Source organism: Mytilus californianus, unplaced genomic scaffold, assembly GCF_021869535.1.
Source record: "Mytilus californianus isolate M0D057914Y unplaced genomic scaffold, xbMytCali1.0.p SCAF_5, whole genome shotgun sequence".
In the NCBI taxonomy this organism is placed as follows: domain Eukaryota; kingdom Metazoa; phylum Mollusca; class Bivalvia; order Mytilida; family Mytilidae; genus Mytilus; species Mytilus californianus.
Genome location: NW_026262701.1, coordinates 90,274,151 through 90,346,239, shown reverse-complemented (window position 1 = coordinate 90,346,239; position 72,089 = coordinate 90,274,151). Strand labels below are relative to the sequence as shown.

The 72,089-nt window shown below is 31.6% G+C and overlaps 1 long non-coding RNA gene across 2 annotated transcripts; it reads left to right on the top strand.

The window, feature by feature from the left end:
• The first annotated feature begins 37,367 nt into the window (after positions 1-37,367).
• Positions 37,368-42,046, top strand: LOC127701748 (uncharacterized). 2 transcript variants are annotated; one of them, XR_007982201.1, is made up of 3 exons: positions 37,368-37,559; positions 38,791-39,034; positions 41,948-42,046. It is a non-coding gene; the product is annotated as an uncharacterized LOC127701748 (long non-coding RNA). The 2 variants fall into 2 exon arrangements; XR_007982200.1 differs by lacking the exon at positions 41,948-42,046 and adding an exon at positions 40,717-40,815.
• Positions 42,047-72,089: the final 30,043 nt, after the last annotated feature.

Sequence of the window (72,089 nt, the reverse complement as noted above, 5' to 3'; positions counted from 1 at the left end):
TACGAAGCGTATTGAATTTTGCATACACCGTAACAGTTCATTGTTTCTTGCTGCATGTTATTTCAGTAGTAATTTTATTAGAACTGGACTATGACTTCTCAAGTTTATATCTGGATTAATTAGTGAGTTTTATTTCAAATTATAAATAAGCCGTAATTGCGGTATATGAGTCACAAATTAAATTCATATCATAATGTGTTTATTGTCGTATTACACACCTTGGGGTGTCAGGATTTCTCACTAAAAGACCTCACTACGGTCGGTCTTTCATTTGAACATTCCTGACACCCTCCGGTATGTTATACGAAAAAAAAACTTAGAATATGCATTTTCAATAACATAATTATGACCTCTTGTATTCAAGTGGTAGTATATTCATATAAGAAATTTCATGATTCTCTTCAATATCAATGTATAGCACTGAATAACATTTTGACTTTATGGTCATAGAGATGATGTGTTATAAGACACTTTAGAATATTTTTCAGATTCATTAAACATAATCAAATTCCAAAAGGTTTCACTTACCTTTTATTTTTGGTCCCATGATTGGAATGAATTCAAGGGAAATTGAAATCACCTCCTTTAGTAGCCAGACGATGTTTATTTTGGGATGACGGAACAAACAAATAACGTCAAAAATTATTCTAGATATTTACCAATACACAAATACAAAGGATTTCTTTTTCGACTAGTCCTAGTACTTCGAAATTAACTTGTCCTAAAGTTACAGTTCCCCGTCACTGGTGTGGCCATGATGATCACATGCTGATTAAAATTTGAAATATATATATATAGCAAGTTATCGACAGGTGTCACAGTCTTATCTTGTATCGTACATACCATACTTACTTTAATCTTACACTCGTACCAAATAAGTATGGTAGAATATAAATATACATTATGAATAAAGTAATGTTCAATTAGATACTTACTGAATGTAAAACCGTTGAGAAAAATCAAAATGATATAAATGTTCATCTTGACAAATTTAAAGCTTCCTTTTACATATCTCGACTATTAATAACCTTCACTGCTAAAAATAGATATACACCACCTCACCAGTCATTTTTTAAAGGAAATATTAAAATTATTGATTTGCACTTAAGACCCCGTTTATATTTATAATACACACACACACACACACAATATGCTGTAAATACGAGTTGTCAAAATAGCATGCTAAATTTAAGAGAAGCGTAAAATATAATGATATGACGCACGACTAGTGTTTCCGGCAAAAGACGTTATCAATAAAGGGAAGCCTCGCACGAACAATGCATATCACTGGTTGTGTTATCAGATAGGGAAGATAATCCGCGTTAAACAATTATAAGTCCAGTAACGAAATACTGGCTATGTTGGTCATTAACCTTGATGTAACTACAGTTCACTAGCACATGTAGCAGAGTTTTCAACCAAATTTATACGTTTAGTATTTTTTTTAGGTTTGACTCTTTAATAATCTTTAAAGATCGAGCATGAAAGAGGGAAAGGTATGAATTGTCAACGAAAACCAGATGAAAAATAGATTGTATACCCTTTCTTCACAATTTTCATGCGACAATTTATAAAGGTCAATGAAAAGAGTCAAACACTAAATAATAACCAACATTTTTAAAAATAAATTACCAGTTTAAATTAACTTTATGATATTTTTTATCCTATTCTAGCTCAAATCATTTCGTGTTCAAACCCCCCTCAATGATACCTTTAGCCACTACAAATTTGCTGCAGAACATCAAGCCATCATATATGCTGTAGAATTGATGAAGAAGTTGGGAACTTGAAAAGGACCTAACCCAGAGAGAGCATAACAGAACATAAAATATCGTCTTGGATAAACTTGATGTCGATGAAAGACAGATAACGCAAAACAAAAGGAAAAAAACGAACATTCATAAGTTTCTCTGTGCTTGAGGCGTATGCTCTTCTGTATTTTCAAGTTATGGTGTATTTATTCTTGCGATAACTGTTCTTGTCTGTGCCACATATCATTCTCACAATTTTAGGCCAGTTTGTGTACTAAAACTTTAATAAGACGCACACCATTTATTCTAGGCCCCCATTCCTATCCACGTTTTTTTTTTTCACTTCCAAACATTTATGGGGGCGGGATCAGTATACCGTTATCTTAACATCATACCGTACTGGTTACCTGAACTTTTGACACACCAAACCAGGTACTTCATATCTGAGAAAACAGGCAATATATGCCCTCAATTTTAGAATTCATTCATACATTTTTGTATTATCAAAATTATCAGTCAATATGCGTTCTACAAGGATCACCAGTTCTTCAATTTTTATTTGATACCTTAATTACTAAAATGTATCCTACATAATTAGATACATATTTATACTTATGAAAATATTTTGTTTTTAATTTGAACTTTTTTCACCCGCCGGATTTGGTGGTGTTACATCTTACAAATTCTATCTGAATCATTTTGCAAAGAATTCCGCTCATACTGGTACTAGGGGCCATCTTGCAGTGAGGTGAAAGTTTTGTTTGCTCCGTGTTGAAGGCCTCACTGTAACTTTGAGATGAGGAAAGCAATAAAAGCGCTGTTCATTTGCCTTTAGTGTGTCTTTTCACCTAAGGCATGATCTAAAATGGTTTACTAGTTGAACATTTTGAAGATGTGAGTTCAACTTTCCATTTGATAGAACATATTAGCTATTGGTACTGTTAAAGAACAAAGCCTTTTAAATATGCACAGTAAATAAACATGGAAACAATTGTAATTGGAATAAATTGTGGTCGGGATTAAAAGGAATGAGTATTGGTAAACAATGTAGAAGAATTTCGGTACAAATCTATGCATATTATTGTTTTAAGTACTGAATGTAAATTATCAAACGAACAATGTCATATTTGTCAAAATAAGAAGACCACAGAAACTTTCTAACATTTATTTGTTTTTAGTTATAATACACAGTTAATCTTTATCAGACTTCATAGAAATAATTGGCAATCAAATATAGAGCTGAATAATACAATCGTTGAAAACGTTTATATACATGAATTATCAAATAAGACATTTTTACAGGTACAATTGTTACGTATTATAAAGGGACACTGTGAAAATTATAAATGCTATAATATACGTAAAACGCATTAATCATCTTAAGCTATTTCTATTTCTAATCTCTGGAAATCTAACCTGAAAGGTAATCCAACATGTATACGTCAACAACAACAAAAAAGGAAAATTATCTATAAGAATAATTAAAGACACTTGTTATTAAAATTAAGGCAAACTTTATCATTCATTTATGTGAGGCAATGTGTTTCTCCTTTATTGCAAAAGACTAGTATTGGTATTAAAGGGATTGACCTTCCAAGTTGAACATGTTTGTACCTGTGTGTGGTGGAGTATTTTCGAGAGTTTTTGTCATAGCATGCATTATATTTAGTTAGTGTGTGAAGATATTTTATAGCATTATATTTATGAACATGTTATTCTATTGAATTAATTGTAAAATAAAGGTTTAAATAGAAGTTATAAGTGGCCTTTATTTGTAAGGTCCCTATCATCTCTGCATTTAAAGCTCATGTTTGTAAACAAGGACCCTTACCCTGATGAATTGACGACTAAGGAAATTATAGTCATGTTATCTATTGGAATAAAGCATGTGTATTTAAAAATAAACTTTCCGTGCTAACCGTTATGCAATATTTATTTTGCAATGTTTACATTCTCAGCAAATCTCCTAAAATAGGAAAACATGTATTTATGACCGTCTGCTAATACAACAATTACTTGTTTTGTTATAGGAAACCATAAAAAAATCACCCAGATCAAAACTAAATAACAAGGTGCACAACTTCATGTCTTTTTAAAGGATCTGTGGGAGTTTGAGAAAATTCGCCTAAACAGTTTTCACGATTATGAAAAAACTGATATAAGCAGTAATGGCTGAGTATGTGTTTTTGTATGTGAAACCTAACAAGTCACTTAGTTTTAAGCGTTCCTGACGAAAGTTAATCCAAAAAAGTGCTTCCGTCGCACGAGATTGATAAAGAGTTGTTTTAGATCATGAATTAAGATTGAAGTTGCACAATGTCATGTTCAGAATAGGAATGTGTTCAAGTTTTGTTGAAATTTTGTCATGGTGTTTTAAGGGAGTTTTGAATCAATAAAGTGTGACACAAGCATCGAAGAAGACAACGCAAGACGGTAGAAGTGATTTCTGTGTGAAACAGCAGTTAAACGCTGTCTGGCGACACAAAGAAACAAACTAGATGTCGATCATTGAGCAAACAAATGTAAGACATACAAATGAGCATGCTTTTGCTGAGTTTTGACCTAACAGCAATAACAGTTAAGATTGTCCTTAAACAAACATACTGCTTATCATTTCTGAACTTGAATACAAAAAGTTGACACATTTTACAAAATAGTACAAATTAACAAAGCAGTAGGGGCATTAAGGCCCGGTTTTGGCCCAAGAAAATAAAGGTTTTGAGAACTATTTCGAATTTGCGCATAATATTTCTAAATGCATAAATTCAAGAGATATAAATAAATTACATACGATTTTTGATGTTATGATGTCACATTAACGTCACAAAATGAACCAATTTCACGAAAACAACGAACATCGTTATGTTTATTCAGTTTTCCGTCATTATATCCTTTGTGGAAACATCGTGCGCAAGCAAGAAACAACAAAATAATTTTTGAGCAGCTTTATTATAAATATTGACATATTTTAACCAAATATTAATGCGCACATACTTTTCCAATCTAATATATACCTAAAGGTTGACGTAAAACAAGGAAAATCAAGAAATTTTACAAAATATACACATTTTGACATAGTTTGTTGCCATGGAAACTCGTTAAATGTAAAATTTGTTTTTATTTTCTGAACACCTTGCACCTTAGTGTAGTATGGACAAAGTCAAGAATATGTAAGGTAACTTTTCAATTTGCACTAATATTTGGGCCAAATAAGGACCTTATTGCCCCTACTCCTTTTACGAAACCTTACATGACAAAAAAGAAAAAATATATTTTCCAGTAGCATTACTTATCCAAGCAAATAAAATCAAGTGGGAAATCTTATTAGAATGTTTTCATTTTTCAAGAGGAAAACAAAAATTGCTCTTCTAGATTCTAGTCGGAGTAACTGCAGAAAATTGAGGCTTTTAACATGTTAATCCCATGTGGTTGAAATTTAAAATATTGTAGCACAGAAATGTTTTTAGATCGGTATATAATTTATAAGATAATTTGATGGTTTAACCATTCTATGATTATACGAATAAAAACAGACATTAAGGTCTAAAGTAGGCCAACATGTTTTGTCAGTGTTTTTTTTATTATTTGTGTTTGCTGTCATGTCATAGCTTTACAAGCTGTGAAGTAAAAATGGTTTTCAACACACATAGCGTTGTTATATTTGTATTTAAAGATTATTTATTTAATATTATAATTATAATTTAAATAAATTCTATCAATTTCATAACCAACACTTAAAATCTCTATTAAATGTTTTTTTTTATTATTAATAAACATGTTGTTTTTAGTCGCAATGTTCTGATGCAAAAAGTAACTGTCCATGCACTGAAGTTCTTGAACATCATCAAGAGTATAAAGAAAAGGGAAATCCCATAATTATCCTGAAATTATACGCAAAGTTAAAACGACTTAACGTTTGCTTGGTTATCATTTGATGAGAGATTAAAATATGGAATTATATTTTACTGATCAATTGTAAAAGAATACTAAACTAAAAAAATTAGTGACATATAATTATAATTCAATATTAGATTGTAAGTTAAAAAAATATCAAAACACATTGTGTTACTAATTTTTTCTACATAAATCTTTATGCTTAAGTAAAATATACGACATGTATGATCAAGGTATACATCCAGTCTTTGCAACACTGCATAAATCGTAAAGTTTCAACCTGCAAAATATACACATACTTCGTTTTAAGAAGAGTAAACAATGTATTTTTTGAATTGTATAAAATAATCATATTTTGCTTTGCTTTATGTAACATATATTTTCTTATTCATTTATTTATTGTAATTTTTATCAAATGTTCATTAGAATAACACTTTCATGAGTATTATGATAAAAAAACAAAGTAAATATATCGTACTGATGCCAACTAAAGATCTTCCAAAATTCAAAACTGTTTTATGATCTCACATATTTTAAATGGGAAATCGTTCAATAGTCATTTCTGGATAAACGCTCTGAGCATAACATTAGGACAGACGCACGGGGCTAAATGTGGGACGAACCATACAATCATACTCCCGGAAAAACTGCAAACCCGGTTCGTTGACAAACTCTATTATAGGTACTTAATTTTGCAGGTCGGGTCATAGACAAAGGCAAAACATGTACTTTCTCTTTTTGTTTTAAAGGAAACTCTAAACATTTCAATAGTATTTCTAAAATGTTCTAGATTTTTTAATTTTTTCAGATTACTTTAAATTGTGTTTAAGGAGTAGAAACTATCGTATGTCAGAGTACCTTTGTGGCCCTTCCATTGGCATTTAAATAATAAAAATAACACCTTCATACTATTTGAAATATAGTTTGGTGTCAAAATTACCACCAATGACATTTCTGTAAGAAGAAGACAACAGAGAGGCAACAGATATCAATGGGACATTCAAACTTATAATTCGAAAACACACTGAAAATGCCATGGCAAAAAAAAAATACTACCAAAAATAAACAACAGTATACAAAGCACACCATAAAAAACTATAGACTGAACAACACAAACTCCACCCTAAACCGGGGCTATCTCATGTGCACCTGAAGGGTAAGCAGATTCTGCTCAACATATGGCACCCGTCATGTTGCTCATTTAAGTACAAACCCGCTGCGAATTCTAATTCGATATGTAAAATTCGAGGAAAAGTGGAGGGGATTATGGTTACGACATTTAAAACATATCCGTCGTCATTTTTAACAGATATTCAATAACATAACGATCAACCAGTCCGTTATGGCGTCCGTAAAATGTTCAGTACTCAGCTTAGTATTTATCTATTTCCCAAGGGTTAGAAAAGACTTTGTAAATAGTATTGTTTTTACTTGTGGGACACATTTTTGCAAGATACAACTCAGATTAACTTCGATCAGTAAAACTTTTGAAAAGATTATTTCAACTTTAACACTTGTTACCCCTAGTTTAATAGCGTCCTATGAGCAACAACCATCTATCAAGGATGATAAGAGGAAACGCAACCTCTGGAATATTGTATCATACAGATATATACCCCATAACAAGGCGCTGCTGGAATGTTTCTACATAGAAATAGAAACCATTAGAAAGTTAAAATCGTCCCTTTTGTCATCGAGTTATGTTTTCAAACTACCCTTATTGTAAGTTTTAGATGTATTTAAAGATATGAGGCAGATTTTTGTCGTATCATTTATCTAAAGTTTGATGGCATAGATGCGTTCAACTTAGTCACTAAACTTTGAATTATTTAGATAGAGGGCATCATTTATGTAGTTGCACCTGTAGCATAATGTACGCTTCTTTTCGTTCTGCACGAGAAGCTCCTGCATGGAAAAATTATAAAAAAAAACGGTCTCCAAGGCGAATTTAAAAAAGGACGTCCATAAAAACTGAAAAATCAAACGTTATCAAGTAAAGGAACGAGCAAAAAACAACTGTCATATTCATGACTTGGTAAAGGCATTTTCCCGAAGAAAACGGATGGTTAAGGTAGCAACACACAGTTAAGAGTTTGGTTTCGTATTTTGGCCATGGTGATTTTTTTAAATATGAAAGGTATTGTGCAATAAAATTGTTTTTTTAGATAGCTGAAGAATAAAATAGCCTTCAAAGTGGGTTGATATGAACATTCAGATTGTTTTTTTGGATGTTTTATAGTATGTATTTTCACATCTTACCCGCCATTAGGTCCAGAAATTATTGTAGTGTTTTCCAATAAGTATTCAGTTCAATTTCATGGAAAAATGAGGTGAAACGCATATGATTTTTTTAAACCTCTTGATAGATAAATGTCAATGGTTTCAGAAAAGGTATCACTCTAATGGATTAAAATTCCACTTTGGATCAAATTTTGAGGACTTTTGTGTCATTTTCATCCCCCTTTTCGTAATATTTTGTATCAAATAAATGCAGATTGTTACCATGGTTACACCAAAAAGAGATTATATTTCACTTTTTTAACTATTGGAAATTAAATCTATGCAAGATGCTGTTTCCATACATATGCATATACATAACACAAACATAAGCCTTATTTGTTAGAAAGCAAGGGAAAGAGGGTGGATACAAACTATGAGTGTCAATTCTAAGTTTCTGTCCTAACTATGTATTGTCACGTTTTATAGCCGGCTAAACCTCCCGTTATTATGAAAGTTGTTTATAGTACCGTTATATCGACAAAATTGTGTGAGCAATTCTAACAGACCTACAAAAATGTAATAGGTAAATACGACGATAATTGGGATCCATCAGCCAAAATTGTACAAACGTGCATCACAACTGACTAAATATTCAAACAAACATACAAATATATCTAACAAAGACGCAAAAAAAAGGTGTAGTTGATAGTACATATCGTATGCAGCACACACCTTCTCGATAAAGTACAAATTAAGTAAAATATAAATGCAAAGTTAAACAAAGTAGAAACAAGGTACCCTGTAAAAAAAAACTCTTGCGTCCGAATAGTTCCTCACCTGCACCAGGAACGCCCAAAGTCAAAAACTCGATAACGCAATGCATAAATGTCTAGTCACGTCAAAAGTCATAAGACCAAAAGAAACACATTAGCACGAAGACAAGCAAAGGGAAAACTGTAAAGTAAATAAAAAGACACATAACTTCAGTATCCAGAATCTATAACTCAAGACTGTCGTGTATTATTTGTGTTGTTGACACTGAATATTTATCTATAACGTCTGGTACTTTCCGATAATTTTTTTGAGAAAAAGGACGAAACGTTCTTTGACAACACCCTTGCTCGTTAATTTTTTGCTCAGACACCGTTGATATTTAACAAAGTCTGAGTAGCAGCTTCAAGCTCTTGAATATCGTATGAGTTGAGAAATGTATACTCCATACGCCGATGAAGTTGGTATAATGCTGGTAAGGTGAATAAAATTGATAATTTCAAAATTGAAATCATCTCATTTGTCATATATTCTAGTACTGATATGACGATGTTGTCAATTTCGAGGTAAATGTATCTGTGGTTTATTTCATCTCTAGTTGAGGGGGATATATTAATGGGACCTAACCGAAATGTTTGGATTGTTAATGGAAAAAACATCCTCAAGATACCTGTATGTGAATTTAATTGTTCTTGATTCTTCGATCTTATTGTTTTTTGACAAGTGTCTGAAGGAACTCCGACTCATATGAATATAAGAAAAGGTCGACTAGGAGATGATCACTTGTTCTTCGGTGTAGCATGGTTTATTTTCGGGCTCATTGTTAACAAAAATGTGTTATATATATAACTATATCCCAAAAACAAAACAATGTAGCGTATGGTACCTTTGTTTGGAGGAAAGCATTATGGATTTATCTTTAAGACGGGTTTGTAATTTTTCGTGTTATGGTAGTGTAAAGGGTGGAAAAATAGCAGGTTTTGATAGAATTTATTTCAGAGAATGACCGAGATTTTATTTTTTTCTGAAGTTCTTTTGGGGTTTTCAGAATCCACATATGGTTTATGCCACTACGCAAGTAAACAGTCTCATAGTATTTCTGTAATCCCTCTTTCACTTCAAATAAAATTTGGTTAATCAAACTGGCAATTCCTTTGTAGAACATGCAGATGCAGCCCGTGGTACTAAAGTTCTTAAAACATCCGTTTAATACAGACCTTTTAAGCCCGTAGCTATTTTACCTGTTTATAACTTTTGGTCTTAGACCAAGTTACTTCTAATCCCGTATACAGTATTTGTTTAAACAACGGTCTATCTTCAGTAAAAACTTTTCAAAGATACCAGAATTATTTTTTGGTTTGCCAAACGTGCTTTACGCAATCGTAAGACTCATTAGGGGCTCTTCAATTAAAACAGATCGACGCCAAAACCAAAGTTGAAGAGCATTAAAACATGAACTTCTTAAAAATGTGTCTAATATGCTGACCCAATCTATGCCTGGGTAAGAAACCTTAACAGTTTTGAATAATTCAACTTTTTTAAACAGTAAATATACAGAAAATGAACAAAGTTGCAACTACTGGGCTGGTGATAACCTCTGGAACACTTCAAAAACAAAATATATGTTATCTTTAGAATACAAATCAGTTTTCAATTTGTTATCTAGATATGTACAAGTTTCATCCATACCATACCCACTTTACCTCTCTTTACATCTCTTTCCTTGTTTTTGTTTGTTTGTTTTTAAGGGGGTGATTATTGCCTAAATGAAGTGGAACTATTATTCAAGTAATATTTAAGAACTGAGAATGAGTGTTAAATGCATTTTCCGCGATTTAATTTATATCATATAAACATTCCTCATGCAAATTAATTTTTTTTTATTTTGACATTGGTATACAGAACATGCCAAGCTTGTAGCGTAGTACTTTTTGAACATTGCCTTCCCTTTACTTGATGAAATGATAGTTATAATCATCCACTTCATATTCTGCAGTTAAATAAATATATTCTAGAAATTGGTTATATATACCTTTAACTTCACTATAAAGGTTTAGTTTGGCTTTCACATCAAGAGACTCGTATGTGGCTGCTGATCTATAAAACAAAACATAAAAGTAATTTGGATTCCCAATTCCTATCAGTATGTTTGAAAAAAAAATATTATTAAGGGTTATCGGTAAAACATTTATTCACGTTTACTTTAATATGATAAGACTCATTTAAATGTGATAAGATAGAAAAAACAATCTCGATCAAATTATCAAATGAAAATGTTGAATCAAAAATGATTAGAATGATACATAACGTTCTTTCAGACATTTTATACATAACCAGCCAAAAGGCGACAATATTATTAAATATTAAACATGAAACTGAATAGAACACAATATGCTCCGATTCTTTCTCGTTTAGTGATAACATAGTCCTAAACAAATGAAAACTACCAGCTGAAATTCGATAAGATGAATGTTTTTTGAACAGGTTAAGTCCAAAGTCTCGCACATGATTCTTACATATAATGGATGTTTTAAAACAGTGTTATATAATATGTCGAACGTGGAAAGATAACGACCTTTGAGTGTGTGTGGTTTTTTGTTTTATTGTTGTTTTTTTTTGTTTTTTTGTTTTTTTGTTTTTTGTGTTTGTATTTTATTTTGTTTGGTTATTCTGGCTTATATGTTTCAAAGGACCATGCCAGATTACTTATTTCGGATCATATTATTGCTTATTCTTTTAAATTGTAAATTAAAGACTATCACTAATCACTTTAAACTTTTCTTTAAATTAAAAACAATATGAATCTTAAATCATTTCTAACTTTTTTTTCAAATTCTTGCATCTTTACTGATTTTTTACATATGATCGAACATTAGTTGTTTTTAATATACTTTATATGAGAAACCTAGAGACAGTGTTGTTTTGCGATTATTGATAATGAACAGGCGAAATTAATTGAAATATCAATTACTTAGTTTATATTTGTATATGTGCCATCGACTAAAGAAGGGCGTATGATAAGAGTTATTATCATGACTATCTTAGAGTGGAATACCGAAAAAATTAAATTCTTTAATTTTAAAAATAATGTTTTAGTTCTATTAATTATTTTTCAATTTGTCAAAATAATATTAGTTCTATTCTAAATTGTTATCATGATATTATCTGGTTGTGACCATCAAAATTGGGTAATGTAACGAGTATGTAACTTCTAAATTTCTCTTATTAACATGAACAAATGTCTGAAAAACTCAAAAATGAATTAAAGTGGTCTGCTAAACACCTAACTTACTTAATAAGCAGGACAACTTAACATTGTTGATGAGACTAAACAGTGGTTGCGTAAACAAGGTGGCTAAACAGGGTTGGACTAGTTTGTTCGTGGTAAAGATAACTTGCTTGAAAGAGATAATTGTTGTAACTCGAAAAAGTGTGTAAATCATGATTAAAAACTTTGCAGTCGTGCTTTCTGACGTTCTAATATTCTTGTAATTATTCCTTCCGTCTGTAAAGATATAATAATTAGTAATATATCTCAAAAATGATCTTGAACAAATTTTCGTCTTAACGATTCGATACGAACTTTAAAAATTTGCTTCAAAAGGGGCGTGATTTCTATTTAACTTTTGATACATATTAATTTTTGATATTTTTCATTATAAAAAATCATTGTTTTAGGAATTGTTTGCACGTGTACGAATTCCATAAAGTATTATCAAACCACTTCGCCCTATCTATAAATAATGTAAAATAATTGTTCTTAGCCATGTAAAATTTGTCAAGGAAAATATATTCTGAGTATCTGATTTACTTTATTATTTTTTACTTTTGACAGATGTTTGATGAAAGGTATTTACATTTCAATATTTCAATAAAGGGATTATCTGAGCAGTCAACCGAGACGGATTGTCACACACTATCTAAACAATTATAAATAACCATGGCTCAAGGTGCAACATAAAATAAATAAATTGTATTTTATTATTGTGTCACATATTGATTGTACATTATACAATAACATAATAAAAATATACATACTAAATTATTTTATTTTAGAAAAAATACAAAATGGCATAAGTTAAGAAACGATTCACGGATAAAAAGAAAATGTACATAATCATAACTCTAGTGAACGGTTTACATTTCTGTTTCGTAGCAGATTTGTTTTTCATTTCACCAGTGTTGCTTTTCGTTTTAAAAACAGGTAGACGCTTACTTGATTTTTGATCTGAATTGATTAAAAAGCTATGAAATAACGTAACGAACTGGCGTGTACTATTAACCGGGAGCAGTTTATAACATTTTCATTTAAATAAAAATAATATGCAAATTAAGTAAACTAAAGGTATTTGTATCATACTGTTACATGCAAAAGTCTTTAACTATAAGTAAATGATTGATAGAAATACATTGATTGCATTGTATCGATCGTAAAATTAATGTCCAGTGTCAAATATTACACATCGATGACCACTTAGATCTTCAACTGATTCAACAGAAAATTAAAGTTAGATTAAGTTCAAATGCAGTTCATTACGCTACAATTGTAATCATTATTTATATTTTTTAAACATTTATGTCTATATAAATAAGAAGATGCGGTATGAGTGCCAATGAGACAACTCTCAGTCCAATTCAAAATGTGTAAAAAGTAAACAATTATAGGTCAAAGTACAGCCTTCAACACGGAGCCTTGGCTCACACCGAACAACAAGCTATAAAGGGCCCCAAAATGACTAGTGTAAAACAATTCAAACAGGAAAACCAACGGCCTAATCTATATAAAAAACAGAAACGAGAAACACTTATGAACCACACCAACAAACGACAACCACTGAACAACAGGCTCCTGACTTAAGATAGGTGCATACAAATGCAGCTGGTTTAAACGTTTTAACAGGCACCAACCTTCAGCCTAACCTGAAACAGTAGTGTAACATTGCAACATAAAAAGACACACTATATCTAATCAATTGAAATGGATTAACTCGATCATAAAGACATATAAACAAAAACAAGCAAACACACACTGAACGAATAGGTTCGACCCATGACACAACACAAACACAATATGAATAAAAAAGAACAATGTCAAAAAGTCAACCTGGGACAAACTGGCGTTAAATAAAGTAACGTCTACAGGTAAATTTGAATATAATAACTTTGTTGTTAGGAGTACAGAAACATTTTTTACAAAATAAATAAATTTGTTGTTCACAGTACGAGTACGAGTGCAGAAGTGAAAATGTATCGTCATACTAAATACTCATTAAAGGTGGTACATATTAAAAATAGTGAGACGAGATATAACACAAAATAAGTAAACATTGAATAACAGAAATGCAATACAAATTGTGTCAACAGGTCAAGTTAACACGAATATCCGATTTGAGAGTACTCGCAGTTATTGAAAGCTAGTTAAAAGCCAAAAACAATTAATAATATTTATTATTATTATATATATTATAAAATACCGTATAGCGGGTTATTTTCGCGGGTGTAAAATTTCGCGATTTAGTGGCAACAAAGTATACGAAAAATGTTGGCGGTTTTTATTTTGGTGGATTCATAAATCCCAATTAAATATTTTGGCGGGTACTGAAATTGTTGCAGTTAAAAAGATATAAAAATTGACATACAAGTGTCTATTGTTAAATGTATAAATGATTTTTCTTTACCGAATGTCTTCTTATTTATTGATTATATTCTGATACAGCTAATCAATAGAATACCGGTAACTTTGATATTTGTCACAGGTATACAAACTTCTTGTAAATTTTACGGTTGATTAGGTTCGAAATTGAACGGACCTTTGATGTACCTACTAATTAGATTATAAAATTATCAAGAGTGACACTATATATAATTTGACACTAATTAATAAGGATAATTACCTGCTAGAGTACCTTACACTCTTATTTTATTTGACACTAATTTATAAGGGCATACACTCCTGATAGCCATTTTATAAAATACATGTATGTACAATGCCCTTTCGCATTTATGTTGTTAAAACTAACCTATATCGTTATTGACCTGCTGACCGGAAAAAAAAAGATCGTTTACAAAACGCTTTAACTATTAGAAAGTACCGAAGGTATCCCTAAATTTTCGCGGAATTTATTTTCGCGATTTTCATTTATCCTCCAAAATAAGCGAAAATAAACACCCCGCGAAATTAACCCGCTATACGGTATCATGCATCAGAGACTAAAATCAAGTAAAACACACCCCAGGGATTTAGTGTTTCAACTTTACTCATAAATAATGCTTGCTTGTGGAAAATATCCTTCTCGAATGAGTGCGTTGGGTTGTTGAACAAAAATATCCCGCGCTCGGGGAGAGAAAGCTACCAAAACTACCAATGCTAAATAATAAATATAGCACGCCTTTAACGAACTAACGTATTTAATTCACGAAAAGCGTAGCTTTGAGTGGATTAAATATGTTAATGAGTAAGGCGTGGCTATATATGATTTGTAACATTAATGGGCTATGACACACGTCAAAGGTTAAATGCTGACCAATAAAACTTTACTGTACTTTTCAATATGTCAATCAAATAGTGGCGTGATACTATATCTGATTTCCAGAAAAAGTTTGCCAAAATTAACACATGCAGCGGATGTCAGTTGGATTTGTGTGTGTGTGTGTGGGGGGGGGGGGGGGGGGGGGGATGGGGTGGGGGGTGAGGGGTGATGCAAAATTTTATACGATGTGTATCTGCCCTCCAACTCGAAAATGACGTTTAGTTTCAAAAGAGTTTTGTCGTTGTGATAAGAAGGAAACATTTTACAATACCAATTATGAAGGTAATTAATACTATTCTTCCATTCCAAAGAACTGGAAAAAGATCGGTTAATTGATTGCAATGGTTGCATGTTGATTGCGTGTAAGACCCAGGGACAAATATTTGAAGCATTGTCAATTCATGGAGATAGGCCTTTATAGAATGAAGAAAATTACTAAACATAACAGTGCGTGTTTTTTACATTTTACTTAGAAAGATGTGCATAAATTTGAATTCTATGTCAATCAAATTTCCTTATTCAAATAAGTACTTGTCTACAAAAAAAACCAAAATATTGTTTTGTTTCATTTTTGCCATCGAAGTTATTGATAGATGTGTCTTTTATGATCTCTCAGGTAAATATCAAAAAAGAATCCAGAGTTTTGCATGTACATGTACGGATGTGAATCAAGGATTAGGTACTTTAATGAAAACTCATTTCCCTGGATGGTTATACAAACTTGTATGTTATCCTTAGTCTGTCTTTTAATTATTTACAGTTTTAAGGAGCATTATTCGCCTTTTGCAAATAGATAAAGAATGAAAACCCTTTTTCGATTGCACACAGGCAGAGAGAAACATTAGTGTTGTTTTATTTCAAATAATTGCAGAAGAGTTTTAGTATTGATATAAAACTATTCTTAATCATATTCCAATTTGCAAATATAATTTGGTATTTATTCTGGACATGGTAGATGAAAACTGTATTATCTAACTTTTTTTCAGAGGTCTGTCAAAACTTGAAAATATTATACTTAACTGCGGCCAAGCTTAGCGAAAGCCCATGTGACATAATCAGTCAGATCAACTCGTTAAGGAACGATCGTTGTCATTGGTCAATTCAAACCTTTGACCTCAAATTAAATTTCAAGCCCCGCCCAAGCACACTTGCGAAAAAAGAACACGCGTACAATAAACGATCGAAAGTTGAATGGCCTGATCACGTAGAGGATTGTGTACTTGATTATCTCATGGCAATTCCAGCTTATATACATATAATATAATTTAGTGCAATAGTTCTAATAAGGTCCTTTGTTTTAAATTTTTGATAACAAAGACTCTTTAATAACGGGTTTCACGGCGAAATATTGAATCCAACTGTCTCCTCTCAAATAGTTCTGGACTAACCCCGTGCACCTTTTCTAGCTGTTAAACTATGTCGTTATATGTTTTTAATGATACCAAATTAGGAAATATGAATGAAATTGCACGGATGATGTTGGATAAACGTAAATGAGACCGTAACTTCGAAAATAGTCAAATTACATAATAAAGATATTGCACGATTTAACAATAAATAGGATTGTGAAATAAACTGCTCATTATTCATATTCTATCGTCAGTATATCATAGCCTCCTCCTCGACCCTAAAACTCACTTAGGGAACGACCATTTAACTTCAAGGGGGGCGGGGGGTATGTATTTTTCAAAAAAAAACCATTCTGATCCCCAATTTGAGGAAAAAAATATTGTGGTCAAGCAGATGACAAAACATAATATTCTGAATCCAGATTTTCCACATACCTTATAGTGTTAAATTTAAAAAAAAATAATGTGATTGATAGCGTCGAAAAACTAAAAAAAAAATGTTCGCGCTTTGCTCGAAAATAAAAATTCTGACTCAGACAAAAAAAACATTTTTAATTTTAATTCATGATCTGTTTTGCTGTTCTCAGTTGAAAAACGAACGTAAATTATATATTGAAAATATTTTCATAGACCAAGTATTATGCAAATTCACTCACTGTTTGGTAATGAAAAACAATCAGTTTAAAACAGTGTGTTTATTCATTAAATATATCAATAAAAACCGGACCGAGTCCCTCCTTTTACATGTATTTTGTCATCCCTAATTTCTAAACATTTCTTTTAACAGTTCATTATACATGTATGATTTTGAACTTCATTTTAACCTCATTGGTATAAGTTTACTTAGAAACATACAATATTAATGAAAATACAATTAAATTGAATGTAAACAAAATTCAGTATATATAAAATATGGAGATGCCGTATGATTACCAATAAGACAACTATCCACCAAGGTGATACATTTGTATGTAGTATGCTTATTTAAAATTAAGTCACAATGTTGTCAAGACAAGTATTTAGAAGTATAATTCATTAGCGGATTCAGATGTAGGATACTGGTAGTACTTATAGAAAGACATTGTATTCTAATATTCTTAGTTTTGGAAGAATAAAATATCTTTCTATATGTACTTAGCTTGTAACAATGTTACATTTCAATTCTTTTTACACAAACATTTTCGTAGTAACCATGATAGTACCATATATATCTATGATAGTACCATATATATCTATGATAATACCATATATATCTATGATAATACCATATATATCTATGATAGTACCATATATATCTATGATAGTACCATATATATCTATGATAGTACCATATATATCTATGATAGTACCTTATATATCTATGATAGTACCATATATATCTATGATAGTACCATATATATCTATGATAGTACCTTATATATCTATATACCTTATATATCTATGATAGTACCATATATATCTATGATAGTACCATATTTATCTATGATAGTACCTTATATATCTATGATAGTACCATATATATCTATGATAGTACCTTATATATATATGATAGTACCTTATATATCCATGATAGTACCATATATAGATTGATAAGTGAAACTTTTTTTCTGTTAACTTTGTACAATAAATCAAGGTACATCTCTCTTCGATTAATTTTCCTCTGTGTAAATTCATGGCTTGAGGGAAAGAAAAGCAATTAATCTATACTCAATAACCCTTTCAGTTATGATTGGTCATAAACCGATTCAAAAGTACATCAAACAGAACTCAAACTGTAGGAGATGTGGGTTATACGTCAATATGACAGCAATCAAACCACAAAAACAACATTAGAACATCTAGAGGGTAACATATAATCTTCAACAAGAATCAGGTGTCTACACAATATGTCAAGTTCTCAATAGTCACGAATTTATATAAAAAGTTTGAATACATTTAACAAAAATAAACAAAGACCTGCCACAATTCTCCAAATAATGTAACAATTTAGGAGAAAGTCTGAATATAAGAATAAAATAATAATTTGAAAAGGTACCAACCTTTTACTACTTTAAGGCGTAGTTTCCCCTATCTTTACCCTACAAGAGAACTTTGCCATGGATGGAATATCGTCCGCATATTTCCCAAACATTCATGTAAATTGATGGCGTCATGTGTTAAAATGGAAATAGGGTCACCCGAACCGTGCAGATTAAAGGACATATACTGTCCAATAACTATAACATATTTAACAAAATCCTGCGGACAGAATATTGAAAATTGAAATACTTTATATACATTTATAGTCTCTCTTTCTCCCTTATATCCTCACGCTAATAAGTCTTGATGCCTGAAAGGTGCCATGTTTTTATTTGCAGACAAAAACAATTTACATTTACAGAAGGAGTTTAGATTGTCAGGCATTAAACTCTTATTTACAAAACTTTAAGTATTAATATAAATTTGCATTCTAAAGGTGGATTTCTTTCTAACCAAAATTTTGTAATCGTTGTGTAGCGTTTGTTATCGTTTGTTAAACGCTAAAAAAGTAGAAACAAATACATCGTTTAATCAATGTGTTTTGAACCTGTTTTGAACTTTCAATTATGCATACACATGGTGTTGATAAACAGACTTTCTACGCGGAAAATGGCTACTGCAGAAGATGATTTAGACAAAGAGGATATCGCCCTTTTATCTCTTCTATGCATAGATAACTTCATTGACAGTTCGTCATCTTCATATGATGAAACATCTGGAGACAGTGATGATGAAGTTCTTTTATTACAAACAGCTACTGCAATGATATATAGAAGGACAATACCTAAAATTGGATCATTTGTTGACATTGTTTTAAGTTATGACAATCAGGAATTTCGACGAAATTTCAGGCTATCAAGGGGTACGTATTCATTTCAACATATTAGAAAGAATAGTAATTTCATAACATTTGATATTTCGCAATTTTTTGTTCAAATTATTCAGTTTTTTACGTGATACATGTAGCAGTGGGTACATTTTCTTTTTTGCATCTCAGGCTAACTTTTAACAGTATCTACTATTGACCATTGTGAAAAATGTCCATATGTTATGGTTACTCTACTGGACATCAAATTTTATAATTGGCATATATTGCCTTGTAGGCACTTTTCACAGAATTGTAGACCACCTTGCTGGAAAGGTACAACGACAAGAAAATAAAGGAGGTAGACCGCAACTAACATTAGAGAAACAAATATTAATTGCATTGTGGTATTTTTCAAATACAGAGTGCTATAGGTCAATTGCAAGTCGTTTTGATGTGAGTGATTCTACAGTGATGAAATCGGCATTGTATCAGCGGTGAAGGATAAAAACAAACTCATACGTTGGCCAAAAGGAGAGCAGTTACGCAGAAATGAAAATGACTTCAGAGCATTTCAAGGTATATTTGTCGCAAATAACAACAGTATACTTAATATGTAAATGAAATGAAATTATTTATGCGAAATTATGCAAAAAAATTCAAAGGTTCTGTACAAACACACCCTTTTTATTCTTAGTGGTCTATGAACGGTGCCGTTGGTGATTTATGTAACCCATCACTTTTGCGAACTTTTGAATGAACCACGTATTCAAACAACTGGGTACTTGTTTCAATCCATACATGTCCGATAAATACCAAGGTAAGATTCCCTTTTCAACCAGTCTCTTTGATCTCAAATTGAAAAATATATTTAAAAGCAAGACTGCTTATTATATATGTTGATTTATTTTTTGTTCTCAGGTATGCCAGGTGTGGTTGGTGCAATAGACGGAACCCATATTGCAATACCTGGTCCAAATCAACATCATGAAATTTACATTAACAGAAAAGGATTCCATAGTATTGTTGCCCAAGTAGTATGCGACCATGAGATGAAGTTTATGTCTGTTAATACTGGGTGGCCGGGCTCCGTTCATGATGCCCGTGTTTTCCGAAATTCTAAAATAGGGAAGCGGATTATAAATAAAACAATCTTGCCTGATGAGTTTCATTTGGTTGGGGATGCAGCATACCCTCTTTCTCAAAATCTGATGACACCATTTAAAGACTTTGGTACCTTAACCAGGGAACAGCAGCGGTACAATTTTGTTCAAAGTTCTACCCGAATGGTAGTAGAAAGATCCATAAGTCAGTTAAAGGGAAGATTTAAGAAATTGAAAATTTTGGATTGTACACTACCAAAATCAACAGATTCTGTTACTTTCTGCTGCATTTTACATAACATTTGCATCACAGAGGGAGACATATTAAATGATAAAGAAATAATAATAGACGCTCATGTGAACAACGGACCTGGACTACAAGGAATTGTAGAAAGTGGAAACCAGAAAAGAAATAATCTTGTTCAAAATTTATAAATACAATGACAAAATATTGACATTTTTTTAATTAAATGTATGTTGATTATTAGTATCATATTAAAATTCATTTTTCGTTTTGTAAAGCTTCTACCATTGCTCTTAGCAGGTCGGCCTTTTCTTTATGTCTTTTATCTTTCATTTCTTCTTTTTTCTGTTCTCTTTCTTCACGTGCTTTTGTTTTTGTTTCTTCTGCTGTTTGTTTTTTTTTCCCTAATAATCGTCAAACAGACTTGTCAATTTATCAGAAGCTTTTGCGTACTTCCGTTTTTTTCTCTCATGCTCCTTGTCTGGCTCTGGTCCATCATCTTCTGTTCAAGTGTGTCATCTGCAGCCGACTTTTCTTCTTCTTTATCATCAGAAATTGCTGTCTCTGACACATTCAGGGGACGGACATTCGGTTTGTCACCCATGAGGTCATTCATCTCCTCAAAGAATTCCCATTTCGTTATACTGCCTCCTAAAGGTTTTGTTGTCATCTACTATTTTTTAAAATTTATTTTGAAGATAATGAAATTTGTTTTTAACCTGCTTTTCGCTAAAAATGAAGCCCATTTCTTTAAGTTGGTCTGTTATGTCTATCCACACTTTGTTCCTTTTTTTACTGCTTCCAACAAATTTGTCTTTCTTGCTGTTGTAAGTATGTATCAATGCCTTGACAGCATGTGGTGTCCATCCTTTCCCTGCCTCCTCCTTGTCATCAGAAGTTGTAATCTGACTATTTGAAGATGATGTTGATGTTGAGGTAAAAGTTAACGAAGAAGGAGTGGTAGATTTTTGTGTTTGCACACTCTCAGTTGTATTCCTCCCATTCATTTTGCTTTCTGAACCATAACTCGCTGGTAAATTTCTTCTGTTATTTGTATTCACAGGGCTTTGGTTCTGACTCATATCAATGTAGTCCCCTCTCATGAAAGACCCTGCATATGATGGACAGGTGCTGGACTGGAACATGAAAGGTGCATCATAGTATTGATAACTGTGATTTCCATCAGATCTATAAAAAAACAAATATTTAAAAGTAAACAACAGATATGTAAAAATGAGCATAGATATAAAAAAGAAGATGTGGTATGATTGCCAATGAGACAACTCTCCACAAGAGACCAAATGACACATAAATTAACAACTATAGGTCACTGTACGGCATGCAACAATGAGCAAAGCCCATACCGCATAGTCGGCTATGAAAGGCCCCGAAATGACAATGTAAAACAAGTCAAAAGAGAAAACTGACGGCCTAATTGACTAGTATATAAAAAATGAACGAAAAACAAATATGTAACATATATACAAACGACAACCACTGAATGACAGGCTCATGACTTGGGACAGGCACATTCATACATAATGTGGCGGGGTTAAACATGTTAGCGGGATCCCAACCCTCCCCTAACCTGGGACAGTGGTATAACAGTACAACACAAGAACGAACTATAAAAATCAGAGCATAGCATGATAGAATTATTTCGATTCTATTTGGGATAATTTTAACTTTTGTACTTTGATGTGGACCTATAATACATGCTCAAAATGTAACCAATTGATTTTAAGAACATGAGAACATGGAAAATCTACAGTTTAACTAAAAAAAAAAAAACAGACACATTTAAGCGCACCGTGTATAAAATGGTGCGTTTCTTTAATAAAAGTTATATAACAATTAAGGTTTTAGACCCCTTCTGTGGACATATGAATTACGACATTTTCAAGCTGCAATAGAATCAAAACAGCAAAAAATAATTAATAGAAACGGGCCATTTTGTACATGTACCGAAGGGAAATTTCGTGCAAAGCATGATTATTATTTGTGTTATTGCATTTTATAGAAATTTGGAATTTTTTTTTTGTGGCAAATAAAACCAAGATTTTGGTAGAAAATCCACACACTTGAATACAGAGGTTTCCGTTATACAATTGTAAACATAGATTACTCACTTGTTTTTCTATGATGTGCTAGTGTATTTTGTTTTAAATTACAATACCAAATTCCTCATTAAAGTCGAGCGCGCCCTAAAAGGTGTTCTTGAATTGCTCCATATTTATATTTGTTTTAACCAATATTTTAATTTATAAACTTGTTTTAAGGAAATAATTCTTAGCACTGCATGGAAAAATCCTCTATCTATCAAGCACCGAATTGCCAATATTTGAGAACTAGGGGAAAGGCTGTGTATTTTCTATAAAATTTCTATATGTTAAGCATTGAATCAACACATGGGTACAATATCATTAAAACTTACGATAAAGACAGAAGTACATTTGCAACTTCATTTCCTTCTTGACTTTCTGAAGACTGATACTCTGTAAATATAGAATGTTTATATTGTTATTTTGCAAAAAATGACAGTGATCTTCTTTTAAATCACTTTTGTGTGTTGTTTATATGTTCACAGAAACCACATGTTAATGAAAAATCAATAATGATATACATACCTCCTTTTCTGTTGACAAAATCCATCTTTGTAATAACCGCGGGGAAAAAACACGTGTAGATCAAGGTTGAAGTTAGAAACAAATGTAGCGTTTGTACTAACAAACGATGAACGACAAACTGTAGACGCATCTTTAGCAAGTGCATAGTTTGTCAAAGTTTATGTAAACTTTGCAAACGTATGTTAGAAACAAATGATCAAAACATGTACGCGCTTAGCCGTTTGCATCGTTGTGTTAGAAAAAAATGCACCCTTATAAGTATGTCATTATTTTCCACACTTTTATGATGCGACCGTAATAACTTTTACCTTAAAATGATTTATTTTAACAGAATGTTTAGAAATAAATTTTTAAAATTCGTTCTTCTCTATTGCCCTCAAGCTAAATGTCATCGTCATTTATATTATGGAAGGCAATAAACATTTTATAACATATACGATCTGCTGTTACAAATTTAAAAAGTTGTTATATTACGTAATAATTACGAATGTAAAATTACCGATTTGGTACTTTCAGTAGAATATACATTGTATCTCTGCACTGGCCATGTTTTAAAAAGATAGTTTAATCTGACAACAAGAATACATTTGTTTGTTTACGAACTATTCGTGATGTTAATATTTTTTCTTTATTCCATTACTGAATTTTATTTTTATTTTTCATCAAACTGTACCGATAAAGAATTTGATGATATTTAATTGTCATTAGAATTTTAAATAAAGTTGAATAAAAACAAACAAATGCATTGCACAATAAATCCATTCTAATTAATAGATTGTCTTCTTCTATGAAACTTACAAACAAATGTATTTTGCGAGGAAATCAAATTAAAAAAAATAAAAATTTGAAGGACCACGTCTCTTTAACGTCAAAGCATATACAAAAGTGAAAACGTTTTTCCTAATGTTAAACGTTTTAATGAAATAATGATTTAATATAAGAACATATCTTCTGAAACAGTTTTTCGCTCTGTATTTTATTTCGTAGCGACAGAGACATGTATACTATATATTCATATAGAACATTTTGAATCGTAAGTTGCGGCCAAGGTTTTACTAAAGCTTTTAGTTTAATCATCGTATTTTCACAAAACATTTAAAATGTGCTGACTTTGGAGCCTATATCAGGAGATTGTTTTACCTAGTACTAGTATTACGGCCTTTGAAAAAGACCTATTTAAGAATTAAATTGTGGCCTTTTTTTACATTCTAAAAAGTTGAAATTTAAGGCCATAATTTGCCAAAAGTGAACCCTTTCCTTTAAACACAAAATTGCTCCAAAAGAAGGACAAAAGATACCAAAGGGACATTCAAACTCAAAGTCGAAAATAAACGGACAACGCCATGGCTAAAAAAGAAAAAGACCAACAGACAAACAATAGTATACAAAACACAACATAGAAAACTAAAGACTGGGCGATTCCAAATGCAAATTACAAGAAGTGGTTTCGTCTTTCCTACACTGTAATAAATGTGCTTAGAACCTATACATTTCCTAAACATGTGTAGGAAAATGTTTACATGCTATGCACATATAATTCCATAATGTCCCCAATCTAAACATGTTTAGATCACAACATGTAATGTCCCACATGCTTAGAGCCTAAACATGTCATGACCTTTGCGATTAGAAAAGATACCACATGATTGCGAACGCCGCGTGTTTCCCGCCTGCAAATGCACACCAGGAGAGTCGATTAAAAAACAGAACTGTACCAGGAATATATATATATATGTTTATGACTTCTATTGTAAGTATATATTATCAAAATATAATTGTTACCTTAACTTAAGGTTTCAAAATATGTGTACGTGATAAGGAATTTCACACTAAACCTTCCCCCTTTATAAAGGATTTCCTTCTAAAATGTTGAAAACAGAAAAGAAAACTGTTGTATTTTAGATTTTGTGTTAAGTATAAATTAAAAATACTGTAGTAACGTCTGTGCTTAAAAAAAAATGTATTAAAAAAAAGTTAAAACATCGAGAGATATGACCTTATCACATGATTTTCAAAATGGAGTAGATACCCCCTCCCCCTTTTCCGCCTCCTTTTTACAAACCTCAAATGTGGATCCTTGTCCGACTCTTTCCAATAAGTTAAAATGGATAATAAAAGCAATAGTTTTCGTTTTATTTCAACTTAGGTTAGTATTCTTTTTTGTTTATTAAATAAATTAGTGTAGTTATAATATTTCTATAAATAATTTCAGAATACAGAAATGACAGAAAGAGAAATTATAGTGTGTTTGGATCTACCTAGTGAACTAGTGAATTACAGCACAATAGCCAAAGCAAAACAACAAAATGCAGGGTGATTTATTTCATATTTTTTATCGTGTTATGTAGTTTGCAAAGGGGTGTTGTTTTTCATAATCTTTTTCGCCTTTGATGAATTAAGATTAAGACAACTTTAAGCTTCAAATGTGGATCACAGTCTAAGAAAGCTGCTTTCTTGCAGAAAAAAAGGGAAGGTAGGTATATACATGTAGGCCATACAGTTTTATTATTTTACAACAACTACATTGTATGTGGGGAAATGTCCTGGATTTATACACTGATTACTAAAAAGTGCCAATTTAATGTGTTACGATAGGCATGCAATTTAAGTAAAGGTTGGGCGGCAGGAAATTATAAACAATATTTATTTGCACAAACAATTAAGTTTTATACATTAAATGGTTATAGTATGAAACAAAATTAATGGTACAATTATTTAATTGGTGTATTTTCTTTTTCAGTTTAGAAACCTAAACCTGAGAAGACAGAAGTAACTTGAACGATTAACAACTGCCACGGTATTGTGGAAGGACTGAATGTGGATTTAAGCCTGGACATTGATAACATCATTTTGAGACTCATCTTTTACTATTACGTACGGGAGTTGTCCTATCCTAAGCAGTATCAAATTCTAGAACTTTTTTAAAATTACATTTTATAGGACCAAAAAGAAATTCATATGAATGCCAATTATGTAAATTTTTGTAAAAAAAATGTAGAAGACATTATAACTGTGGAGAATAACAATTCTAATGAACCAACCAGTATAACTATGTAAGCAAAGATATATGTACACTGTTTGTATTCAGATAATCTACATGAATCAGATATGTTTTTTTTTTCAAAACTTGGTGAATGAAATGTTAAGAAATCAAATTTGCTTCTTCGTTTGTTTTAACCTTTTAAAGTATGATTGTTTAACATGATTTTTTACATTTATTGCATGAACATGTTGACTTGCATTGATGTAATATGATGAAAGGAATATTGTATCATGCACATAAATACGCTGGAATAATGCATGTCAGGCAATTTTCAAAGAAATATTAGAATCATACACAAATGTTTAAAATAAAAACCTTTAAGGGCTGATAATTCATACTTTCTGTAAATTAAATGTACCAAAGCACAACAAAATCTTAAGGTTCAGCAATATAAAAATGATCTTCACGTACAACCTAAACATGATAATTCAGTGTCCACCAGTGCGTTTACAGCAAAAGCTATAGAACAAGAAATTATAGAAAATATTTGCATTGAAAAAAGGTGTGTTGTGAATAATTAACATGTTTACATTCTAAACACATGTAACCTAAACATGTCATCAGACTAAACACTTCAAGGACACACACGTTTAGATTGTAAGCACTTTCCTAAACATGTTTAGTTCTTAACATGTAACCATTTCGTTAACATGAAATGTGCTTAGAAAAGTGTTTAGGCCCTAAACACAATTTTTACAGGAACATTTTCGGAGTACATGTATATTTGAAGTAGCTGCGATGTTAAGGCCACTTCGCGATGTTGGATTGCTGATTAACGTCCAGTGGTAAATTAAATGCATATTCAGGACGAGAGCATGTTAAAGTAACATAAATATAAATTCTGCTGTGTACTAGACCGACGCGCGTAGCCGGAGTTTAAACGTGTTAGTTCACAATGTAACATTTCGGAGGAAGACATGTAACCTTACCTGGACACAGTATTCTGACTTAAAACAAACCCCAAACAAAACATAAAAACAATAAAATGGCGGTTATGCGTAACCTCAACAGACACCTAACAACGTAATAAAAGAAAAAAATCAAGGGATCAATATTTTACATTAGTCAGTAATACGCAATTGTCATTACAATATGTCCAGTTAATTAACGCTTCAAGTCGAAGTAAGTTACATATAGTATATTTAGGAAGAGTTACATTATTGCATAAAACCACTTTTTAAAAGAAAATATCATTCACCGAATATAGTAGACCTATTGCTTATAGTATCCGATTAATAGACGAAACCATGAAAACGTAACATATACCAATGAACCATGAAAATGAGGTCAAGGTCAGATGAAACATGCCAGTGGAGTATGTACATGTACACCTCACAATCATTCCATACACCAAATATAGTTGACCTACATGTATTGCTTATAGTATCTGAGATACGGACTTGACCATTGAACTTAACCTTGATCACTGATCCATGAAATTCGGTCGAGGTCAGGTGAACCCTGTCTGACGGATACGTCAACCTTGCATGGATCCCATATGCAAAAAATAGTTATCCTATTACTCATAATAAGCGAGTATTTCACATGATAAACGAAGCTAAATAAAAATTTTCAAGCAGTCGCTGAACCATAAAATGAGATCAAAGACAATGGACATATGACAGACGGAAACTTAACAGGTGCGGATCCAAGGATAAAAGGGGGGCTAGCAGTCAATGTTCGGAGTGGTACTTGTAAAATGTCTATTCATTTATCATATATGAAGCTCCATAATGGGTGCTGGGCCCCCTGTTCCCTTAAATCATCCTCTACTTATTAACATAAGGCATCTGAATACAAATGAAGCATCTTGGTATTTTACCCTCTGAAATATAAAGCTTTATTCATACTAGTTTACGCCACCGACGCCGGATAGTAATACATATGTCTCGCATTCAGTGTCTTTCGTCGTAGGCGAGACAAAAACTAATTAAAAGAAGAGGTCACCATGTGGCGCCTCAATACACATTTTTGTAAAAATTGAATCAGTTAAGGCTATGATCCAAGAATTCGTAAATGGTCATGTCCCCATATTTTTTATTTCACTTTTTAGGACAGAAGCAAATTTTATTTTTCATGTTGTGCCATTATTTTTGAAAGTCTCTATAGCAAAAGAAAGAAAATAGCCAGAAATAAAATAAAAATGATCTTAAAAAAAGTCGCCTCGGGAGGATGGATGAGAATGTGTGAATTTTCTTCTGATGACTGTACAAAGAAGTAAACTTCTTGATATCCTTGGTGAATACAGTGTTACTATATCAACTTCATCATAGATGGAAGTGAAACGCTGATAATAAACACAAAGACTATAAACATGACTATTCACATGATAATAAAAAGATATATCGAGTAGAGTAAACTACTATGATGAGACATCAACCCAATAACTAAAAATAATAAACGTATCTACGAAGGTCTGGATGGGGTTTACAGAATAGAGAATAATATGTCAATACTGCATAAAAATAGGCTAAAAAAATAAAGGATAGACCACAAAATGGGCCACAAAATAGATGATAGACAACAATTGGCATTAAAATAGATGATGGACAAAAATGGCCAGAAAATTTAAAGAATACAGAAATGAAGAACCCTGCATCAAGACCCTCATTTACATGTTGTTTTCAACAACAACAAAACATATGTCTTTACAAGATGTATACATGAAGACAGTCTTAGAAATTTTGACTATGTTTTTTAATGTCATAAAAATAAGTAGACATGGTGTGCACACGTGATTGCCAATGAGACAACTTTCCACCAGAGACTAAATGACGTAAACATGAAAGAATTGATCAACCATAGGTCAACGTACGGACTTCAATAATTGGCAAAACCCATACCGCATACTGAAGCTCTCGGCTAATAATTGATATAATGTGCTAAAAATGCAAGCCGTGATATTTGTTTTATATACATATTATGATTCATTGAATAGATAAATACATTTTGAATGTTCATTTGTATTCTTTACATTAAAAGTGTATAAATTTTGGGAATGGTATAAAATATTATGTCCCAGATAATCTTTACGGTTTTTGCATTTAAAAGTCGTATCCTTTGCCCCGGCTTCTTCTCCTGTTGATTTGTTTGGTTATAAAATTTGAAAAAAAAACTACAGTTTTGCCTTGTCATTGGTTCTTCAAATTTTTGATCGGTATAGCCAAAACAAATACATTATTTACAAATTCGTGCGTTTAATGTACCAGTTTGAGTAGTTTTTACGAATTACTGCAGTGCATAATTGAAATTTAGGGGCAAAGCTACTCATGTAGAAATATTGTCTTTCAAAAGAATAATTTCCATTAATTTGTCTTTGTTTGAGATAAAAAGAGTTTTTAAAAAATAACCAGCACTAGTATTACACATGCAGATATAACAAAAGATTTGACGACAAAATTAACCAGTGGCATCTATAGGCAACCCTACATTCATAATGTAGTGTCACACAGTTGTATGACAATATTAGGTCCCAGATTTACTTGTTATGGTCGTGATGGCTAGATATTTGATCGACTTCTATTACATAAAATTGAAAACGGTTCTTAAAGAACAAGTATCGATTTGCATGGTTGGAACATTTCATTTCGTTGGTAGACAAATTTAGTACGCATTTTTTTTCCAGGCGATACAGACACCCGCTTTTACTCTCTTTTTTTGTAAATATTTACGTTATATTTTGTAAATGACCATAGGCACTGATAGAATTATGTGGTCATGGATTTCCGATATTTGTTTTTGAATACATATATAGGGTTAAAAATTAGAACATACAGAATTTCACAAAATCTTGCTTATCTCAGAGATTTTGAAGAATTTAACTCAAATATGAAGTTTTATAAATATTTCATGAGATTGAGAAAATCCTGGGCCTAAATTATGATAAGTCAGCATAAATTCACAGTTTACAGTATGCATTGTTTACTTAAAGCCCTGAATTAAAAATAAATTCATAATATATGCCTATTTGTAATTTAAATTGTTTAGAAGTGCTTATATTTACTCTTCGCAGTCATTGCAACTCATTGATCCTTCTTCAATATTTTTGGTGGGGTGTTTTTTGTCTTGTCGATAACCCAAAAGTAAGCCGTAACACCTAAATGTGCTTTTTTGTGACTGCGGCATAAAAAGTACAAGCTAGAATTACAAAAAGACCTCAATAAAACTTACAATAGTGTGTTCTATCCTAAATATGTACCAAATATTCCACATTGCTAGAAACAGGGAAAGAATTTAGGAAATATGAGGCCCCAGGGGCAAAAAACTGAGAAAAATGCCTCCCCTGGGTCATAAAACAGATAATTTAACTTCTAAATGCTATGATTTTATTATTTTAAAGGTCTTTTGTAAAGAAAACAATAACTGTGCTAGGAAGTTATGCAAAAATCAGATGTAAGCAGTCATTTCTATCAAACTTTTAGTGAATTTATGCACCAGACTGATATCTTCATAAATGCAACTTTTGCAAATATGACTTTGTTTAAACACTTTTAGTTCATATATTAACTAACTTATGTTAGATATATGGTTAGGGATGATACTGTTGTAACATGAATTCTAAACTGACCATTTTAGACAGAAATTGTGAACTTTTATTGACAAATAGGCATACAGTAAGATGTGGACTGAAGACACAGGCAGGATTGGATACTTTGTATAATCTTAAATGTTGGAATGATTAACTACTAAACATTACATTTATAGTATTTTAAAATGCTTTCAATTTGTTATCAGAATAGTTTCAAACAGGTTTTAGACAGTTTATGTCAGAAAACATGCACATAGGGTAAGCTGGCAATAATTAAAGTCTTGTTTTCAAATTCTTTAAAAAAATGAAACAGGGGTAGGGGTATAAAGTGTACTGTAAAAGGAAACTTTGAGTATATGCAGTGATTTCTTTAAGGCTATAATTCTGATAAATAAGTATTGTTGTGAGAAAAAGTGTTTTTAGAGAGTTTTCTATTTGAATAAATGTTTGTATATAGGGTTAAAAATTAGAACATACAGAATTTCACAAAATCTTGCTTATCTCAGAGATTTTGAAGAATTTAACTCAAATATGAAGTTTTATGAATATTTCATGAAGATTGACAAAATCCTGGGCCTAAATTATGATGAGTCAGCATACATTCACAGTTTACAGTATGCATTGTTTACTTAAAGCCCTGAATTAAAAATAAATTCATAATATATGCCTATTTGTAATAAAAATTGTTTAGAAGTGCTTATATTTACTCTTTGCAGCCATTGCAACTCATTGATCCTTCTTAAATATTTTTGGTAGGGTGTTTTTGTCTTGTCGATAACCCAAAAGTAAGCCGTAACACCTAAATGTGCTTTTTTGTGACTGCGGCATAAAAAGTACAAGCTAGAATTACAAAAAGACCTCAATAAAACTTACAATAGTGTGTTCTATCCTAAATATGTACCAAATATTCCACATTGCTAGAAACAGGGAAAAAATTTTGGAAATAGGAGGCCCCAGGGGCAAAAAACTGAGAAAAATGCCTCCCCTGGGTCATAAAACAGATAATTTAACTTGTAAATGCTATGATTTTATTATTTTAAAGGTCTTTTGTAAAGAAAACAATAACTGTGCTAGGAGGTTATGCAAAAATCAGATGTAAGCAGTCATTTCTATCAAACTTTAAGTGAATTTATGCACCAGACTGATATCTTTATAAATGCAACTTTTGCAAATGTGGCTTTGTTTAAACACTTTTAGTTCATATATTAACTAACTTATGTTAGATATATGGTTAGGGATGATACTGCTGTAACATGAATTCTAAACTGACCATTTTAGGCAGAAATTGTGAACTTTCATTGACAAATAGGCATACAGTAAGATGTGGACTGGAGACACAGGCAGGATTGGATACTTTGTATATCTTAAATGTTGGAATGATTAACTACTAAACATTACATTTATAGTATTTTAAAATGCTTTCAATTTGTTATCAGAATAGTTTCAAACAGGTTTTAGACAGTTTATGTCAGAAAAAATGCACATAGGGTAAGCTGCCAATAATTAAAGTCTTGTTTTCAAATTCTTTAAAAAATTGAAACAGGGGTAGGAGTATAAAATGTACTGTAAAAGGAAACTTAGAGTATATGCAGTGATTTCTTTAAGGCTATAATTCTGATAAATAAGTATTGTTGTGAGAAAAAGTGTTTTTAGAGAGTTTTCTATTTGAATAAATGTTTGTATATAGGGTTAAAAATTAGAACATACAGAATTTCACAAAATCTTGCTTATCTCAGAGATTTTGAAGAATTTAACTCAAATATGAAGTTTTATGAATATTTCATGAAGATTGAGAAAATCCTGGGCCTAAATTATGATGAGTCAGCATACATTCACAGTTTACAGTATGCATTGTTTACTTAAAGCCCTGAATTAAAAATAAATTCATAATATATGCCTATTTGTAATAAAAATTGTTTAGAAGTGCTTATATTTACTCTTCGCAGCCATTGCAACTCATTGATCCTTCTTAAATATTTTTGGTAGGGTGTTTTTGTCTTGTCGATAACCCAAAAGTAAGCCGTAACACCTAAATGTGCTTTTTTGTAACTGCGGCATAAAAAGTACAAGCTAGAATTACAAAAAGACCTCAATAAAACTTACAATAGTGTGTTCTATCCTAAATATGTACCAAATATTCCACATTGCTAGAAACAGGGAAAAAATTTAGGAAATGTGAGGCCCCAGGGGCAAAAAACTGAGAAAAATGCCTCCCCTGGGTCATAAAACAGATAATTTAACTTCTAAATGCTATGATTTTATTATTTTAAAGGTCTTTTGTAAAGAAAACAATAACTGTGCTAGGAGGTTATGCAAAAATCAGATGTAAGCAGTCATTTCTATCAAACTTTAAGTGAATTTATGCACCAGACTGATATCTTCATAAATGCAACTTTTTCAAATGTGGCTTTGTTTAAACACTTTTAGTTCATATATTAACTAACTTATGTTAGATATATGGTTAGGGATGATACTGCTGTAACATGAATTCTAAACTGACCATTTTAGGCAGAAATTGTGAACTTTCATTGACAAATAGGCATACAGTAAGATGTGGACTGGAGACACAGGCAGGATTGGATACTTTGTATATCTTAAATGTTGGAATGATTAACTACTAAACATTACATTTATAGTATTTTAAAATGCTTTCAATTTGTTATCAGAATAGTTTCAAACAGGTTTTAGACAGTTTATGTCAGAAAAAATGCACATAGGGTAAGCTGCCAATAATTAAAGTCTTGTTTTCAAATTCTTTAAAAAATTGAAACAGGGGTAGGGGTATAAAATGTACTGTAAAAGGAAACTTAGAGTATATGCAGTGATTCCTTTAAGGCTAAATTCTGATAAATAAGTATTGTTGTGAGAAAAAGTGTTTTTAGAGAGTTTTCTATTTGAATAAATGTTTGTATATAGGGTTAAAAATTAGAACATACAGAATTTCACAAAATCTTGCTTATCTCAGAGATTTTGAAGAATTTAACTCAAATATGAAGTTTTATCAATATTTCATGAAGATTGAGAAAATCCTGGGCCTAAATTATGATGAGTCAGCATAAATTCACAGTTTACAGTATGCATTGTTTACTTAAAGCCCTGAATTAAAAATAAATTCATAATATATGCCTATTTGTAGTTAAAATTGTTTAGAAGTGCTTATATTTACTCTTCGCAGTCATTGCAACTCATTGAACCTTCTTAAACATTTTTGGTGGGGTGTTTTTGTCTTGTCGATAACCCAAAAGTAAGCCGTAACACCTAAATGTGCTTTTTTGTGACTGCGGCATAAGAAGTACAAGCTAGAATAACAAAAAGACCTCAATAAAACTTACAATAGTGTGTTCTATCCTAAATATGTACCAAATATTCCACATTGCTAGAAACAGGGTAAAAATTTAGGAAATATGAGGCCCCAGGGGCAAAAAACTGAGAAAAATGCCTCCCCTGGGTCATAAAACAGATAATTTAACTTCTAAATGCTATGATTTTATTATTTTAAAGGTCTTTTGTAAAGAAAACAATAACTGTGCTAGGAAGTTATGCAAAAATCAGATGTAAGCAGTCATTTCTATCAAACTTTTAGTGAATTTATGCACCAGACTGATATCTTCATAAATGCAACTTTTGCAAATATGGCTTTGTTTAAACACTTCTAGTTCATATATTAACTAACTTATGATAGATATATGGTTAGGGATGATACTGTTGTAACATGAATTCTAAACTGACCATTTTAGGCAGAAATTGTGAACTTTCATTGACAAATAGGCATACAGTAAGATGTGGACTGGAGACACAGGCAGGATTGGATACTTTGTATAATCTTGAATGTTGGAATGATTAACTACTAAACATTACATTTATAGTATTTTAAAATGCTTTCAATTTGTTATCAGAATAGTTTCAAACAGGTTTTAGACAGTTTATGTCAGAAAAAATGCACATAGGGTAAGCTGCCAATAATTAAAGTCTTGTTTTCAAATTCTTTAAAAAATTGAAACAGGGGTAGGGGTATAAAATGTACTGTAAAAGGAAACTTAGAGTATATGCAGTGATTTCTTTAAGGCTATAATTCTGATAAATAAGTATTGTTGTGAGAAAAAGTGTTTTTAGAGAGTTTTCTATTTGAATAAATGTTTGTATATAGGGTTAAAAATTAGAACATACAGAATTTCACAAAATCTTGCTTATCTCAGAGATTTTGAAGAATTTAACTCAAATATGAAGTTTTATGAATATTTCATGAAGATTGAGAAAATCCTGGGCCTAAATTATGATGAGTCAGCATACATTCACAGTTTACAGTATGCAATGTTTACTTAAAGCCCTGAATTAAAAATAAATTCATAATATATGCCTATTTGTAATAAAAATTGTTTAGAAGTGCTTATATTTACTCTTCGCAGCCATTGCAACTCATTGATCCTTCTTAAATATTTTTGCTAGGGTGTTTTTGTCTTGTCGATAACCCAAAAGTAAGCCGTAATTCTGATAAATAAGTATTGTTGTGAGAAAAAGTGTTTTTAGAGAGTTTTCTATTTGAATAAATGTTTGTATATAGGGTTAAAAATTAGAACATACAGAATTTCACAAAATCTTGCTTATCTCAGAGATTTTGAAGAATTTAACTCAAATATGAAGTTTTATGAATATTTCATGAAGATTGAGAAAATCCTGGGCCTAAATTATGATGAGTCAGCATAAATTCACAGTTTACAGTATGCATTGTTTACTTAAAGCCCTGAATTAAAAATAAATTAATAATATATGCCTATTTGTAATTAAAATTGTTTAGAAGTGCTTATATTTACTCTTCGCAGTCATTGCAACTCATTGAACCTTCTTAAATATTTTTGGTAGGGTGTTTTTGTCTTGTCGATAACCCAAAAGTAAGCCGTAACACCTAAATGTGCTTTTTTGTGACTGCGGCATAAAAAGTACAAGCTAGAATTACAAAAAGACCTCAATAAAACTTACAATAGTGTGTTCTATCCTAAATATGTACCAAATATTCCACATTGCTAGAAACAGGGAAAAAATTTAGGAAATGTGAGGCCCCAGGGGCAAAAAACTGAGAAAAATGCCTCCCCTGGGTCATAAAACAGATAATTTAACTTCTAAATGCTATGATTTTATTATTTTAAAGGTCTTTTGTAAAGAAAACAATAACTGTGCTAGGAAGTTATGCAAAAATCAGATGTAAGCAGTCATTTCTATCAAACTTTAAGTGAATGTATGCACCAGACTGATATCTTTATAAATGCAACTTTTGCAAATGTGGCTTTGTTTAAACACTTTTAGTTCATATATTAACTAACTTATGTTAGATATATGGTAAGGGATGATACTGCTGTAACATGAATTCTAAACTGACCATTTTAGGCAGAAATTGTGAACTTTCATTGACAAATAGGCATACAGTAAGATGTGGACTGGAGACACAGGCAGGATTGGATACTTTGTATAATCTTAAATGTTGGAATGATTAACTACTAAACATTACATTTATAGTATTTTAAAATGCTTTCAATTTGTTATCAGAATAGTTTCAAACAGGTTTTAGACAGTTTATGTCAGAAAAAATGCACATAGGGTAAGCTGCCAATAATTAAAGTCTTGTTTTCAAATTCTTTAAAAAATTGAAACAGGGGTAGGGGTATAAAATGTACTGTAAAAGGAAACTTAGAGTATATGCAGTGATTTCTTTAAGGCTATAATTCTGATAAATAAGTATTGTTGTGAGAAAAAGTGTTTTTAGAGAGTTTTCTATTTGAATAAATGTTTGTATATAGGGTTAAGAATTAGAACATACAGAATTTCACAAAATCTTGCTTATCTCAGAGATTTTGAAGAATTTAACTCAAATATGAAGTTTTATGAATATTTCATGAAGATTGAGAAAATCCTGGGCCTAAATTATGATGAGTCAGCATAAATTCACAGTTTACAGTATGCATTGTTTACTTAAAGCCCTGAATTAAAAATAAATTCATAATATATACCTATTTGTAATTAAAATTGTTTAGAAGTGCTTATATTTACTCTTCGCAGTCATTGCAACTCATTGATCCTTCTTAAATATTTTTGGTGGGGTGTTTTTGTCTTGTCGATAACCCAAAAGTAAGCTGTAACACCTAAATGTGCTTTTTTGTGACTGCAGCATAAAAAGTACAAGCTAGAATTACAAAAAGACCTCAATAAAACTTACAATAGTGTGTTCTATCCTAAATATGTACCAAATATTCCACATTGCTAGAAACAGGGAAAAAATTTAGGAAATATGAGGCCCCAGGGGCAAAAAACTGAGAAAAATGCCTCCCCTGGGTCATAAAACAGATAATTTAACTTCTAAATGCTATGATTTTATTATTTTAAAGGTCTTTTGTAAAGAAAACAATAACTGTGCTAGGAAGTTATGCAAAAATCAGATGTAAGCAGTCATTTCTATCAAACTTTTAGTCAATTTATGCACCAGACTGATATCTTCATAAATGCAACTTTTGCAAATATGGCTTTGTTTAAACACTTCTAGTTCATATATTAACAAACTTATGTTAGATATATGGTTAGGGATGATACTGTTGTAACATGAATTCTAAACTGACCATTTTAGGCAGAAATTGTGAACTTTCATTGACAAATAGGCATACAGTAAGATGTGGACTGGAGACACAGGTAGGATTGGATACTTTGTATAATCTTGAATGTTGGAATGATTAACTACTAAACATTACATTTATAGTATTTTAAAATGCTTTCAATTTGTTATCAGAATAGTTTCAAACAGGTTTTAAACAGTTAATGTCAGAAAACATGCACATAGGGTAAGCTGCCAATAATTAAAGTCTTCTTTTCAAATTCTTTAAAAAATTGAAACAGGGGTAGGGGTATAAAATGTACTGTAAAAGGAAACTTACAGTATATGCAGTGATTTCTTTTAGGCTATAATTCTGATAAATAAGTATTGTTGTGAGAAAAAGTGTTTTTAGAGAGTTTTCATTTTGAATAAATGTTTGTATATAGGGTTAAAAATTAGAACATACAGAATTTCACAAAATCTTGCTTATCTCAGATATTTTGAAGAATTTAACTCAAATATGAAGTTTTATAAATATTTCATGAATATTGAGAAAATCCTGTGCCTAAATTATGATGAGTCAGCATAAATTCACAGTTTACAGTATGCATTGTTTACTTAAAGCCCTGAATTAAAAATAAATTCATAATATATGCCTATTTGTAATTTAAATTGTTTAGAAGTGCTTATATTTACTCTTTGCAGTCATTGCAACTCATTGATTCTTCTTAAATATTTTTGGTGGGGTGTTTTTGTCTTGTCGATAACCCAAAAGTAAGCCGTAACACCTAAATGTGCTTTTTTGTGACTGCGGCATACAAAGTACCAGCTAGAATTACAAAAAGACCTCAATAAAACTTACAATAGTGTGTTCTATCCTAAATATGTACCAAATATTCCACATTGCTAGAAACAGGGAAAACATTTAGGAAATATGAGGCCCTAGGGGCAAAAAACTGAGAAAAATGCCTCCCCTGGGTCATAAAACAGATAATTTAACTTCTAAATGCTATGATTTTATTATTTTAAAGGTCTTTTGTAAAGAAAACAATAACTGTGCTAGGAAGTTATGCAAAAATCAGATGTAAACAGTCATTTCTATCAAACTTTTAGTGAATTTATGCACCAGACTGATATCTTCGTAAATGCAACTTTTGCAAATATGGCTTTGTTTAAACACTTCTAGTTCATATATTAACTAACGTATGTTAGATATATGGTTCGGGATGATACTGTTGTAACATGAATTCTAAACTGACCATTTTAGGCAGAAATTGTGAACTTTCATTGACAAATAGGCATACAGTAAGATGTGGACTAGATACACAGGCAGGATTGGATACTTTGTATAATCTTGAATGTTGGAATGATTAACTACTAAACATTACATTTATAGTATTTTAAAATGCTTTCAATTTGTTAACTGAATAGTTTCAAACAGGTTTTAGACAGTTTATGTCAGAAAACATGCACATAGGGTAAGCTGGCAATAATTAAAGTCTTGTTTTCAAATTCTTTAAAAAATTGAAACAGGGGTAGGGGTATAAAATGTACTGTAAAAGGAAACTTAGAGGTTATGCAGTGATTTCTTTAAGGCTATAATTCTGATAAATAAGTATTGTTGTGAGAAAAAGTGTTTTTACAGAGTTTTCTATTTGAATAAATGTTTGTATAGGTTGCACTTTGTAAATACAGCTGTTTCGCAAACCACGCCTCTTTTGGGGAGATATATATTATTCATAGATATGTTAATTTGTTAACGTACTGGTTCCTATTTATGATCTCTGTGTTTCATTTCATAGAGACATCACTTGGGAATGTAACCAGTATAGAAAAACATGGTAGCGCCTAAATTTTAATTCTTAGGAGGTCCAAAAATGGAGGTAAGGGTAGTATAGAATTTTAGTATAAGTTTAAACTCTTAGAAGTTCAGGGCATATAAATGTTGAAAATATGCCGCACAGCCCTATATTTTGACCTTTGAATAAAATAGTTGTGCATATAAACTTTCCGTTCTAGGATATTATTTTTCACGAAACTTCATAGTAAAAGTGTCACATTTTTAGCCGCAAAGGGAGTTCCTATGGGAAATTGCATTGTCTATATTTACAGAATTGCAACCTATATAGGGTTAAAAATTAGAACATACAGAATTTCACAAAATCTTGCTTATCTCAGAGATTTTGAAGAATTTAACTCAAATATGAAGTTTTATAAATATTTCATGAACATTGAGAAAATCCTGGGCCTAAATTATGATAAGTCAGCATAAATTCACAGTTTACAGTATGCATTGTTTACTTAAAGACCTGAATTAAAAATAAATTCATAATATATGCCTATTTATAATTTAAATTGTTTAGAAGTGCTTATATTTACTCTTCACAGTCATTGCAACTCATTGATCCTTCTTGAATATTTTTGGTGGGGTGTTTTTGTCTTGTCGATAAGCCAAAAGTAAGCCGTAACACCTAAATGTGCTTTTTTGTGACTGCAGCATAAAAAGTACAAGCTAGAATTACAAAAAGACCTCAATAAAACTCACAATAGTGTGTTCTATCTTAAATATGTACCAAATATTCCACATTGCTAGAAACAGGGAAAAAATTTAGGAAATATGAGGCCCTAGGGGCAAAAAACTGAGAAAAATGCCTCCCCTGGGTCATAAAACAGATAATTTAACTTCTAAATGCTATGATTTTATTATTTTAAAGGTCTTTTGTAAAGAAAACAATAACTGTGCTAGGAAGTTATGCAAAAATCAGATGTAAGCAGTCATTTCTATCAAACTTTTAGTCAATTTATGCACCAGACTGATATCTTCATAAATGCAACTTTTGCAAATAAGGCTTTGTTTAAACACTTCTTGTTCATATATTAACTAACTTATGTTAGATATATGGTAAGGGGTGATACTGTTGTAACATGAATTCTAAACTGACCATTTTAGGCAGAAATTGTGAACTTTCATTGACAAATAGGCATACAGTAAGATGTGGACTGGAGACACAGGCAGGATTGTATACTTTGTATAATCTTCAATGTTGGAATGATTAACTACTAAACATTACATTTATAGTATTCTAAAATGCTTTCAATTTGTTATCAGAATAGTTTCAAACAGGTTTTAGACAGTTTATGTCAGAAAACATGCACATAGGGTAAGCTGGCAATAATTAAAGTCTTGTTTTCAAATTCTTTAAAAATTGAAACAGGGGTAGGTGTATAAAATGTACTGTAAAAGGAAACTTAGAGTATATGCAGTGATTTCTTTAAGGCTATAATTCTGATAAATAAGTATTGTTGTGAGAAAAAGTGTTTTTAGAGAGTTTTCTATTTGAATAAATGTTTGTATATAGGGTTAAAAATTAGAACATACAGAATTTCACAAAATCTTGCTTATCTCAGAGATTTTGAAGAATTTAACTCAAATATGAAGTTTAATAAATATTTCATGAAGATTGAGAAAATCCTGGGCCTAAATTATGATGAGTCAGCATAAATTCACAGTTTACAGGATGCATTGTTTACTTAAAGCCCTGAATTAAAAATAAATTAATAATATATGCCTATTTGTAATTTAAATTGTTTAGAAGTGCTTATATTTACTCTTCGCAGTCATTGCAAATTATTGATCCTTCTTAAATATTTTTGGTAGGGAGTTTTTGTCTTGTCGATAACCCAAAAGTAAGCCGTAACACCTAAATGTGCTTTTTTGTGACTTCGGCATAAAAAGTACAAGCTAGAATTACAAAAAGACCTCAATAAAACTCACAATAGTGTGTTCTATCCTAAATATGTACCAAATATTCCACATTGCTAGAAACAGGGAAAAAATTTAGGAAATATGAGGCCCCAGGGGCAAAAAACTGAGAAAAATGCCTCCCCTGGGTCATAAAACAGATAATTTTACTTCTAAATGCTATGATTTTATTATTTTAAAGGTCTTTTGTAAAGAAAACAATAACTGTGCTAGGAAGTTATGCAAAAATCAGATGTAAGCAGTCATTTCTGTCAAACTTTTAGTGAATTTATGCACCAGACTGATATCTTCATAAATGCAACTTTTGCAAATATGGCTTTGTTTAAACACTTCTAGTTCATATATTAACTAACTTATGTTAGATATATGGTTAGGGATGATACTGTTGTAACATGAATTCTAAACTGACCATTTTAGGCAGAAATATTGAACTTTTATTGACAAATAGGCATACAGTAAGATGTGGACTGGAGACACAGGAAGGATTGGATACTTTGTATAATCTTGAATGTTGGAATGATTAACTACTAAACTTTACATTTTTAGTATTTTGAAATGCTTTCAATTTGTTATCAGAATAGTTTCAAACAGGTTTTAGACAGTTTATGTCAGAAAACATGCACATAGGGTAAGCTGGCAATAATTAAAGTCTTGTTTTCAAATTCTTTAGAAAATTGAAACAGGGGTACGGGTATAAAATGTACTGTAAAAGGAAACTTAAAGTATATGCAGTGATTTCTTTAAGGCTATAATTCTGATAAATAAGTATTGTTGTGAGAAAAAGTGTTTTTAGAGAGTTTTTTATTTGAATACATGTTTGTATATAGGGTTAAAAATTAGAACATACAGAATTTCACAAAATCTTGCTTATCTCAGAGATTTTTCATTATTTAACTCAAATATATAGTTTTATAAATATTTCATGAAGATTGAGAAAATCCTGGGCCTAAATTATGATGAGTCAGCATAAATTCACAGTTTACAGTATGCATTGTTTACTTAAAGCCCTGAATTAAAAATAAATTCATAATATATGCCTATTTGTAATTTAAATTGTTTAGAAGTGCTTATATTTTTTCTTTGCAGTCATTGCAACTCATTGATCCGTCTTAAATATTTTTGGTGGGGTGTTTTTGTCTTGTCGATAACCCAAAAGTAAGCCGTAACACCTTAATGTGCTTTTTTGTGACTGCGGCATAAAAAATACAAGCTAGAATTACAAAAAGACCTCAATAAAACTTACAATAGTGTGTTCTATCCTAAATATGTTCCAAATATTCCACATTGCTAGAAACAGGGAAAAAATTTAGGAAATATGAGGCCCCAGGTTAAAAAAACTAGAAAAATGCTTCCCCTGGGTCATAAAACAGATAATTTAACTTCTAAATGCTATGATTTTATTATTTTAAAGGTCTTTTGTAAAGAAAACAATAACTGTGCTAGGAAGTTATGCAAAAATCAGATGTAAGCAGTCATTTCTATCAAACTTTTAGTCAATTTATGCACCAGACTGATATCTTCATAAATGCAACTTTTGCAAATATGGCTTTGTTTAAACACTTCTAGTTCATATATTAACAAACTTATGTTAGATATATGGTTAGGGATGATACTGTTGTAACATGAATTCTAAACTGACCATTTTAGGCAGAAATTGTGAACTTTCATTGACAAATAGGCATACAGTAAGATGTGGACTGGAGACACAGGTAGGATTGGATACTTTGTATAATCTTGAATGTTGGAATGATTAACTACTAAACATTACATTTATAGTATTTTAAAATGCTTTCAATTTGTTATCAGAATAGTTTCAAACAGGTTTTAAACAGTTAATGTCAGAAAACATGCACATAGGGTAAGCTGCCAATAATTAAAGTCTTCTTTTCAAATTCTTTAAAAAATTGAAACAGGGGTAGGGGTATAAAATGTACTGTAAAAGGAAACTTAGAGTATATGCAGTGATTTCTTTAAGACTATAATTCTGATAAATAAGTATTGTTGTGAGAAAATGTGTTTTTAGAGAGTTTTCTATTTGAATAAATGTTTGTATAGGTTACACTTTGTAAATACAGCTGTTTCTCAAACCACGCCTCTTTTGTGGAGATATATAATATTCATAGATATGTTAATTTGTTAACGTACTGGTTCCCATTTATGATCTCTGTGTTTCATTTCATAGAGACATCACTTTGGAATGTAACCTGTATAGAAAAACATGGTAACGCCTAAATTTTAATTCTTAGGAGGTCCAAAAATGGAGGTAAGGATAGTATAGAATTTTAGTATAAGTTTAAACTCTTAGAAGTTCAGGGCATATAAATGTTGAAAATATGCCGCACAGCCCTATATTTTGACCTTTGAATAAAAAAGTAGTGCATATAAACTTTCCGTTCTAGGATATTATTTTTCACGAAACTTCATAGTAAAAGTGTCACAGTTTTGGCAGCAAAGGGAGTTCCTATGGGAAATTGCATTGTCTATATTTTCAGAATTGCAACCTATAGCATGTTGCAAGACATTATTATGGTGAAACGGGGAAATCGCAGAAAGCATATTTGTGGTAATGTTCGATTATTTCAATTTTATTTTAGATATATGAAAATAGCGCCAAAAAGTATCAAATATTTTGTAGTTGACGCTGTTGACTGTTATGGATTATGTTCCAACGTCCAGCTTTTCACCTATACAACTGAAATGGCATATGTATCAAAGTGTTACCCTGCTGTGACTAGGTGTTATGTCTACGGTTATTCAAAATACGCGTGCGTTAACATTGTGCGGTTAAGGTTAGTGAGAAAAATTGTAGTGCCTCAGGATAATAACCACGCAATTAAATGAATAAAGAAATAAAGAAAAAAAGAAATAAAGAATGAAACTAAGTAAATAAATAAATTATGTATAAATATACTAAATAAATAAATGATTTGGAAAATACGTTGAATGTATTAAAAGTTCTATCCGGGCACTCTGGTTCAAAACCTTGGTTAAATCCGGGTCTTTTGGTTTTGAACCTTGGTTCTATCCGGGTTCTTTGGTTTGAAACCATGGTAACTGGTTCAACATCCGGGTTGTTTGGTTATAGGAACCCAACTTCTTGGTTCTGTCCTGGTTCTTCTAAATATTCCCGTATAACTTTGAGAAGATATCCGAAAGTGTCCGAATAAAGAGATAATAAAAGTAGGTCAAAGACGCTTATCTTGTTTTATATCATTATACATTCCAGCATCGCCGGAAAATGAAGCTGTAAGGTAAATACCTTCTCATTTTAATTATTTAACATGGAAAACTGGACAAAAATATAACATCGTATATATCTATATAAAAAAAAAAAACGGAAAACGAAAGTGATTTCATTTTTCGTAAGAAAACTAGCCCGGTCGTTAAAGTATACACAGTGGACAGTGGTTATCAGACCAATAGTATTCAAATCGGAGATAATGTCGACGAATGGAAAAGACTTTATCAATCTCAACAATAAGGGTGCATGATCGTTACTTTTAAGTTTTGAAAAGTTGGTAATCTAAGATGATTATAATTTAATGACAATAGTCCATCTGCCAATATTACACACGAACATTTAGGACGATAATCTGTTTTGCTTAGTAAGATCATTTGATTGAAAAACAAACTTCCGCAAGTTCACAATTCAAATCGGGGATAAGCATTCAATCATTTTGCCATTCGGGGCCTATTCGGGATGAGTTTTACTCATTTGTGAAGGCTATATGGTGACCTATACTAAAAGATATGGATGGGGGTTTACGGAATAAATAATGGGCAAAAAATTTAAAGAATAAAGAAAATGGACCAAACAATAAAGAATAGAGAATAATGAGGTGTTAATATATAAAGAATAGAGAATAATGGGCAAAAAGTATAAAGTATAAGGAAAAATGGCCTAACACATTAAAAAATACAGAAATGAAGGACCCCTATCCAGACCATCATACTAGTTGCCTATATCAACGTTATTTTGTCTCTGTTAGATTGTTATTGTCAATCATACGTTTTGTCTTTATATTTATGCCTATCAATTAACACGTGAGGTTCAATAATTTGCCAGCGTATGGTTACTTAACTTCTTTTGGTTTTTGGTGGCAAAATGTAAAACTTTATTAATTTATTGCGTCCGAGGCACTTTTTGGGTTTTATCTTTATCAGGAGGGTCAAGCGGGGAAAAAAACAGTACATTTCACCTGTTGGTACTGTAGCGTCACTATTCTTTCATTTTCTTGTGCGTGTTTTTTTTATTTACAGCAGGTAAGACTTTCATTTTCAAAACCTGTTACCCCCCCCCTTTCCCCCCCTCCCCCCCCCCCCCATACAGCTAGCAACGACAACAACAGAAATAAAGGCTCCTGACTTTAAACAGGCCAATATATTCGAGTGTACTACCCCACTCACACCTGGGTGGTGTAAAATCAGTTCATAAGAACAAAGTTGTTTTTCAGGTGAAATACCACCATTGATTTTCCCCTATTAGTCTTTGTTAAATTTGCACTTTTCAAAAAATTGTGCAGAATTTATCTTTGTATCAAATATAGAAATACTTGGCATGAGTAAAGTTTTATCCTGTCCAGTACTGTAGAAAAAATTTCACATAACATTTCATTGCATATAAGAAAATAACCATCACTGGAAGTTAACAAATCAAATTCTCCCCCTTTTTTAACCTGTGTACAAGCTTTAGTAACCATGTAACCTCAAGTATCCAAAATATTCTATAGAAACCCCAAATAAAAAAACAAAGGTGCTTTGAAATACCCAAGATATATGTTTATGACCCAGAAATGTTTTACTGCAATGAAATGTAGGATCAATTACCTACAACTGTCAAATTCAAGGGAATATTTTTTTCAACCTATTTTCGTATGCAACCGGATGTGACGTACTATGATTTGGTGGTATTACACCTAAAGAAGACTTTTTTGTTAAATAAACTGAATGTGACTTTTTTCCTTTGTAATACTGGTTATTTCAAGCATTCCTGTCAAGTTTTGTCATAATCAGTTCAATAGTTTGAGAAAAATCTAGTATCATGTTAGACGACATCTACAGCGATTCGAGCAAAATTTCTTCAAAAAATCCAAACCAAGCCGCATCATGATAGAATATAGTGTGGACCAATAAATGATCAAATATTTATCTCATCTGCCTACAAACAGTTGAATATGATACAAAAGATGACTTTAGTATGATAAATACTACTAATGGACCTCTTTGTCTTCCTTATAAGGTCTCTTTTGGTCCATTTATACCTCTCATTTCTTCAAAATTTCTACTTTTTAGGGCAATAAATAAAAATTTTGGGGTAACTTTCACTCATTTATGATAGAAATGTTATAATAAATGATTAATTGAAGTATTCAAGCTGAATGAACTATCCGTATAAAAGTTTATTGTCTCCAAGGAGGTTTCAATAAGTCCTTACGTAAAACTTAAATTTACGCCGCGTTCCAGAGAGGGACATAAAAAGCTTCTCTTTTGGTGAATAATTTGTTGTTACTGCTTTAAAAATAATTTCATTTACTTAAAACTATATATCTATTAAATTATTTCTGAGGAAAAATTTTCTAGTATAGCAGAATATAAGAAATAAGGAGAAAAAGCTCCCCAAAACTCGAAGTATGGCTTGTTCTGTCAACTAATATTCATGGTAAAGTCCTATTTCAAGGAAATTTTCTCATAAAATGTGTTTTGGAGACTCAATCCACTCAGAATATTTCATAATTTGTAATATTTCACTTAAATAGCAAGAACTTTTAACACATGAGAGTACTCACAAGGTCAAAGGTGCATGTACAGCTTCCCATATTAGGTGTAATACCACCATTGATTTTCCCCTATTAGTTTTTGTTAAATTTGCACTTTTCAAAAAATTGTTCAGAATTTATCTTTGTTTCAAATATAGAAATACTTGGCATGAGTAAAGTTTTATCCTGTCCAAAACTGTAGAAAAAATTTCACATAACATATCATTGCATATAAGAAAATAACCATCACTGGAAGTTAACCAATCAAATTCTTCCCCTTTTTTAACCTGTGTACAAGCTTTAGTAACCATGTAACCTCAAGTATCCAAAATATTCTATAGAAACCCCAAATAAAAAAACAAAGGTGCTTTGAAATACCCAAGATATATGTTTATGACCCAGAAATGTTTTACTGCAATGAAATGTAGGATCAATTACCTACAACTGTCAAATTCAAGGGAATATTTTTTTTCGACCTATTTTCGTATGCAACCGGATGTGACGTACTATGATTTGGTGGTATTACACCTTCACATGAAACCACGTAAAACATTGATAAAATTGTTTATTCGGTATAAATGATCGAGAAATTAAGTAGGTAAATAACAAAACAAATATCAAAATTAAGACAGTATTCCTGCAATACCGGTAATTACAGCGTGGAACAGAAACATTATGATAGGACAGTCATTGATTGAATGATTGATTGATTGATTGATTGGTTGATCGATTGATTGATTGATTAAAAAGTGATTTACTCATTTAACTCCGAACGAAAGTCATGACCATTTGAGAATCCTTTGTTTGTTGTTGTTATTGTAATAATTATTTGTATTGCCGTCTTATTTTCACCAATGAAACTTTACATTAAATTTTGCCTTTGTAGAAAATTAATTTGTAAACTTCTTGGAACTCTACAATGGCCATCTGATTACAATAGGACCCGCAAGGATGTGAAAAATGAAAATTTATTTGACCTTCAATGCCTCAACTTTTTTAATGTGGGTATCCACTTTGTTCAGAGTTCGCTTTTGACATTTATTTTGCTACCATAAATTTCCGATAATTGTTCTGCATAAAATCCTATAGGAAAGCACATTGACATAATTTTCTAAACTTTTATTGGAATCCAATGACATGTTATAGTGTTGTAATCTGTAATGTGAAGATGTGAGTGAAATTGTGGAGGTTGTAGGTTGGAACTTCGGTCGAGTCAAACCAAATATTTTAAAATTGGTTTTTGCTGCTTCTCTACAAGTACGCGGCATTAATAAGTAAAAGCAGAGACTGGTCGGTTCGGAGTCAAAATAATGAATCCGCGTAGAATGACATGTCTTCCTGCGAACTGTTACATCGTCAACTAGCACTTCCGGCTCAGTCTGTCGGTCTAATACAAAGCAAGGTTAATAAATCATATTACAATTAAAAACCAATTGTTCAGAGAACAATTGAAGGTCTTTCTACATAAATTTTCTAAATTATTGATGAGAAGCTACTTCCGGTTTACTTAAAGTTACTATTGGCGTCCAAACATAGGTTTCTTCATACTGATTCCCAATGAATAAATGTTGCTATATATTTTTACCTGAAACAAGGGAGATAATTGTCAACTTTCGGTTTTAAAAATGTCACTTCCGGTCTCACATGATAGCTTTATTTACACTGATTCCAAAACTATATGGTTTCTATATGCTTTTCCCTGTAATAATGGATATATTGAGGACTTCCGGTTTAATGAAGGTCACTTCCGGTCTCAAATGATAGGTTTATGTATGCATATTTAAAAACATATAGTTTCTAGGTACTTTTCCATGAAATAATGGCAAAAATGGCTACTTCCGGTTTACTCAAGGTCACTTCCGGTTGATATTTTTCAAGGTCACATGTCAACCAACAATTTGCAAACTTTATCATGTACCAAATTTAACAAAACATTCTTAGGATATAACGAGCAATTTCGTAAAATAAATTTGTCGCTTTCTTTTACGGTTACCATGGTTACGGAAAAGATCTCACCCCAAAGAAAACAGTGTTTCGGGAGATAACTCTTACAATAAAAAGTCTTCGACTAAACAGGGTCAGTCCAAAAAGCGCAATAACTGTTCGATATCATATGCAAAAAATATAAGCGCCATCTTGCGAAACCACAAAACAGGGCAAGAAACAAATTTGGCGGAAGAAGAAAAAAAATAATCAGAACAAATACAATAGGTCTTTTCACAAAATAGTGGAAAGACCTAATAACGTGTTCTCGTCCTGAATGTGCATTTAATTTCCCGCTGGACATTAGAAATTCATTCATTATTACCATCTCAGACACAACCTTGTGTAAAAGAGTGCTTGTGCGGTCGTATAATGGTATGACCTTGTCCTCGTCGTCCGAAGACATTTGGTTTCCAGACAATAACTTGAGTACACATGTAATTTAATATATCTCTATGAAATTGTTCCACAAGGTTCCATACCACAAAAAGAAAGGTTAGGATTGATTTTGAGGGTTATTGTCCTAACTGTGTAGAAATTAAGGGCCAAAAACAAACATTTTTCTTGTTTCAGGACAGTAACTTGAATGTCTAGAAGTGTATGGATCTCTATGAAATTGTACCACAAGGTTCCATACCTCAAAAGGAATGTTAGGATTGATTGTGGGGGTTATGGCCCAAAACGCTCAAGAAATATAGACCAAAAAAGCGGTAAAAAATTTAGAATTTTCTGGTTTCCGGACAATAATTTAATTATAAGTCTATTATGAATCGTTTTAGGAAAAAGGGCCCAAAAACAATACTTTTCTAATACTTTGCATACTTTGCTTAATGTATAATGCTTAACAAATTTCAATCGGGTTTAATTCAAATCCTTGAATTCTTGGGGTTCTTTGATATGCAGAATCTAACCTTGTATTTAAATCCTTATTTTGGGGCCCGTTTTCAATTTGGTCCACATTAAGGTCAAACGGGTTCTTAATTAAACTTGTCTTGACTTCACCAAAATTAGATATTAGGTTTTTGTTTTGCTATGGTGAATCTAACCGTGTATTTATACTTTCGATTTTGGGCCCGGTTTTCAAATTGGTTCACATTAAGGTCCAAAGGGTCCATAATTAAACTTAGTTTGATTTTAACAAAAATTGAATTCAAGGGTTTCTTTTAATTGCTTAATCTACGCATGTATTTATATGTTGGGTATTGGATCATACTTGTAATAGGTAAATATCCAATTTCATTTTTTTTCAGTTCTTAGACCTCATTCATTCTGTGCCAGACACCTATAATATGTCAAATATTTAATCACAATCCAAATTCAGAGCTGTATTGCACAATTAATAGATTAGTAGATTCATAGTTGAAAATAGATACAGCATAAAATTCTAATTTCATAGAAGAAATTAGGTATAAATATAGTTGTAAAATTTACTATTCAATATTAGATATTTTGAAAAATAATTAAAGGTAAGTTTTATAGATTTTTTTTAAAGATTTTGTATCATTTATGAATGATATTTTGTAAACTGTTTTTTTTTTCTTTTTTTTTTTTTTTTTGTAAATATTTTTAAGAACATGTTGGTAGGTTTGTTTTTTTATTCTGTATAAATTAATTTTCAGAATGCTATATATGTAATTTTTTTTATGAAGCTAACCTGTTGACAAACTTAGCTGATATTGTCCATTGTGTTCCATTGATAAATAGATTAAATTCTTAGTACTGAATCTAACTTGTACAATTTTTTTAGATTTTGGATATTGAACTACATTCTTAAAGTGCCTGTCCCAAGTCAGGAGTCTGTAGTTCAGTGGTTGTCGTTGGTTCATGTCTGTCATATTTGTTTTTCGTTAATTGTTTTGTTATAAATGAGGCCGTTAGTTTTCTCAATTGAATTGTTTCATATTTTTCTTGTCGGGGTCTTTTATAGCCGACTATACGGTATGGGTTTTACTCATTGTACGGTGACCTATAGTTATTAATTTCTGTTTCATTTTGTCTCTTGTGGAGAGTTGTCTTATTGGCAATCATACCACAAATTCTTCCTTTTTATATTAACAATAATTTTGAAGTTTTTTTTATTTAGCACAAATGATTAAATTTATATCTGAAAGACGGGACATGTTACATATACTTCCCCCATAACTTTGGTTGTGTCCTTTTTATTCATTTCTCAAATTTCCAACAGATACCGAAATTACAATTTTAAGGCGAGTCATTTAAAGCATTTATAACCCGTTTAGTAAATATTTAGAAATACCAGATAATGTTGTAGAAACCTAAAAGTATAGATGTGATGATTTTTGTACAGATTTACAGATGTTTAAAAAAAAAGGCCATCAGTGTGTCATACATTTATGGAAAACTGGCCGTATCTCTTTTGGTTTTGTACTATTACAATGGCATACTTTCTCCACGTAATAACCAGCATTTCACGAGGTTTTGTGTGTAAAGGATTCGGTTAAAATCAGAATACATTCATAATAACATAATTTTGTTAGTAAATAACTATATAATATTCATACTTTCAAAAGTTGTATCATCGTTATACCGTTATTACCGTGTCCTGTAATTTTTGAGATGAATGAATGGAATAAAATATTCCGTGAGAAAATTTACTTCTTTTGAAGTATTGATGTTTAAATATTTGTTATGATATTGTAATTATTATATATTTTTATCTTGTCCTAAATTGTTTTGTGTGGCCTTATAGTTGTTTACAAGATAAACTTTTATTGTGCAGTTTAGAAATCACTAGAACAATCATAGATACTGATGGAATGATAAGAACTTCCTATTTTACTTGCATAACGATTATAATAAAAGATGCGTAATTTAAACTTCTACATTGTTCTAGAAGTTTCCGTTCTAAAGTTTTCTAGGATTTTCCTCTCTACAGTGTTCTAGAAGTTTCCGTGACAACTATATACATATACCGAAATTGCAGATTTAACATACACAATAATATTCTCAGAAGTTCTCACAGTTGGATTGACATTTTTATTTACGTTAACTACATCATACTAGATTGGACATATTCCGTACAGTTACGAGAAGGATTCCTGATAAAGAAAAGACAAACGATCGGACATATATTTTGACAGTTAAGTTGACATTTCTATTTGTGTAATACTTCTTGTTAACATGTGTATAATGAATCTTGTTAAATTCTATTACTGATTTGTGTCTTTTCTGGCTACAATTTAAAGGTGATTGCAGGCCGTAACAGAAATTGGGGGCTCGTTCGGGATAACGTTCATATCAGATTAAAAAAAAAATCAGTATTTTTATTGAATTAGAATTAGCCAACAAAATTCTACAAAATGGCATTTGATGCCGGTAAGTTTTTGAAAACGTCAGACCTGGAAGGGTTTGATAACTCAAAGAAAGAGGAATAAGTGTTGCTTGCTATCTATGAGAATACAAATTATAACAAATTTGGTAATAGATATTTTTGGTGAAGTGGCTCTTGAACTCAAGGTCGAAAATGTTGATGCTATCAAATTAAAACAGTTTGAATAAGAACAAGAATTTAAATTAAAACAATTGGAAAAACAATTAGAAAACGAAGTTAAAATAAAACAATTGGAAAAAGAGAAAGGTTAGAAATGGAGAAAATAAAAGAAAGAGAAGAAGAATTTAAATTAAAACAGACAGAACTTGAAATGAGGGAAAGGTAAGAGATGGAGAAAATAAAAATTGAAATGGTTTTAGAAGAAAGCAACACTAAAGTAGTGTCAAAATCAGAATATTATGAAGCAGCAAAAAAATATACGTTTGATTCCCAAATTTTGTGAAAAAAAAAGTTGATAATTTTTTTCCACAGTTTGAGAAAATTGCTCAAAATTTGAAATGGCCGAAGCCTTTTTGGACTACAATGCTGCAAAGCGTTTTTGAGATCAGAAAAAAGTTCTGATTATGACACGGTAAAACTTGAAGTTTTGAAAGCTTATGAGCTAGTGCCAGAAGCATATAGACAGAAATTTAGGTCTTATAAAAAGTTTGATTCACAAACCTATGTTGAATTTGCTAGGGAAAAAGTAGATCTATTTGATAAATGGCTTACATAAAGAAAATAGATAATAAGTTTGATAACCTAAGAGAATTAATGTTATTAGAAGAGTTCAAGCAGTGTGTTCATTTAGACTTAAAAACACATTTAGGTGACAAAACTGTTGAGACATTGCAAGATGCAGCTGTTGTTTCCGATATTTATACCCTTTCACATAAAAGAAGTTTCAAAGGTCAAAATGTTAATAATTCGAGTGGAAATTACAAAAATCAAAGTACTGAGCGTACTGATAGTAAGCCTGTTGCACAGAATAAGAGTCACTCCAGTGATAATATGTCTAGTCCAAAATCGGATAATTTTGAGAAGTCACTAACTTGTGCTTATTGTAAGAAAAATGGTCACTTGATGGCTGATTGTTTTAGACTCCAGAAGAATTAAAGAGATAATAAGCCGAAGTCCAGTGTCTTGTACGGCACCCCTTGTTACCAATAAGTTGGAATGTCCTGCGAGTCAGGCTTGTAAGTCCAATTTTTGTGACTACATGGAGGATTATAAACACTCTATGTCTAATGGGTTTGTTTCTATTGTTGATTATACTACTCCTCAGCCTATTAAGATTTTACGGGACACTAGAGCTTCTCAGACTTTATTGTTAGAAGGTGTTGCCTTTGTCCGAGGAGACTTCTGTAGGTGCCTCCGTTTTGTTACAAGGTGTGGAGTTAGCTTGTATAGATGTTTCCTTCCATCGTATTTATCTGAATTCAGATTTGATTACTGGACCAGTTGTTGTGGGTTTTCGTCTGTTGAGGATGGTTCCTTATTGCTAGGAAATGATTTAGCTAGGAACAAAGTGGTTGCTGAACCAATTGTTACCAGTGAACCGGCGGTGGATGTTAACTCACCGGATGATGATGCTGAACTGCATCAAGCTTATGTTGTTACTAGGGCGATGACAAGAAAACAACAAAATGAGGATTTACAAGCAGACAAGTTTGATTACATGGACCTTTCTGACACTTTCCTTGCCGATATTGACATTACTGTGGCTCAGAAAAGGCCATTATAAAACCACCTAGTACTAACAGGCATGTAATTATGCCATGGCCAGACATGCACAACCATTCATTAGACAGAAGACAATTTGTGGAAGAACAAAATAAAGACCCTGAGGTTCTTCAGCTTTGCAAGAGGGCTCAACCACAGGAGGAAGTTAACAAAGTGGCCGAAAATTACTACCATCAAGACGGCATTTTAATGAGGAAGTGGAGGCCCCCTGATGCTACCCCAGAAGAGGAATGGAGAGTGGTATACCAAGTGGTGGTGCCTAAAGTCTATAGGCAAGAACTTATTGACACCCCCTTGGCTGGACACTTTGGTATAAGGAAGACTTGCTTTAAGATCTAGTAGCATTTCTACTGGCCCAGACCTAGAAATGATGTCGGAGAATATTGCAAATCATGCAATATATGCCAGGTTGTTGGTAAGCCTAACCAGAAAATACTACCAGCACCACTTTTGCCGTCCAGCCTTTGAAGAACCTTTCAGCCGAGTACTCATTGATTGCGTTGGACATTTTCCAAAGCCCAAGACTGGAAATGCGTATTTATTGACGGTCATGTGTACATCCACTCGCTTTCCTGAGGCTATTCCGTTAAGGAATATCAAAACACCAATTATTGTCAAAGCTCTTTTTTCACGTTAGTAGGACTTCCTAAGTCTATACAGTCCGACCAGGGCTCAAATTTTATTTCAGGTTTATTTCAGCAGGTCGTTTGCCAGTTAGGGATTGCTCAGTATAGGTCAAGTGCTTATCATCCAGAATCTCAAGGTGCCTTAGAACGTTTTCATCAAACATTGAAGAACATGATTAGAACTTTTTGTCTTCAATTTGACAAGGACTGGGATGATAATGTTCACTTTTTACTTTTTGCGGCCCTAGAGGCTGTTCAAGAATCCCTTGGTTTTAGTCCCTTTGTGTTGGTATTTGGTCATACTGTAAGGGGACCTTTGAAATTGGTTAAGGAAAAATGGTTTACTGAACACACTGACCTGAATCTTCTAGAATATTTATTTAGATTTAAAGAAAAATTATGTACTGCTTGTCAAATTGCTCAGAACAATTTAAAAACTGTTCAGAATAAGATGAAAATGGAAAATGGAAAATGGTACGATAAAGATGCCAGGGGCAGAGTTTTTGAGCCTGGTGATAAGTTGCTTGTATTTTTGCCAGTCCCTGGACATCTTTTACAGGCTAAATATTGTAGTCCTTATACAATAAAGAGTAAAATCAATGATTTGAATTATATTGTATAAACTCCAGGTCGGCCCAAACAAAAAAGAGTGTGTCATATTTATATGTTAAAACCATATTTTGAGCGTACTAAGGAAGGTGAGAATAAACCAGTTGCCACGTTAGCCATAGTTAAATTGAAAAACAATCATGACAAACCAGATATAATTGAACCACCTTCTAAATTCTAATTCTAAAACTATGGAACAAACAGTTAGATTGAAAAATTTAGAATTTTTTTTAAACTTAGACTCCAAACTTGCACATCTGACTTTTGATCGTAGAGAAAAATTGAAAACTTTGGTATTTTCTTTTTTTTTAAATCTTTTTCCAGATGTGCCAAACAAAACCACTGCTGTTTGTCATGATGTCGATGTAGGCGAAGCTTCTCCAATTAAGCAACATTCGTGCCGGCTCAATCCATTTAAACTTGATTTTATGAGACAAGAAATTAGATATATGCTTGACAATGATATTATTGAGCCGAGTAACAGTGAATGGAGCTCTCTCCTTGTCTCCTTGTGCCCAAACGAGATAAAACCTTTTGTTTCGTAACTGATTTCAGAAAAGTAAATTCAGTTTCAAAATCTGATTACTATCCGATTCCCAGGATAGACGACTGCATTGATAACATTGGACAAGCAAAATTTGTGAGCAAATTTGATTTATTGAAAGGTTACTTGTAGGTACCTTTGATACAGAGAGCTCGTAAAATATCAACTTTTGTAACACCAGACGGCTTAGTTCAGTATACTGTCATGCCGTTTCGTATGAAAAGTGCTCAAGCTACATTTCAAAGAAAGATCAATAATGTTGTAAAAGATTTAGACTGTTGTTATGCTTATATTGATGATCTTATTGTATGTAGTGATAGCTATAGTGAAGAGCATTTAACACATTTATATGATACTTTTGATAGATTGTCACAATCAAATTTGACTGTTAATCTTGGTAAAATTTTTTCAGGCCACTGTTGATTATTTAGGGCATACAGTTGGCCAAGGTCAAGTGGAACCTATTATGGCTAAAGTGGATGCAATTACCAAATTTCCTCCTCTTACAAATAAAAAACAACTTCTGAGATATTTAGGCATGATTGGATTTTACAGGAAATTCTGTTCAAATTTTGCTACTGTTGTTCAACTATTGACACATCTTTTACGGAAAGATTCTAAATTTATCTGGAGTGATAATTGTCAAAACGCTTTTGAAAATAGCAAATCACTTTTAATCAATAGTCCAGTTCTGATCACTCTAGACTTTAAAAAACAATTGACGTTGACGCAAGTGGTGTAGGAGTAGGAAGTGTTTTATATCAAGAAACAGATGATAATGTTGAGAAACCTATTTCATATTTTTCCAAGAAATTGGATAAACATCAGAAAAATTATTTGACTATTGAAAAAGAGTGTTTTGCACTGTTGTCTGCACTACAACATTTTGATGTATATTTAAATCCCACTATGCATCCTATTCTTGTTTAAACTGATCATAATCCTCTCACCTTCATACATAAAATGAGAAACAAGAACCAGAAGTTGACAAGGTGGAGTTTATTGTTACAGAAATATGATGTTATTGTAAAACATATTAAAGATAAAGATAATGTAATAGCATATGCTTTATCTAGATCTTATTAAAACACTGTATACATACTAGGTATTTTTTGTATATATATTGTTCATGAAAAGTTCTTGTTACACTCAAACTGTTTTTAAGGGGGAGGTGTTATGATATTGTAATTATTATATTTAATTATCTTGACCTAAGTTGTTTCGTGTGGCCTTATAGTTGTTTACAAGGTAAACTTATATTGTGCAGTTTAGAAATCACTGGAACAATAATAGATACTGATTGAATGATTAGAACTTTCTATTTGACTTACATAACGATTTCAGAATGATCATAATAAAAGATGCGTAATTTAAACTTCTTCATTGTTCTAAAAGTTTCCGTTCTAAAGTTTTCTAGGAGTTTCCTTTCTACAGTATTCTAGAAGTTTCCATGACAACTATATATATACAGATACCGAAATTGCAGATTTGACATAGACATTGATATTCTCAGAAGTTCTTTCAGTTGGATTGACACTTTTATTTACGTTAACTACATCATACTAGATTGGACATATTCCGTACAGTTACGAGAAGGATTCCGGTTAAAGAAAAGACAAAAGGTCGGACATATATTTTGACAGTAAAGTTGACATTTCTATTTGTGTAATACTTCTTGTAAACTTGTGTATAATAAATCTTGTTAAATTTTATTACTGATTTGTGTCTTTTGTTGGCTACAATTGAAAGGTGATTTCTGGCCGTAACAATATCATTGACACAAATTGATACTGACTTTGCTTGTAAGTAAAGGAATGCGCTGTAAAACTATTTTTTGTATGCTGTCAGACTAACGAGCTGTAAGAAAATCGGCTCAAAATCAAAATTCGATTAGAAATAAATGATTATAAAAGTGATAATTGCCATGCATTATGTTATCGCCAAAGGGGTCAGTCGTCTTGAGATTGCTCACTGTACGATATTTTATTGATTTCATTGTTGAACACCACACAGAAGCTTCAAGACGAGGTACAGCAGAAACAGTAATATGTGTTTAATTTCTAATGATTTCATTAGACATTTATCCCGTGTATATATACCCAAAATAGCACATTTAAACTCTAAATCAAGTACAGAGATGAACTCCAATAAAGCATATTCATCATTTAACGTTAAGTGCATTGTTTATGACTTTTTTCGCACAAGGACTTTATACCTCCATAATAAAAAAGAAGTGATAAAGGGTATCCATCCATGACACAAAATCAGAACATGCACAGCAAAAAAAAAAACACAATTCTAATTCTTAATTTTAGCTACACTTGTTAAAAAAAACAGTTTTATCATTTTTATTGTCGATCTTTTTCTCAATTTTAAATTAATTTTTCTAATTTGCAATAACTCTCATCAACTCAATCTTACAACATCAGTAGTTATACATAGTTGATCTGCACTGATTTTTAATCTTAATTGTCCGAGACATATTTACATACAAAATTACATCATGTAAAATAACAGGCCCTAAATTTATAAGACAGTAAGCTTCTTAAAACAACATCATTTTAATGCGTTATGATTTGATATATGGCAATATAAATAATAAGCGTCTTCTTGCACTACAAGGCATCCAAGAAACCTTATTTTAGTCGCCATTAGCGTTATTAAGCAACTAAGACGAGGTCCATATACGCTTCCGTATATACTTGTTGTCGCTATGTTATTAACACGTATCTACTGTACAAAAAGAACGCATTACATAATTGTAATAACATTAAAAAGGAAACTAAGGGTTAATTTCCCCATGAATTTATTTCACACCATGACCATTTTTAAAAAGTATATCAATCTTAAAAAACTAAATTCTTAGTACATGTTTCGCAACCCAATGTATGTTCTCTAAGGTTCTAACAATATAATGGGTCTTTTCTAAACAGATCACAAAATTATCAACGCATAAAGAGTCTGCAGATAGTCCAAACCGGAAACGTTTTGAAAGATTTTGGCAACGTTTGAGTATTTATTGTCAAAATGAATAAAAATAAAAGAAATAAATAGTGAACCAAACCAAAATTCTGTAAAAGATTATAAATATAGTGAAGCTATTATATGTATTGTCTTTCGGATACAAATTAATTCATTTTGGTATGCCCGCCGATGTAAAAGTCAAAAACATTTGAAAAGGGTAGAGCCGATTACCGCTTGATTTATTTCAAACCAGGGCAATTTACCGAACGTCTATCAATCTTAACGTTTACTTAGATTCATAGTACCACACCCAAAAGTGTACACTCTGAGGTTCTTACAATAGTATCGCTTAATCTTAAGCGTATCACAAACTTATAAACGCCTAAAGATAGCTCAAAATCGCGACTTTTGCAAATTTTTGCTTGTTATAAAAAAGTATAAAAATTTATAATTGTTTGCACCTGTCCTAAGTCAGGAATCTGATGTTCAGTAGTTGTCGTTTGTTGATGTGGTTCAAAAGTGTTTCTCGTTTCTCGTTTTTTATATAGATTAGACCGTTGGTTTTCCCGTTTGAATGGTTTTACACTAGTAACTTTTTGGGCCCTTTATAGCTTGTTGTTCGGTGTGAGCCAAGGCTCCGTGTTGAAGACCGTACTCTCACTATAATGGTTTACTTTTATAAATTTTGACTTGGATAGAGAGTTGTCTCATTGGCATTCATACCACATCTTCTTATATCTATATAAGAAGGTCATCGTCATCCAAAACCAACATTGTGTTAGAAGTAAAGCGTGTAAATGTATGTGTAAAATTGTTAAAAAACATTTTAACTATATGATATACACTTTTTAATATCAAATCCCCCCCCGCAACCTTCCTAACAAATAGAGGAAAGGGTGCATGCGCATGTTTCTCAAGCGCAAGTGCGTTTGGCTATTCCTGCCAACAATTAAGTCTCAATGCTTTACTGGTTGAAAAAATATGGTCCAACATGTTCACGGTTATGAATAATTATCAAAATATCTTACTTGCCATTACGCAAAGTCGAAACCAACAAAATTAACTACCAGTTATTGAGGTGAAATAATAAAAAACGAAGAAAAGGATCAAACTCAATTAGTCTCAAAAACTTATGTTTTGTGATTTGCGGCTTAATAAAAAAAATATCGTAGCAATCATATCACATGTTCTATATTTTGATATAGATTAAGTAAGGCGGGAAGTACAATAATGTGCCGAGCATCGTGATACACATCTTCTATTGGACTGCTTCCTGGTGACTCATAAGATATCCCGCTAAACCTTGAATTGGAGTGTGAACTTTTTTTTTTATTGATCTAAATAAGCAATACATATTATCGTTTGGAATATTGGTTTAATACTGGCTGATTGGTCTTAATCATCATGCAATTTTAATCGTCTTAGATAACCAACCTTTCAAAACTTAAAAGTAAAGATCATGCACCCTTATTGTTGAGATTGATAATGTCTTTTTCATTCGTCGACATTATCTCCGATTTAATTACTTTTGATCTAATAACCACTGTGAATACTTTAATGACCGGGCTAGTTTTCTTATCAGTTAAGTAGTAACCTCCCTTGTTAATGTGATTTTGTAATCAATCTATATATTTAAAATAATAAATTATTTTTTTATTTCAAATAAAAACAAGGAAAGTTGAAAATCTTTTATTCATTAACCACCTTATTTCAATTCATACGTCAGGTGGTCTATTTTGTCTACATTAAGTTGTAAGAACACCGGGGTAATTACGGAGATGAAAACGAACTACGTTGGCATATTATAATATCGATAGCTTTGAAACAAGAAAGGAAAACATTGTACAAAATAAAACGAAAAATAATTAGAACAAAATACAGAAATTGAATCCAAATGTCGATTTTCTTTCTTCTTAAGTGAAATCGTAAACGATAAACGAAAACACTTTTGTTTTTCATTTTGTGTTTTAAGAAACCAAAAACGAAAAATGAAAACACTTTTGTTTTCCGTTTTGGTTTTTTGAGAAATCAAAAACGAAAAACGAAAACACTTTTGTTTTTCATTGTGGTTTTTGCGATATCAAAATCAAAAAATGAAAACACTTTCGTTTTTCGTTTTTTGTTTTTGATATCTCGAAACGAAAAACGAATGGACGCAAATAAACACGGACCCAGCATCCAAATGTTGGTGTGTTCAGTATGGAATTTTATAAAGCCATATCAGCATCATGTAAAGATGAAGATGCTATTTTCTTATTATTTGGTATAGTCCGCCAACGGATTTTTGAAATATTCTGTATACAAAAATAATAGTTGTTGATTGTATAAAACAACCTCTCAACTACAAAAGGTAATGAAATAATTATATAGGCATCCCATATCTTTTAGAACAAATATTTGTTCAGCAGGATCTGCTACCCATAGAGATGAAATGAATCCATATGCTTGAAGTAAGATTAGCATAATTTTGTTGATACTATAAAAAAAAACAATTTAATAGAAAATAATATAAAAGCTTAACTTTTTCCCAGAACATGGTGAAATTTCGTAGAAAGTAACACAAAATGATCATAAAAATTCTAAGGATATCAATAATTTCTATAACAGCATATGAGAATCTAAAATTGTAGTTGAGAACCAATTTTGTGCAGTATATGTAACAAATCAAAGTGTTAATAGACATCTAAAAGAGCAACACAACAATTGCTTTATAGAATGTACCTTTACTATCATATTTTATATGACATTAAATATAATGTCCAGAACAATACGACATAGAGGTGTATACGAATGAAAGTTATGATAGATCCGAATTTTATTCAGAATGCACCAATAAAAAACCGTAGTTTTTCTTCAATTTATTTACCTAAAACTATTAAATCAGCTGCAAAATTATTATTATATGTACGCTTACATTGCATTAAACAATGGCAATTAACCAAGCATATTTACATAAACGATCAAACTTGTAAATAAATAAATAAAAAAATAAATAAATAAATAAATAAATAAATAAGTAAATAAATAAATAAATAAATAAATAAATAAATTCGATTCGGAACGAGAACATTTTGATGTGTTATGAACATGAAGCCTGCCTTGTACTAGACCGACACAACATCCGGATTTTCAACGTGCTACTTTACAAGTTAACAGTTCCCAGGAAGACATGTAACGCTACCCTGACACATTATTCTTACTTTGTACCGAACTTTTTTTGTTCTTATGCCTAAATGCCGCATCCTTAGCGGAGAAGCAGAAAATATCAATTGTAAATAGATATAAGAAGATGTGGTATGAGTGCCAATGAGACCACTTTCCATCCAAGTCACAATTCGCAAAAGTAAACCATTATAGGTCAAAGTACGGCCTTAAACACGGAGCCTTGGCTCACACCAAACACCAAGCTATAAAGGGCCCCAAAAATGACTAGAGTAAAGACATTCAAACAGGAAAACCAACGGTCTAATCTATATAAAAAACGAGATACGAGAAACCCTTATGATCCACATCAACAAACGACAACCACTGAACATCAGGTTCCTGACTTAGGACAGGTGCATACAAATGCAGCGGGTTTAAACGTTTTAATAGACGCCAACCTTCACCCTATCTGAAACAATAGTGTAACATCACAACATAGAAAGACACACTATAAAATATCAATTAAAATGGCTTAACTCAATCAAAAGACATATTAACAAAAACAAGTCAACATACACTGAACGAATAAATTTGATCTATGACACAACGTAAATACAAAATTAATAAAACAAGGGGGTTAGATATAAAACAAAAAGACAACCATAACCTTGGATAAAATGCCGCCAAATAAATTCACACAGGTAAAAAAATTAATTTTGTTGTAAGGTATACATGGAGTACGGAAATAATTTCTACAAAATAAATAATTTTGTTGTTCCTAGTACGTGAACAAAAGTGAAAATTTATCGTCATACTAAACACTTATCAAAGGTGGTATATATTAAAAATAGTGAGACGAGATAAAACACTGAATAGGTACACATTTAATAACAAATAACAAAAATACATTACATATTGTATCAACAGGTCAAATTAACTTGAATGTACGATTCGAGAGTACTCGCAGTTACTGAAAGCTAGGTAAAAGCAAAAAACAATTAATAATAAAAAAATCATGCATCAGAGACTAAAATCAACTAAAACACATCCTAGGGATTTAGTGTTTTAACGTCATAGACAGTCAAAGAAGACATGACTTGTGCAATGCCAAAAAAAAAAGTATCGACAGGCAGTAGGATAGTTAGGAGTTAACCTGTTAATAAATATGTATAATGTAATATATACAAGTCTAAATTGAAAACAACATTCAAACCTATGATAGCGTTGGATAAAAACCGCAATTTTTAAACGTGTGCATGCAAAACAAATTTCTTGGTAGAGGGGTCTAAATACAGCACAAACAACATTTTCCAAAAGACCAAAAAAGTGAAAAAGTATATTTTAACAAAACGCATTTGACTAGCAGGTCGAACAACGGGTGTTCTTAATCCCTTAATAAATTGATAAATAAACTGATCACCAGATGTAACAAAATGGATCTTGATTATTAATTTAATACCAAACAGAAAACAATGAACTTGCGGAAAAGATCGTAAACCGCAAACAAAAGTTTCAAAACTTAAGACAACCATATCCGGATTTCGACAATTAATGTCTCTTTAGTGATTTTAGGAATCGAAACGGTATTTGGAAGGCCATATTATTTACCTCAATTTAGGATAGATTCTTGAATTTTGAAAAGTCTTAATAGGATGAACGGATCATATAAACCCGAACACAAATATAATACAAGCATCAACGACAAAATATAAACAAGTCTAAATTGAAAACAACGTTCAAACCTAAGATTGCGTTGGATAAAAACCGCAATTCTTATACGTGTGCATGCAAAACAAATTTCTTGGTAGAGGGGTCAAAATATAGCAAAAACAACATTTTCCAAAAGACCAAAAAAGTGAAAAAGTATATTTTAACAACACGCATTTAACTAGCAGGTCGAATAACGGATGTTCTTAATCCCTGCTGACTGCCATTGGCGATGGCCAAATAAACGGATCACCAGATGTAACAAAATGGATCTTTATTATTAATTGAATACCAAACAGAAAACAATAAACTTGCGGAAAAGATCGTAAACCACAAAGAAAAGGTTCAAAAATTAGAACTCTATGTCCAGATTTCGACAATTAATGTCTCTTCAGTGATTTTTAGAATCAAAACGGTATTTGGAAGGCCAAATAATTTACCTCAATTTAGGATAGATTCTTGAATTTGGAGGAGTCTTAATAGGATGAACGGATCATATAAACCGGAAGGCAAATATAATACAAGCATAAACGAAAAATATAAACAAGTCTAAATTGAAAACAACGTTCAAACCTATCATGCCTATGATTGCGTTGGATAAAAACCGCAATTTTTATACGTGTGCATGCAAAACAAATTACTTGGTAGAGGGGTCTAAATACAGCACAAACAACATTTTCCATAAGACCAAAAAAAGTGAAAAGGTATATTTTAACAAAACGCATTTGACTAGCAGGTCGAACAACGGATGTTCCTACTTCCTGCTGACTGCCATTGGCGATTGCTAAATAATCGGATCACTAGATGTTACAACATGGATCTTAATTATTTATTCAATGCCAAACAGAAAACAATAAACTTGCGGAAAAGATGGTATATTGCAAACAAAAGGTCCAAAAATTAGTACACCATATCCGGATTTCGACAATTAATGTCTCTTGAGTGATGTTAGGAATCGAAACGGTATTTGGAAGGCCATATAATTTACCTCAATTTAAGAAAGACTCTTGAATTTTGAAAAGTCGAAATAGGATGAACGGATCATATAAACCCGAAGGCAAATATAATACAAGCCCAAACAAAAAAATATAAACAAGTCTAAATTGAAACAAGGTTCAATCATATGATTGCGTTGGATAAAAACCGCAAGTTTTATACGTGTGCATGCAAAACAAATTTCTTGGTAGAGGGGTCTTAATACAGCACAAACAACATTTTCCAAAAGACCAAAAAAGTGAAAAAGTATATTTTAACAAAACGCATTTGACTAGCAGGTCGAACAACGGATGTTCTTAATCCCTGCTGACTGCCATTGGCGATGGCCAACTAAACGGATCACCAGATGTAACAAAATGGATCTTTATTTTTAATTGAATACCGAACAGAAAACAATAAACTTGCGGAAAAGATGGTATACCGCAAACAAAAGGGGCAAAATTAGTACAACATATCCGGATTTCGACAATTAATGTCTCTTCAGTGATGTTAGGAATCGAAACGGTATTGGGAAGGCCATATAATTTACCTCAATTTAAGATAAGATTCTTGAATTTTGAAAAAGTCGGAATAGGATGAACGGATCATATAAACCTGAAGGCACATATAATACAAGCCCAAACGAAAAATATAAACAAGTCTAAATTGAAAACAATGTTCAAACCTATGATTGCGTTGGATAAAAACAGCAATTTTTATACGTGTGCATGTAAAACAAATTTCTTGGTAGAGGAGTCTAAATACAGCACAACCAACATTTTCCAAAAGACCTAAAAAGTGAAAAAGTATATTTCAACAAAACTTATTTGAGTAGCAGGTCGAACAACGGATGTTCTTAATCCCTGCTGACTGCCATTGGCGATTGCCAAATAAACGGATCACCAGATGTAACAAAATGGAAATTAATTATTAATTTAATACCAAACAGAAAACAATAAACTTGCGGAAGAGATGGTATACCGCAAACAAAAGGTGCAAAAATTAGTACACCATATCCGGATTTCGACAATTAATGTCTCTTCAGTGATGTTAGGAATCGAAACGGTATTTGGAAGGCTATATAATTTAGCTCAATTTAGGATAGACTCTTGAATTGTGAAAAGTCGAAATAGGATGAACGGATCATATAAACCCAAAGGCAAATATAATACAAGCCCAAACGAAGAATATAAACAAGTCTTAATTGAAAACAACGTTCAAACCTATGATTGCGTTGGATAAAAACCGCAATTTTTATACGTGTGCATGCAAAACAAATTTCTTGGTTGAGGGGTCTAAATACATCACAAACAACATTTTCCAAAAGACAAAAATGTTGATAAAGTATATTTTAACAAAACGCATTTGACTATATAGAAAATGAACGTGAATGTGTAATTATACATCCCAAAAAAACGTTTGAAAAGAATTTAGTTATGTTTTAATTTGCTGATGACAAAATCGATATTTGTGCTAATGTAAACTATATTCAAAGATCTAATTACAACATTGGTAAGATAACCTTTACTAATAAGTTTGTTTAAAAGTTCGATGAGTTTACACGGATCACATAGTGATTTCCGCGCTTTTAGTACAATATTACCGTAAAATTAAGGATGTTAAATTCCGTTTTTAATAAGTTTTCTACAGGTACATCCAAATTTACTAATCAAATCTTTGTATTTATGAAAGAATTTAGTAAAAGCTTTGAGCAATTTATGGTAACGAAATACCTGACTTATCAGTGATGGATTGATTACGTTCGTTAAAATCTATGGCATCACTACACACACGGGCATAACGAATAAGCTGGGATATATAAACACCGTATGATGGAGCCAAAGGAACATCGCCGTCAAAAAAGGGAAAATTAACAATAGGAAATGACAAATCGTCTCTTTTGCATGTAACAATGACGTGTCTTTACTGAGTTTGGTCTTAAAACTGAAATAAATCTGCTAATAAAGGGGCATAGTTAGTGCCCATATGAATACCTACTACCTGTCGATACATTTTTTCGCCGAAACGTACATATATGTTGTCCAGGAGAAAATTTAAAGCTTCAATCATATCTTCACATTTCCAGTAAGTGTATCTAGCATACTTTCCTTTTTCGTTACAGAAAAGGCTTTATACAAGTTACAGCAAATACATTTGCAATGAGATTTTTCAAAAGACCATTTAATTAAATATGAAACTTTTTCTTGATAAGATTGTGTGGAAGTGTAGTGTAGAGAGTAGAAAAATCATAACTGTCAACAGAATTAAAAGGTCCATCAAAAGTACGTATTTTATCTTAAACCTCTTATGAATTTTAACACTCCAAAAATAATTAATACCATTTATTACAAAAGTTAATAACAAGTTCTTTGGTAGTAATTAGGGAGGTAGTTAGAAGCATTGACAGATTAGTAGTAGAACACTTACTAGATGCGGAGATGAAACGGAATTTAAATGGTTGTTTTTGTAATTTAGGTAACCAGTACATAGTCGGGACTTTCAAATGTTCGGAAGAGACTTTAAGCTGGGTAGTGGCAGTTATATGCTTGTTTACAATTTGATTCTCTGTGGAGCGTACGGACCTAAATGTAGACGAATTTACAATTCCGTTTTGGAGAACTACCGTGTAGTATATGCGTTACAATAATACTACATTATTGGCTGCTTTGTCTGCCGGTACGAACACAAACCGCTATGCGAGTACTTGATATTATTTTTTATTCTAGAAATGGGTATATCATGGACCCTATTATTAATTTCAGAATTGTTTTCCAAAATAAGATAAACGAATATCAACAGTATTCATAATTTTATTCAAATAACTGTCTAGAGATTTTTATCAGATTTTTCACATTTACACCAATTTTTACAGTTGGCAGACAAAGCGTCTTTAATGACCAGACGACACTGTTTCCAATCTATTATAGATGGAGGACGATATTTAGGTACTTTCTTAAGAAAAGTTTTGACCACACGGTCTTCGACTATGTTGAGGTCTCCTGTAATGACATGACCATAGGAAACCTATCTACAACTAGATGTTTCACAGTCTCAAGTGGAAGGAGCATTATTTTCTATATTTACGTCTGTTGTAACTGACGTATAATTAAAAATCGAACTTCTGCTGGGTTTTTTATAAGAAGTCTTTTATTTGACACGACGGGGGATCGGACCCACAAATTCTCGCATTCGTGGCAAGCACGTTACCACGAGACCACAGAGGCGGTGTCATTTTGCATCGGGCACGCTCAAATAAAAAACATTGAAAACAGGGACGTTTCAATAATAGAAAAAACTACATGACTGTAACTGTAACAAGTCTATTTTTTTAGTTGTTTTTAATTTTGTGGCTCTTTAAGGACCGTCTATGAAACCTGCATTCTCATCCTGCATTCTTAAGTACGTCTACATTTCTACAGAAGTCAAACTATATATATGAATAAAGAGAGTTGTCGTTTTTACATTAATGATATAGCAAGCAATCAAAGAAAAAAAACAACCGAAAGACATCCAGAGGGCAACTATGGATTTTTCGGCTCGCAGTACGTATAAACTACAGTTAGTGTAAGATACAAGGCAGAATAATTCGAAATATTAAAGAAATTTAGAGAAAATCTCAAACACAAAAAGAGAAAAGAACAAATAGGTCCATGCGTCAAGCTCCTTTCATGTTACAAAACAATTATAAGTCGTCAATTACCGCATGTTAATGTCATTTTAGATAACTATACCACGTGAAAAGTTCTCTCGTTCCTTTCATTCCATATTAAAGGGACACTACCTTACTTTCATTTGACATTAAAGAGGCAGGATTAATTGCTGCAGATTTTGAAACTTATGATAAATCATATAGCAAAATTAAATATTTCCTAAAGATGAACACAGCTTAGAAGTGTGGGTGTACCGGAAACGAAGGTAACAACCTGTCTGGAAAATTATGAAATACAAAACGTAATACTATATAAAGATACCATTTTGCTAGATAAATAGAATGCAAAAACACATCACTTTACATAATTCAATATAAAATAATTGAAAATCACCAAATGGGTATTTCTTTAACATGATAAGCCAGAGCCGAATTATGTATATAGATATAAGAAAATGTTGTATGAGTGCCAATGAGACAACCCTCCATCCAAGTCAAAATTCATAAAAGTAAACCATTATAGGTCAAAGTACGGTCTTCAACACGGAGCCTTGGCTCACACCGAATAGCAAGCTATAAAGGGCCCCAATACTTACTAGTGTAAAACCATTCAAACGGGAAAACCAACGGCATTACATACTTGCAATCTTTGGATTAATGTATCAATTAGAAGATAAGGCAGAAATTCACAAGAAAAAATTAGAGGACAAAAAGTCTCGATGTGGTTTTTGGTATAATTTTTTTTTTTTTTTTTTTTGTTGTTGTTGCAAAGATTTAAAAAAAAAATAAAACTTTTACATGTTGAATACATTTGAAGTAAACACCGATAGTTACTAGTTTACATTTTTGATAGAGAAACATGGTATCAAAGAGACTTCAGAATTGACTGGCTCCATGGCACCAAGAAATATATATCCTTCAATATATTAGTTCAAACTAATTCAACCTCTATTCAATTGATTGATTGTTGGTTGCTTTACGTCCATTGGCAAATATTTCATGCATGTTCAGGACGATACCTCCATTCAACAATGCGAATGAACATTTGCCTTAACTGTGAAATGAATAATTTAAAATGACTGTAAACATATTAATTTTGATATTAACTTTCATATTCAAACGGGAAAACCAACGGCATTACATACTTGCAATCTTTGGATTAATGTATCAATTAGAAGATAAGGCAGAAATTCACAAGAAAAAATTAGAGGACAAAAAGTCTCGATGTGGTTTTTGGTATAATTTTTTTTTTTTTTTTTTTTTGTTGTTGCAAAGATTTAAAAAAAAAATAAAACTTTTACATGTTGAATACATTTGAAGTAAACACCGATAGTTACTAGTTTACATTTTTGATAGAGAAACATGGTATCAAAGAGACTTCAGAATTGACTGGCTCCATGGCACCAAGAAATATATATCCTTCAATATATTAGTTCAAACTAATTCAACCTCTATTCAATTGATTGATTGTTGGTTGCTTTACGTCCATTGGCAAATATTTCATGCATGTTCAGGACGATACCTCCATTCAACAATGCGAATGAACATTTGCCTTAACTGTGAAATGAATAATTTAAAATGACTGTAAACATATTAATTTTGATATTAACTTTCAAATCTTAGGGTTGCACTTCTGTAAATATAAACAATGCAATTTCCCAAATGAACTCCTTTTACGGCTAAAACTGTGTCACCTTTAATATGAAGTTTCGTAATTTTTTTTATCCTAGAATGGAAAGCTCATATGCACTACTATTTTATTACAAAAAACAGGGCTGTGCGACATATTTTCAACATTTATATGACCCGAACTTCGAAGAGTTTAAACTTATGATATAATTCTGTACTACCCCTCCGCTAACTTTGGGTCTTCCTCAGAATTCAATTTAGCCGCTATCCATGTGTATTTATACTGGCAACATTCCCAAGTTATGTCTCTACGAGGTGAAACATAAAGATCATTTCCGGGAACCCGTAGGTAAACAAAACAAAATATCTATAAATATTATATATCTCCCCAAAAGAGGCGTGGTTTGTGAAACAGCTGTATATACAAAGTGCAACCTACACTAGCATTTATTCAAATAGAAAAAAAACTTGAAAAACACTTTTTCTCACAACAATAGTTATTTATCAGAATCATAGCCTAAAAGAAATCACTGAATATGCTTTAACTTTTCTTTTACAGTACATTTTTTACCCCCATCCCTGTTGCAATTTTTAAAGAATTTGAAAGCAAGACTTTAATTAATGTCAGCTTACCCTATGTGCATGTTTTCGGACATGAAATGCCTAGAACCTGTATAAAACTATTCTGATAACAAACTGAAAGCATGTCAGAATGCTATAAATGTAAAGCTTAGGGGTTAATCATTACAACATTGAAGATTATATAAGTACCCAATCCTGCCTCTGTCTCCAGTCCACATCTTACTGTATGCCTATTTATCTATAAAAGTTCACAATTTCTGCCTCAAATGGTCAGTTTAGAAATCTTGTCACAATAATATTATCTCTTACTATATATCTAACATAATTTGGCTAATATATGAAAAAGAACTGTTTAAACGAAGCCATATTTGCAAAAATTGTATGTAGGTACCAGTCTGATTTATGAATTCACTAAAAGTTTTATAGAACTGAATGCTGGAATCTGTCTTTTGCATAAATTCAAAGCACAGTTATTGTTTTCTATACGGAAGACCTTTATGATAATAAAAGCATGGCCTTCAAGAGGTTAATTTTCTGTTTTATGACCCAGGAGTTAGGGATTTTTCTCTGTTGTTTGCCCCTGGGGCCTCATATTTGCTAAATAATTCTGCTGTTTCTGTGAATATGGAATATTTACATGTAGTACATTTTTAGGATAGAACACACTATTGTTAGTTTTATTGAGGTATTTTTGTATCTCTAGCTTGTATTTTTCATGCCACGGTCACAAAAAAGCACATTCAGGTGTTACGGCTTACTTGTCGGTTTTCGACAGGACAAAACAACAATATTCATCAAGGATCCATGAGTTTCAATGACTGTGAAGAGTAAATATAATCACTGATTAACAATTTAAATTACAAATGTGCATATATTATGAATTTACTTTGCATACAGGGCTTTAGGTAAACTATGCATATTGTAAACTGTGAATATATGCTGAGTTATCATAGTAAAGGCCCAGAATTTTCTCAATCTTCATGAAATATTTATAAAATTTTATATTTGAGTTAATTTCATTAAGACTCTGAAGATAAACCAGATTTGGTGAAATTCTACATGTTCCATTTTTTCAACCATTATAACTAGAATAAGGTCTCTACAAAACAAGTATACCTGTAATAAAAGTACTAGACTATATATGTATACATAGAATTATATACGACTACCTACAGAATTTTGGTTTTTTAGTTAAACTTGTCATTATAGTATATTTTTTTAATAACTACTCAAATGCGGTTTTGTGATATCTTCGTGTAGTTTTAATTATGTCGACTGTGGTGTTTAGAAAGAAGCTATTATACAATTTGTCGCAGGTACTGACAGCTAGTTCAAAGCCAATACCAACTAATAAATGAAATTATTTATCTAAGACTAATATATCAATCAGTACACATCCAATATTCAATGGATTTAGTGAATTTCTCTCCTGTCAATTTTATAACTTTCAAACCATAAGGTTGCACTTCTGTAAATATAAACAATGCAATTTCCCATATGAACTCCTTTTACGGCTAAAACTGTGTCACTTTTACTATGAAGTTTCGTAAATTTTTTTATCCTAGAATGGAAAGCTCATATGCACTACTATTTTATTACAAAATACAGGGCTGTGCGACATAT